Source organism: Panicum virgatum, chromosome 4N (assembly GCF_016808335.1).
Source record: "Panicum virgatum strain AP13 chromosome 4N, P.virgatum_v5, whole genome shotgun sequence".
Lineage (NCBI taxonomy): Eukaryota > Viridiplantae > Streptophyta > Magnoliopsida > Poales > Poaceae > Panicum > Panicum virgatum.
In genome coordinates, this window is record NC_053148.1 from 18,058,577 (window position 1) to 18,125,825 (window position 67,249).

General features: G+C 48.4%; 1 protein-coding gene and 1 pseudogene across 1 annotated transcript; one reads left to right on the plus strand and one right to left on the minus strand.

Moving 5' to 3' along the window:
- Positions 1-35,798: 35,798 nt before the first annotated feature.
- Positions 35,799-36,217, minus strand: LOC120669205. The gene is made up of 2 exons (XM_039948996.1): positions 36,145-36,217; positions 35,799-36,091 (listed from the first exon to the last, which is right to left on the minus strand). The coding sequence occupies exons 1-2, from the start codon at positions 36,215-36,217 to the stop codon at positions 35,799-35,801; spliced, it is 366 nt and encodes a 121-aa protein (XP_039804930.1).
- Positions 36,218-40,663: 4,446 nt separating this feature from the next.
- On the plus strand, positions 40,664-56,246 carry LOC120669206 (annotated as a pseudogene).
- The last annotated feature ends 11,003 nt before the right edge of the window (positions 56,247-67,249 follow it).

A 67,249-nucleotide genomic window follows, 5' to 3' on the forward strand; every position in this document is an offset into this window, starting at 1 on the left:
CTCCTTAAGTACCCATTTTACTATATGATTAGGAGTCGTTTTGGTAAATTCTTCGGGATGATTCATGTACTAACCTGCCACTTGGCACCCGAACTTGACCGTTTTCGATTTTGTCCTGGATTTTGGAGCATGTTGCATTTTGACAGGAAATTGGACATTTTCGGGGATGTTTTGACGCATAGTTACAACTGGGCTAAGATGAGGAATAAGAGGAAGATTCAACACGCGAAAGATGGGACCGAAAGGGGCCAGAAAAGGCCCAGGCCAGCCGGCCGGCCTGGAGTCCTTGGGCCGGCCGGCCTAGCCCTTTTCGGAGCCCAATCGATCTCGGTTTTCTTCAGCGCGAAGTATGCGTCAACCCTAATCTATGTTTTACCAAAACTGCCGACTATATCTGCCAATAAATACCCCGAAGCCGCCGTCAAAGAGGAGGCATCACGGAGAGGATCCAGGGAGATCGCAGAGATCGCAGAGAAAGAGCATCCAGAGATACATTCGAGTTAGACACAAGAGAAAGGCGACACCGGAGGCCTCATCGTCCATCGGCGTCGCTGCAAGTTGGAGGACAGCAAGGGATCCATCCCTTGCCGGAGATTTCGTCACCATGATCGACTACACTTCGCTTAGCTTCATGGGGTAAAGTCCTCGTTTGTTCAAGGGGTTGTAAGGAGATCTTGAGTTGTAATTGCCGAATACTTTCTGAGATTGATCTATCACAATTCTTGTTGATGATGCTTTGATGCCTAATAGTTCGCAACTTGGCTTTGGGTTTGCTTTGCTCTTGCATGGTTTACTTAGATTACATCAACTATCGTGTTCTTGTTGATTCGTTACCGATTATCCTCGTGTAGTGACAGTATGCGGGAGGGAAAGGTTTTGATCTTGGAACACACCTTTGGTAGATTAGATTTGTTCTTCGTTGCTTGGCGATTACATCTCTAGTGATCCTAGACCCTATGGACAAATGCTCTTCATATCTTGTGCACACATCTACCATTGCTCACTAGTCTAGATTAGATTAGATTGGTTAGATTAGATCTATTTCACATTCAATCACTCAATATAGATCTTTTACCAACATCATTAGTGCTTAGTTAAGCATAGTAATACACTTGTTCCGTGGATTGATAAACCTTAGGGGAATACTCTAAGGGAAAAGCTACACGATCCGTGCGCTTGTGGTACGTAAATTGGCGCTTTAAGAAGCGTCAACAAAGTCGTGCACGTCAGACTTAAAACGACGCGCCCTTGCCAAAGGTAAATTGGTATTTATCTCATATTTTCTTTTTCCGCCTTTCCAAATTTTTTTTCATCTCTTTTGATTTCTCCATTGCATGTTTGAAATTTTCAAAATTGTTTTCTGCATGCTGGAATCTTTCTAGCACTTTTCCCTTTTTACAAAAAGACCAAAAATATTTTCTGAGTTTTAAAATTCTTTGGGAAAAATAAGTTGGACATCTTTTCGAGCAAACTTTTGGCCGTGCACCATATTTTCGAAGTTTATAACTGTTGAGGGAACATCTGGCCAAAGGGGGCACCAGGGGGCCCACCCTGGGGCCGGCCAACGGCTCCTGGGCCCCACCTTCTCCAGCGGCTACCTGACCGTTGTGCCTAGCTCTTCCTCGAGTGCACTAGCCCAAATTCCTTTAAATAGAGGCCGAGAGGGGTGTTGAGCTCTCTCATACTCACACACTCACTCACACTCCCTCTCACACATTCTAGCTCGGGTTTCCATTGGATTTTGGCTCAAGTTTGGTTTCAAGAAATCTCTCTCTCATTTCTTTGCTACAAGATTGATCACATTTTTGGAGGAACAACTTTCGGGTAAGAGTTTCATTTTCATTTCACTAACGTAACCCGAATCGAGTTGTTCTCGTTCGTTCTTGTTCATTCTTGTTGCAAGCATGAGAGGTGCAGGGCGGAAAATTTCCGGAGCTCTCAAGAGGATGGCGAGGTTGGGCTCGTCCCGTTCACAGGGCGAGTCGAGCTCTCATCATTCCCCCGAACCTGCACCAACACCGACTACGATGGATTATGAGCAAGACGAACAAGAAGAATAGTTTGAGGAGCAAGCTGCAGACCCACAAGCTGAGGACATGGAGATAGATGAAGATGATGCACCATACCTCGACTTGCAAGATGACCGCGAGCGTCAAGCCTACGCCATGATCAAGAATCGAAGCTTTGGTCATACCAGAGCCTTCGATCCAGACCTCCTCGAGAGAACAGGTATGGGCGTTGACTTCGCTCGTGTTTGGCATGCGGTTGGATGGGATGGTTTTGTGCCCATTGAGGAGAATGGTTCTCGTCTCCTCACCATCCAGTTTCTTTGCACTCTTCGGGAGGTGGACGATGGTGTTTCTTTTCGACTTTTTGGAGTTGAACCCTATTTTAATTGGAGAAATTTCAGTCACCTCCTTGGTTTTAGCGCACGCTTGCTAGTTTCCCATGCAAAAGCTTGCCGCAGTTTTGATCGACATGAGTTTAGGGGTTTGATTTCGGGTCAAGTTGTTCATGGCAAGTTTGCACCTCGGTGCAATGACATTCAAAATCCGACTCTTCGTTTGATGCACAAGTGGGTGGCTATCACTCTCTTTCCAAGAGATGATCCACGACCAGTGCAGAATGATGAGTTGATGATATTATATGCCATGGTCAACAAAATCCTAATCTCCCCTGCACAAGCAATGGTTAAGCAATGGCTCACAAATTTTCGGATGACAGGTCCTATTGAATGCACTTCTTTGGTTACCCACATCGCATCAAACATGGGAATCTTAGATGGGAACCCCGTTCCTTTCATTGAGGAGCCTTGTGTTATGATCGATGAGTCGTACTTGGTTCATGGCCACACGCTCAAGAAAGGCCCGGATGACTCCATGATTTTCTTTTCACTTGGTTATGCAAATGAAATCCCGTTGCCAAATGCGGGGTATTATTTGTATAACTGCCGTTCGCTAACCATCCCTCTTGTTCCACAAGAGGACAGCTGCCAGCATAGTGTTTCTGGTCTTCCTGGCAGGGTTACAAGAAGAAGGGCCAGAAGGGAGGATTTCATGCAGCAGCTACCTCAGCCTCAACCATAGCAATACGAGGCTGGAGGTTCGTCATGGCAAAGTGCCAGCTCCACCGAGTGGGCACGGCAGGCCTCAGGGCACCGGTCCACCAGTTCCAGCTCCAGTGGACCCCCACGACACACAACTTCGTCCAGAGGTTTTGCCACTCTGACTCGGCAGATGGGCGAGATGAACATGCGCACCACCAACATCGACGAGTCGCTGGGCCAGCACATCGAGTCAACCCAGAACTGGCAGCGATACACAGGCGAGAAGATCCGCAACCTGGAGCAGCAACAGCAGCAATCCCAGGAGGAGTGGAGGGTCTACTACCATAGGGCTGGGTTTAATCCCAACCAACAGCAGTGAGCCTGAAGCTAGCTTGGGGGAGGACCCCCATGAGAGGTACCTTGTATCAAACTCTACCTTTATCGCTTTTCAAAACCTTGCATGATAACAAACAAAAATTCGCAAAATTATGAAAATCCATAAAAATTTGCATAACTAAAATCAAATAAAAATTAGGAAAACCCTTTAAAAACCCAAAAATATTTACTTGCTTTCCAGTATGTGTAGTAAGCATGTGTAGTTTTTCCTTATTGAGATGATGAATAGTTGCTCTGTTTGTTCCTTTCATATGCCTAGTTACAACCTTGTGCTCTCCCTAAGTTCTGAGTTTGGTGGCTAAATGTTCAAACCTTAAGCTTGAAACTTGTGGGTAGCGAAAAGCAGAATTCGAATCTAGGTTGTTGTGGGTTATGATATGGCTGAAAAGAGTTGCTATGATCTTCTCCTACGTGATGCTTGATATCTGGAGTATTTCTTTTCAAAAATACAAAAATAAAATAAAGTTCCTCGGTGATATGCAATTCCTATCCAGAGCCATATGAGTTACAAGTTTGAAAAGCCTTTTCTACATATGCAACTTGTCTTCTCATTGAACTTTGTCAAATTGTTGTGACCCTTTGAGAGAATCACTTCATACACCCATGATCAAGATCATGTACACGTCCACTCACATGCTATACTTCTACACCTGGAAGATAGCAAGTACATCCCCTATTCATCCACAAATAAAACTCCAAGATGTGCCATGTTTATCTCTCTCCAAAGTTATCATCATAATGTATGGGCTATACAAAAAGAAATAAAAGATGCATACCCAAAGAAGGTATGCCACATGCCCACAAGGCATGTTAAAAAAAAGAGAAAAGATGCATATGCCACATGCCCACAAGGCATGTTAAAAAAAAAGAGAAAAGATGCATACCCAAAGAAGGTATGCCACACACCCACAAGGTGTGTCAAAAATAAAGAAAAGAGAGAAAGAAAAGGAAAATATAGCCCATACCAAAAACATTACAAGGGAAAGAGAATTCATATAAAGGAATTCTCATCCATCATCCACCAAAAATATCCACACACTTGCACATCTTGATCAAGGCTTATGACTTGTTTCTCCTTTGAATCTGGTCTTTGACTTAGCAAAATATGAGAAGCAAGTTTGCCTTTACATCCTCCATACCTATAGATCCACCAAAAAGAGCCATTAGAAGTAGGATGGAAAAGAAAGGCAAATAAAAAGGCCTTGGTGAGGAATGAAACACATTTGAGCGATCCGAGAGATCACCCGAGGAACTTACAAAATTTCTTTTCAAAAACTTTATAAAACCTCTAGATTGACGGTTGAACAAAGGAGTGGTAAGTGGTACTCTACAAGCCGTTCTGACCCTCAACCGCCAAAGCTGAGGATGATGCTATAAGCCCCACAGGAGTAAGGTAAAAGGTGCGAACAAGGCCAACTTATTCAGAATGAAGGTAAGAACACTCGGTTGTGCCTTGGGCATAAGATAGGAATGCGACATTGTAGCAACTCCTGATCAACAACCTAAGTCTAAAACTTTGCTCGGGACAAGCAAAGGGCTAGCTTGGGGGAGTTGTTGATGGTGCTTAAGTGCCATTTTCACCCGTCAACTATACTCAATAATAAAGGAAAACTACATGCCTTACTCACATATTTGTATCGCTAACCTCGCTCCACAGTTGTTTTCGAGTTTTGTACATTTCAGATGAGCAAGAGCAGAATAAGACGAAAACACGCAGCAGACGCCATACAACTACGCAGAATATCGCATCCAGTGTCACCCACTTACAAAGAGGGCCCATCTGGCAGAGCAAACGGGCGCGCCACGCATAATGCATACAAGGAAAGATATCAGGGCCCACATGTCAGCTTGCCAGCAAAGGATAAGGACGAGAGGCGGCCAGGTGGGGCCGGCCGACCCCCTGGGTCGGCTGAACCTGGCCGGCCTCCCGTCCAGGTGCATTTCGAGGAGGAGTCGGCCCCAAGTCTCCTGATTACCTTCCATACATGCATTTGGCGGGAACCGACCTCCACTAGTATAAATAGGGCCTCCTCTCACGCCTCTCAACACACACACACACACTTCATTATATTTTCTCCAAGAAGGCTCTCCTCTCTCTTGCTCTCTTAGCTAGGTAGTGGAGCTAGGCTAGTTCTCTTTAGCGAGCAAGTCGTCCTCGGGGTCGTTGAGCAATCCTCGGCTCCTGGTATGGCTTTGTGTCCGACTTGTCAGACTTCTATTCATAATATAGAGTTTTGCCATGGTTGCTTTACTATCTTGATAGTTTATCAATCCATGCTTAGTTCATTCATAAGTTATGCTACGGTCTTGGTTAGGCCAGATGATCCGTGTACGGATAGAGGTTTGTTGTGCTTTCGGGCTTGCTCTAGTGTTTTACTCGTCCATCAGAAGGGTAGGAGACCTGGGGGCACTAGAGTAGTGACTTCATACACGAGCGTGGTGCTCGGGTATGCAGGATCCTTCGGATATGTCCGTGCTCCATGGTGTGACTGGGGTAGACGGCAGGTGGTGACAGCCCTGTCCGTCCGGCGTAACAGCTGTGTTGCGTTTAGCGTACTTCCCGACGTTCGGGTTTAGTGTAGGAGTTCATGCAAAGAGGTAACGGAACTGGACGTTCTCCAGTGAGGGACCTTCTCCCCGCTATTCCATTTTCCCGGCACCTGCAGTCCTAACCATGATCTAACATGACCCCAGCTTTGGATAGAAGCACTAGGACACCTAACCTAACCTAAGCTCCAACTAACTTGACGTAGGATAGAGTAGACCTTTGTTTTATAGTTTCTCTCTTTTATTCCTTCCTCTTGGAGTGTGGATATGTGATGTGTCGCATTACCCTTGCTTATCCTTTATCTGGACTTACCCCTGTTAGAGTATTGCCTATTGCTTGAGGCACAATGTCATGGTTAATGTTGAGTACAATACCTTTGTTGCTGCCATCCTTTGGGATACAAATAAATGACGATACCCTTACTCTCCAGGTGAAATGCTACAATGGTATATCCGTGCACTTGCGGATCCATCTGTAATCGTATTAATTATACCACGAGAGTGGCACCCCTTGGGTGCAGTTGCTAGGATGGATTCGGCGCCCTCATTTCTAGTGATTGCACTAAGGACCACCAACAGGCATTTCTGGTGCTGTCACTGAGGATTAACCATTCCTAGTGATTGCGCTACGAAATGCCAACAATCGCAACAACAACGTGGGAGCCGATGTCCTCTCCAAACTTGGGTCCATTCGAGCAGCTGTTCAACCAGGAGTTTTTGTCCATGAACTTCACCACCCATCAGCCAAGGAACAAAGCCAATAAGCCACTGACACGGAGGCCCCGTCCACAGTCAGAGAAGTGCTGATGATTGAAGAAGATTGGCGGACTCAGTTTATCGACTTCATCAAGGAGTTCAAGCTTCCACCACATGTTGATCCTAAAAGCGCTGAAGCTGCCCACATCATCAGGCGTAGCAAGGGTTTGGTCCTCGTTGGCGACAACCTATACAAGCGCTCTGCTTCAGGCATCCTCATGAAGTGTGTTACCCTTGAAGAGGGCAAAGACATCCTCCGAGAAATACACGAAGGAGTTTGCAGCAATCACGCTGCATCAAGGACACTAGTCGGCAATGCGTATAGGTCAGGATTCTTCTGGCCAACAGCTGTTTCGAACGCAAAAGACCTAGTCAGACGGTGCCCTGGCTGCCAATTCTTCGGCAAGAAGACTCACGTCCCAGCACATAACTTGATAACAATCCCTCCATCATGGCCGTTCGCCTGTTGGAGTTTGGACATGATCGGACCATTAACCGTAGCTCTAGGAGGATTCAATCATGTGCTGGTAGCAGTCGACAAGTTCACCAAGTGGATCGAGTACAAGCCCATTGTCAAGATCTCATCTGACAGAGCAGTGGATTTCATCTCTGACATTATCCACCGATTCGGCTTCCCTCACACCATCATTACAGATCTTGGTTCTAACTTCACATCACAATCTTTTTGTGATTTCTGTGACAACTCCTGCATTGAGGTCAAATATGCCTCAGTAGCTCATCCTCGGGCAAACGGGCAAGTTGAGCAAATCAATGGTTTAGTACTCGACGGCTTGAAGAAAAGACTCTACAATGCCAACACCAAGAAAGGTGGCAAGTGGATTCAAGAACTTCCTCATATAGTCTGGGGGCTGCGAACCCAGCCTAGCAAAGCAACTGGACAATCTCCTTTCTTTCCCACCTACGGGTCAGAAGCCATACTACCGGCAGACATCATGTGGAGATCTCCAAGAGTGGAAGCTTACCAAGAAGGAGAAGCAAATGAAGCTCGACAACTCGAGTTAGATTCAGTCGAAGTGGCCAGAGTCAACGCTCTAACTCAATCGGCTAGATATCTTCAAGGAGTCAGACGCTACCATGACCGCAACGTCCAGCAAAGATCTTTCAATATCATAGATCTAGTATTACGAAGGATCCAAGACGAGATGGGACTGCACAAGTTAAATTCCAGATGGGAAGGTCCTTTCTTCATAACCAAGGTTACGAGACCAGGATCATACAGAATCACTGATGCAGATGGCAATGAAGTACCGAATTCCTGGAATATTGAGCAATTGCGCAAGTTCTATCCTTGATGCAAGCAATATGGTGATGTCAGCTGTTTCTTTAATAAAGCAAGGGTCTTTTCCGGTATATTGACTACATTAAAGACAATTTCTCTATCTGACGGCATCACCAGTCCAGGATAGCTTACACAGTTCTCCATCAGGATTACTACACAAGCCGCATCCTTGTCCTTAATATAAGGGCGCAACCTACTCGCCTAGCTCAAGAAGGTGTATGGATACCTTTACTAGTCGTCCATCTTGGGTAACTCGACGGAGTTCATCCTAACAGGTCAACTATAAGGAACTCCAGCCTTGCTGTAAAGGAAAAATTACTCACTCGCTCGAGTATGTTATGGATACTACTACATTTTGTCCATCTTGGGCAACCCGATGGGGTTCGCCCTAATAGGTCAATCCTAGTAGTTACTCCAGTCTACAAGTTAGACACCTTATTTGCCTCGCTCGAGTAAGTTTCGGATATCTTTCTGGCATTTACATCTTGGATAACCCGACGGGGTTCATACCTAACAGTTTTACCTTAAGGATTACTCCAGTCCTTGAATAAAGAACACCTTACTCGCCTTGCTCGAGTAAGCTTTAGATATCCCTTTGACATTTTACGTCTTGGGCAACCCGACGGGGTTCGTACCTAACAGTTTTGTCTTGCGGATTACTCCAGACCTTGATTGGGACACACTACTCGCTTGCTCGAGTAGTTCAGGGATACCTTTACAAGTTTACTTACTTGGGTATTCTACTCGCTTGTTCAATTAGTTCATTTCTATCCTGCGGTATCAGATCATGCTTCTGAGGACACACCAATAGGAAACAAATTATGAACAATGAGAAGAACTCAATGAAGATTATAAGAGTTGTTACAAGCAGCCTACTCTGCCATGTTCTTCAAAATTTCCTCGGCAAACACTTCTGATTCTTTACAATAGTCCCGGAATTTCTCATCAGAGCAATTGGGAGCTATTCCTTTAGCTATGGGAGCTAAATTGAAGTGAGGCAAGTAAGACTTAACAACTCCTATCATATGAGTCAGATAATTCTTGGATGTAGCCGTCATGACATCAAAAATCTTCTGGGGAGCTTCTTCTAAATGCTCCACCAGGGACTTGCTATTTGACGACCCCTCTTCAGCATCAATTGTCTCCACAAGGACTTGAGCTGCTGCAACTAGTCGAGTATGGTTTTCTGGAGAACCTGATGAAAGGCTATTTCAGTAATCATTATTCACAAAAAAATCAAGAAAAAGGATCGAATACTTACAGGCTTGGGCAGTCCGCAATTGCTGTTGGAGCCTGGAATTTTCTTCTTGCAGCTTTGATCTTTCTTCTTCAAGGTTCTTGATTTGCCGCTTCATGTCACAAACCTCCAAATGATGCTGTTGACTCGCTTCATATAGTTTGTTCCGAGCAGCAAGGGCTTCATCTAATCGTTTGCCAATCATGGCTTTCTGCTTCTCCAAGATCTTTCGGTTGTCTAGAGTCTTATACAGAGAATGAGACTTAAGGAAAGACCGATTGGCTACATCCTGTAACATACATAGCAGGTTTGGTTAGCCATCAACAACTACTCGACGAAGACAAGTAGTAGCAGGAGACTCACTTTGGTAAATTTAAAGCTCTATTGCATACAATCTGCAAGCTTCTTCATGTTGTCTACAGTCAATAAAGGATCATCGAACAAATCTTTCCCCAACTCCTCCTAGGTTGACCGAGGCATAGACTAGAAGGGAACCAGTCGAACGGAAGGACCTTTCGACCCTTCAGCACCATTACTTCCGGATCTACTAGCATTGGATGCTCCTTCAGCAGTCGCAGTAGTATGATCAGGTGCTTTAAAGCTCAGTTCGCTGGGTTTTTCAGCTGTGTCTACACTTGGAAAACTGGCAGCTGGGGTCTCGATTAATCCAATTACAGGTGACTCGGGGGCTGATCGACTAGTTCCCTCCGAACCACTCGACATCCAGTTGCAGAAGTCTTGAACTTGATTTTTTTCATGAGCCGGAAGATATTGGATTCTAGCCAAGCAAGATTCTGAATAAGAAAGCTAAAGCAAACAGGATAAAATCAACAGAATATTATATACTTACTAGCCGGCATCAAGACGAGGAACTTTTCTTTGTAGCAAAGATTTGGGAGTGGCCTTCCGCTTCTTGCTATCACCAGAATCAGCATTTACAGAAGTAGGAGGCATACAATACCTGGACTTATAATTTTTCTGTAGAAAGAAGCCAAGAATTAGTCAGAAGATAAAAAATGATTAACTACAAGTACTCGACATGGTTTTCAAAACACGTACCCAGGCATTCCCGGGAGGATTTTGTGCCCAGAAGAGAATTGGAAGCGTCAAAGATTTGTCGAAGTTATCGAGTACTCTGCAGCACCTCTTGATAACTTCAGATTGAGACATTGGCTCTGGAGACATCCGGGTGGGATCTTGTATGCCTTCATATCTAAAAGCAGGATACGTCCGGCGACTGACAAATGAGAAGACCACATGATCTCCAGTGACTCCTTTGCTCTTAATAGTGGCAATCACATGAAGAATGGCTTCAACTTGCTTGCCACCAGGTCCTCTACTCGACCATCTTTCTTGGACATGGGGGCGCCAGTAATCCTTTCTGGAAGTGGAGATTCAAAATTCCCGACATGGAACCAAAATTTCTTCCATTTGGCTTCTTTGCCCGCTGGATCATAAGCCAAGTACTCACTTCGGGTCTCCGGACGGAGTACTAATTCACATCCCCCAACAATAGCAGGATTGGTGGCATTAGGGACCGGAACAAGGAAGAAGAAATATTGAAAAAGGTGGATATGGGGAAGAATCCCAAGGAATGCTTCACAGAAATGAGTAAAAATGGAAAGATGCAAGATGGATTGGGGAGTGAGATGGTGTAATTGGATTCCCCAAAACTGAAGTAGTCTATAGAAAAATTCTGAGACGGGAAGAGAGAGACCACGTTCCACAAAATCGCGGAACATAATGGTCTCAAGGGTACCTTCCATGGGGTAATCCTCTCCTTCACCAGCGCGCCATTGGATCATGCCATGCGATTGAAGCAGACCCATATTCTCCAACTCTCGGACCAATGATTCAGACATCTTGCTTTCACGCCAGCCAATAGACATATTGGCGATGGTTTCCTCCTCAACCTTGGATTTGTTCTTCTTGGGAGCCATCTCAAAGTCACGAGTAGCCATCTTGCTTTTGGAATCTAACTGAGAGGAGGCAAATGTGAATCTGAGTTTGACGGCGGCTAGGAGTTCAAAGGGGTAAAACCCTCGGAGGTTTTCAACCGGCTTTATATGGCAATTTCGTGAATATTTGGAATGTCAACGGATTCTTTCTTTTTCAGAGAAGTTTTTCATTTTTGGCACGAGTTTACACTGATTCTTAAATCTAAATAAAGAGATTTAAATTCAAGACTTGGGGGCTGCGGGATATATGTATCAGAGATTTATTTTTTAAATTTTTTGGAAGACAAAGAAGGAAAAGACTGATGTGACCCTCAGCCTAATTCTACGATTCAACCTAAGGCTCGGGGGCTACTCCATATGGAGCGCGAGTACTTCGCGCACCATATATGATTAAGATTTCGGGATTTGAGCACCTCATAGCCTCGATGCAACCATAAGTACTTGGAAGACTACTCGAAGCACTCGATTGAAGACTCAGAAGCACTCGATGAGGTGTTCAAAGCTCTAGAAGCACTTGAAGACGCCTTCAGAAGTACTCGATGCCTGCAGGACTTGGCTACGAAGAGCTCGGGGGCTTATCAGACCCGGGGCAGCGGGACTGCTCACTGGCGTAGAATGTTCTAGAGTAAGGGATAGTTCATGGATGTACCTTATCTCTTTTGTAACTACCCGAATAGGCGTAGAAACTAGCTGCAGTACAAGGAAACTACCCGATCGTGTTGTAGTTGGGCTCCAATTGTACTCAGCTAGGACTTTCCATGTAATCCTGTCCCCATGGATATATAAGGGTGGGCAAGGACCCCCTCGAAACACATCAACACCCAAGGCAATACATACCACCACACAGGACGTAGGGTATTACGCAACTCGTGGCCCGAACCTGTCTAAATCTTTGTGTTCCTTGCACCATCGAGTTCCAGAGCCATCGATCCCTACATACAAACCTTACTGCTAAGGTTATCCCTAAGCAGGCTTGGCGGTAAACACCGACAGTGGTGGGTATGAGATCGCCCACGCCGACGGTGGGTAGGAAGTCATCCACGCCGGCGGCGGGTAGGAGGTCGCCCACACCAGCGGCATGCAGGGGATCGCCTACGCCGACGGTGGGGAGGAAGGTGCCACAATGGCAGGTAGGAGATCGCCCGCGCCCGCGACAGTGGGGCGCGAGCAGACGCCTGCGTCGGTGATGACGGCGGGTGGCGGGACATCTGCGGCGAGCGCGGAGACCCTCGGGCGGACAGCGATGCCGAGGGTGCAAGCTGGTCTAGGGGCGACGCCCTCAAGCCAGTCATCGGGAAGCGGCGAAGTGCCGTGAGCCCCGAGGAGCGGCTCGAACAAGCGCAAGCTGAGTGCCCTTTTGAGGTAAGTAATTCTAGTTTCGCTCTTCGTGTTTATTGTTTCTTTCCTCGGTCTCTGATGATCCCAGTTTCTTCTTGCCTGATTTAGCCGGAGGGCTACTGCCCCGGCCGCTGCCTCACTGGCGTCGTCCAAGGCTCTCAAGACGGGGGCTAGCGGCACTCCGCACGCGGCGGCGCAGATCCCGGCCGAAGGGCCTCAGGCGGTGGAGGCGACCGTCGCGCGCTACCGGGAAGCATTGGCCCAAGGGTGCGTGAGGTCCCAGGCGCAGTTGGACACAGGGGACACCGGCTGGGGCAGCATAGAAACTGCTGCCCGGCCGGGTGCCGAGGGAGAGGCCGGCCGGGGTAGCGTGGAGGATGTTGCCCAGCCAGGAGCCGGAGACGACGCCGGCCGAGTTGGCACAAATGACGCCGCTCAGCCGGGTGCTGGAGAAGGAGAGACCGGCGGGGGCGCATCGGAGCAACCCACCAGCCAGATGGAAGGGGTGGTCCCCGCCCCTGAGCCCGCGAGGGCCGAGGACGAGGGTGCGGCGGCAGCGGCGATGGCACAGACAACGCTGGTGAATGTTGTTCCGGTGGTGGACACACCGACGGAGGAGACGCCAGAGGTGGGGGCGCCAGGACGGCTCGAAGACCCCTGGGAGGTCGCCACCGCGGCCGCCGTGCCTGGTGCTCCGTTGGTAGCGGAGATGCCGATGGAGGACCTTTGGGAGGTCGCTGCCGCGGCCGCCGGCATCGCATCCGTGTCCGAGGGTGGCCTTGGCGCCAGGCCGTCCGAGGAGCCCGGGCGTGAGGACAGCTGGGCGATGGTTCAGTCTGGGATCCCCCCGGTGTTCGACCGCAATGAGCGGTGGGAACATGAGGCCTGGGGGGAGCATTACAAGGTCAATGATGAGATCTACAATGCCCTCACACTTGCCCTGGACCTCCATCGGGAGAGAAGTCTCCAGGTCAGCGATGTAAGTTACTATCGCACGACTTGCTCATTTTTAGTTGCATTTTTGTGGTTTTTGCTCACGTCCCCCTGCTTGCAGCAACTGAAGCAGATGTCGCGAGACAAAAGCGATGAGCTGGCTCATCAGTACACCAGGGTGCATTGGCTCGAGCAGGACAACACCCACCTCCTCGCGCAGATAGGCGAAGTCAACGCCCTGGTGTCCGACCTGGAGGAGCGGGACTGCAAGCGGGAGGAGGAGCTGGCCCAGGCCCACTGCAAGTGCGACGCGCAGAGAGCCGCAGCCGAGCAGAAGGCCCAGGAGGTCGAGGCACAAGCGGCCAAGCTGCGATGGAATGCGGCGGCGCTGGAGCAGAAAAACAAGGCGGTCGAGGCGAAGGAGGCCGAGCTCCAGCGCATGGAGGCTGAGCTCCAGGGCAAGGAGGCGGCCGTCACGATGCTCACCGAGGCCCACGTGCAAAAGGACGTCATCCTCGAGGCATGAGAGGTGGCCGTTCGGGACGCAGATGCCACCCTTAAAGAGAAGGAAGCCTCCTTGTCCGTGCTTCAGGAGCAGGTGGACACTACGCAGGCACTGCTGGAGTTCACCGAGGGTAAGTGCCAGGGGCATGATTTTCTTAAGTTAAATTTCAGTTTGCCAAAACTTATCTTAATTTTCTTGTTCAGCACTGAGGAAGGTGGTGGCGGACGAGACCGCGGTTGTAACACCCGGTTTATAAAAGAACATAAACCGAGCAATCATATACGTGCCAGGATCAAGTCACACGTATATACAACAGAATGAACAGTATATCATAGCACATATCACGTAAAAAGATATAATAAAGCGAATACGAATGTTATTTATTACAATAATGACAAAAATGTCTGATACAGCGGAAGCGAAGTACAAAATACGATAAAAGCTCTCCGAAGCTGAAGCAGGGCGCCACAGGGACGTCGACTGGGAGACGAACACCTAGAAGTCCTCGTAGTCCTGGTAGCGCTGGACGAACTCCCTCGAGTCGGCAGGAACTGAGCAGCAGTAGCGTAGCCAAGAGGAAAAAGTAGAGAAGAGGCAAGGGTGAGTACACAACTTGTACTCAACAAGTATAACACAAACTATGAGGCTCTAAGGTTGGCTGACTCAACTGCATTAGCTTTTAATCTTGGCAAAATTTTATTAAAGCTATTTACTACGAGTTGATGAATTACCATTACCCAGTTGCATAGTAATTAATCAAGTTTAATCATATCACTAATGAGAAACCAAACCAAAACCAAGCCACCAAGGTAAACCCGAGAAGCACCTCCCTCGTCGGAAGGAGATAACTTCACTAATCAAAAGGAGGATCTGGGCCGCTCATAACCGTGAGCACGGCTAGTATACCAGTTTTACACTCTGCAGAGGTTGCACATCTTTACCCACAAGTCGTGAGCTACGCCAGTTGTTCATCACACTTCCTTAGGTGAGATGGCCAGCGACTCACTACGAGGCCTTTAAAAAGAATCTCGTTGGTAAGGCGTAACCGCGAGAGTTAGGTCGGCGACGATGGGGCCCACCTCCAGGGGTACAAGCACGTAGCACAGACCAAGCCGGAGGAGCAGGGACCATTGAAGCTTGCTACTCTTGCCCCGCAGGTAAGTTACTCCAAACCAAAAAGATCTAATTATTACGCCAAGTCTATCCCATTCTAGCCTTGTGGTAGCGCTGTTGTCCCAGGTTGTCGCTCTATGAACCGGTCCTTATGGAGAGTGGCCAACCAAGCACTAAGCACCGTGCTGGCCCCCTAAACCATGTTTCTAACAAAAGCCAATTTTAACGAGACGTGAGCCACTCAAGCCACACAGAGTGCCACTCTCAGAATTAAATTCAAGTAAACCATTAATCAATTTAATTAAAAAGGACCAAAGTGTGTTATAGCGCAGCAACCTAGCACAACTAACCAAAATGCAACCCAAAGGTATATATATAGGATATAAAGTGGCTAGGAAAGTCCTTATAGGCATACAGTATTAAAATGCAGTATGAAAATGTATTTAAAAGTGATGGGTTGTTCATGTTATACTTGCCTTCCTCGTACTGCTCTGGCTGCTGCTCAAAGTGCTCGGAAGACGGCTGCTCCGGGTACTGGTACTGGGGTTCCTCAGAAGGATCAACGTCTACTCACGAACACATGGCCAAAACAATGCACGATAATAAGCATACAAGCAAACACTAGCAAAAACTAAGGAACAGTACATCAATACATGAAAACAGCACACTAAACTAGTCTAAAACTATTCTACGCGTTACAACGATCGCGTGGACATAAAGAGCGTTTAAAACGGAGCTAAAACGCATAATCTAGGCTAAAAACAAGTTCTGGGGGCTTAATTGTAAGAAAAACTAAGTTCCAGGGGGTTTTCTGCAAAAACCGAGGGCTAAAACGTAAATAAACTAAATCTTCAGGGTCTAACTCACAAAAATGCCAGGGCTGGACCGCGGGTACTAAAAGTAGAAAGGCCAGGGGGCTAAGTGTTAAAAACTGGGCTTCAGTGTAATTACTTTTACACTGGCTGGGATGGCGGGTTGAATACCCAGAAACCTAGGGGCTCTTTTGCAAAACCTGCAGGCGCTGACCGGTATTGACTTCGCTAGAACTAATCTGGACCGTTGGATCTACTCTCAGCGGCTCGGATCGGATCTAGACGCGGGGCGGCGGCGCTGGCGCGACGGGGAGCGGCGGCGCTGCGTTGCCGCGGCGGCGACCCGCCGGAGAAGGTCATCCCGGCGCTCCCGTGGCCGGTTCGGGCCGCGTTTTGGCTCTGAGGCATGCGCATGGCACGCGTAACCCACTAGAAGTGGTTGCGCGGGGCTGCGGGGTTCGTAGCGGGGTGCTCGGCGGTGGGGGCGGCTCGGTGGGGCGGCGCTTCGCCGGCGAGCGGCGCACCAGTACCTAGGGAGCGTCCTGGGCCAAAACATCTATCGCAACAAGGGCAAGGCGACCTGGGGGTGCTTACCGAGGCTCGGGATCGAGCGGGGCGGCCGTGTAGGGGTGCCGACGACGTTGACCGGCGGCGGGATCGACGTTGCGCTCGTGGACAGGGCGCTGTAGGGCTCCTCCAGGTCCGATGATTCGTCGGAGAGGTCCGTGGGCGTGCTGCCGAGATGCTCCAGGGACTACCTCGGCCTGCGGTCCACCGTCGGTGACCAATCGCGGCAGTGGGCAGAGTCTCTGTGCGGCGGAGCAAGGTGGAGGCGACGTGCTAGGGTTTGGGCGGCTGTGGCACGGCGAGATGGTGGGCGCAGGGGGTTGCGGCGAGGGTTTAAAGGGGGGCGCCGGTGATTTCGGCGTGCGGGTTTGGAAGGCGGTGGCGAGATTAGCGGCGGGGATCACAGAAGGGCGTTGCTGGAGCGCCAAAGGTGGAAGATGACAGGTGGGACCGGCACTGCAGTGAGACGGAGATGCGTGCGCTGCGGGAAAGGGGGCTGACAAGAGGGGCCCACTGGGCAGCGGGCGCACGCGCACGCGCGGGCGAGCAGAAGCGGCTGCAGGCCGAGCGCTGCGGACGAGCTGGGCCGGGCGGTCTGCTGGGGGCGCACGCTGGGCCGCTGCACTGGTTCGGGGTGTGTCGCTGGTGAGCGGGACCCAGTGGCAGGTGGTGGTTTAGCGCGTTGCGCTGCTAGGCTGAGCGGAGCCCGGGTGCGAGAGAGGGGAAAGCCGTGGCGCTTGGGCCAAGCTGGGCCGGTGCGGGAGGGAAAGGAGGAGAAGGTGGGCTGGGTTGCCTGGGCTGGCTTGGGCCGGTGGGATGGGCATGGGCCGGCTGGGGTTTGGCAGTTTGGGCTTGGTTGAGTTGGTGGGCTTCCTGGGATTGGGTTTGGGTTTTCCTTCTCTATTTCTAGTTTTCTCTCTTCTTTTCTTTACCAAACACACTCAAAACTAATTTGAATTCAAACTCAAATTTGAATCCAACCCTACAACACTCAAACAAGTAAAACTATGCAACGGCATGAATGCACAAACAGTTAGCCCTAAAAATAAATTTTAATTATTTGTGCAACAAAATTAAGTTAAATGAAATCTAAGCCAATTAAATCCTTAGAAAATTAAATAAACCAATTAAATTAATTATTAAACATTGAAATTTAACTTAGGGTGTTACAGCGGTGAAAGAAGCCCTCCAGGTTGCATATTCATCGGTGCAAAAAGACGTTGTGGACCTGGAGGGTGCCGCCATGGCCGTGTGCCAAGAACTTGAGGGGGAAGGGGGCTTATCTGGGAGCTCAGTGGCCAGTCGCCTGCGATCCTTGGGCGGTCAGGTGGCCGAGAATCTCAAAAGTGCCTTATGACTCAGCGTTTAGAGGGCCCTCGGTGTGGTGTCGACACACTATGTCATGGACCTCGAGCAGGTGGCGACGGGCTACGTCGTCGCGCCTGGCATCGAGTGAGATGCTGCGGTGGCTGCTATGGAGCAGGCCGATGCCGCCTTCGAGGGTGCTACTTCCGCTTTGTCCGTGCTGCTCGAAGGCGACTGTTGATGGCCATTATTTCACATTCTGGCCGTCAACTTCTCGGGAATAAAAGAGCTTTACTCTATGTTCCATTCATATTTTGATTAATTCTAATAAGTTCCATAAGTTTTGGATGAGTTCTGATTTCAGGAGAATACATGACAAAAAGGGACGAATTTGGGCCAAAACCCAGGCCGACCAGCCTATCCTAGACCGGCCGGCCTGGCACACCTACAAACCCTGCCACGTCTTCGATCCAGGGGCATTGTCATGAACTCAAGTGTATCTGAGCCAAGGATTGGACGTCAGTTTGATCAAATGGACCGAAAGGCTTGCACAAGGATCAAAGGCCCCCCAATTCAGTGCAAGGACTTGTCCAAGTCAGCAATCCACCTCCCTGGAAGATCACAAGCGTCTCCACTAGAAATGTCGATGCAACAGAGGTCCGAGAGGAGCCAGAGGGAGGCCGGACGGCCTGGACTTGTCTGCTTTCGGGCAACGCAAGCTACACCGACTCCAGGAGGCAATCAGGGACGTCCACGCAAAGGCGGTGGCCAGAGGGCCAAAATCCTAGGCCGGCCGGCCTAGGAGAGGCCGGCCGGCCCCACTATGCAGCCACTTAGGCTCTGGCTTCGCGTGAAGGTTAAGCACAACTGTCACAACCACCTCCAACCGACGCCACATGCTTCACCTGCTCAGAACTGACCTTGGAATGGCTAGAAATAGAGCACTCATCCCTCACTTGTAACACACACCTTGGAGCTCATTTCTCTCTTCACTTTCTAGAGTAGGATTAGTAGTTTGGGAGTTAGAGTCGAGTCGAGCTTGATCGGGATTCCGGAGTTCTCGGAAGTTTGGTAAAGCTCTTATATCTTTCTTTCGAAGTTATCAATATAAGTTATCTTCTCTACTTTTCTGAGTCAGCTTTACCTTCCGCTTTCTTTTATCTTCTCGAGTCTGAGTATTCAGCTCGAGCGTGGAAGTTTTATCCTTTAGTTTAGGCTAAGTTATCTCTCTGATATTCGGGAATTTATCTTACGGGTTTTCTCGCCCGGACTAGAGTATCTCAGGTTAGTGCTCTAGGTTGAGGGGGATTTCTCTCGAAGGCCTCGAGAGAAATCCTAACACCGAGTGGAGACATGGTGTCTGAGCTTAGTGTTAACTAGAAAGTGTGTTCCACCCCATGGTACCATTGTGGTAGGCGGCAGGTGGTGACAGCCCTGTCCGTCCCTTGTAGTCCACCATGTTCGGGTGTTTTCATAGCAGTAGTGTCGACTGCCCTTGGACTCCCTGCTTATCTCATTCTGAGTCCTTCCTTGAGGCCGCCGAAGTAAGCTTTTCTTTCCCGAGGATTAGTTAGATAGTTAGTCTGATCTTGAGAGGCTAGCTCGATAGTTCAGAAGTGTATCAGGTGTCTTATCTCACTCGTTGTCCTCCCAACTGCTACCTCTCTAATGAATTGAGTCTCCGTGTGTCACTCAGTCATAGACTGGCCATTTATCTTATCCTTGTATCTGGCTTACCCCCGTCTAAATTAGTTGGTTGATCAAACTAGTACAGTTATCATTCGATTTATGATACTCTTTACCATAGTGCTTCCCTGAGGAAAAATACGATACCCTGGAATACTCCATGGTGAAGTGCTACAACGGTGATTCTGTGCGCTTGCGGAATTGATATTCTATTGGGGCATAAGAAATGCCAACAGCGACCTCCTCCCCGATGCTGAAGATGACGCCGCCGAGGGTGCACGTGATGGAAAGGGAGATCTGTAGAAAGTCTGGGCCGTAGAGCCCATGTAAAGGAGTTGTTATTTCGTCTTAATCGTATTTCTGTGTGAGAAAACAGATGTGTGATCTTAACGGTGTGGCCACTCGAGGCCTTGTGAATTTCGTGCCATCATTTTCTTTACTCTGTTTTCGTGTTTTCGTTTGTAACTTAGATAAACTCCTGCGAGGAATTTTTGCGTTCATAAGCGACTTAGGCGTAGGGAGGTGAGTGGGGATGCCATATCCCGGAGGCGTAGGTGGTCCCATGGCTCGGCCGATCCCATTCCATAGTTGCTTACGCCTTGCGTTCATTTTTTCTAAGTATACAAAAAACTTAGGTACGAAATTTTTTTGAAAAACGGTGGCGTTTTTTGGAACGCTTGGGGGTTCCCCCCGTAGTAGCCCCCGAGAGGGGCTTGGCTTTGTGGAGGGTAAAGCCAAGTCCACCTCAGTGTTCATGCACGTCCGAGCCCCTGAGAGTTCGGATGATTCCCAAAAAATAAGCAATTAAAGCATACTCTTTATTATTTTAGGAAATTTGGAATACAAATACAAACTATGTACAAAGAGGTTGTAATTTCAAGGATAGAAGCGACGTAGCTATTGAATGTTCCAAGCGTTGGTGAAGACTTCACCCTTCTCGTTAGCTAGCTTGTATGTGCCGGGTTTGAGAACTTCTGCGATGATGTATGGGCCTTCCCATGGCGGTAAGAGCTTGTGGCGTCCTCTGTTGTCCCGCTGATGCCTCAGCACCAAGTCCCCTTTGTTGAGGTCTCGGCGCCGAACCCTCTGCACTTGATGTCGCCGCAGAGACTGTTGGTATCGTGCTGAGTGTAGGAGTGCCACATCTCTAGCTTCATCTACTTGGTCTAGCGAGTCCTTGCGGGCTTGCTGGTTCTGCTGCTCTTGGTATGCCTTGAGCCTCGGTGACCCGTACTCCAAGTCCGTGGGGAGGATGGCCCCGGCGCCATAGACGAGGAAGAACGGGCTGAAGCCCATGGTTCTGCTCGGGGTCATCCATAGGCTCCAGATGACCGAGGGTAGCTCCGTGAGCCACCTCCGGCCAAACTTGTTCAGTTTGTTGAAGATTCTTGGATTGAGGCCTTGCAGGATCATGCCATTGGCACGCTCCAATTGGCCATTCGCCTGTGGGTGCGCCAAAGCTGACCAGTCCACGCGTATGTGGTAGTCATCGCAGAACGCCAAGAATTTCTTGCCAGTGAACTAGGTGCCGTTGTTGGTGATAATCGAATTCGGAACCCCGAACATGTAGACTATGTTGGTGAAGAACAACACGGCTTTCTCGGACATGATCTTGCCGATGGGTCGAGCCTCGATCCACTTGAAGAACTTGTCGATCACTATCAACAAGTGGGTGAAACCCTCGGGCACTTTCTGTAGTGGTCCGACGAGGTCCAGTCCCTACACGGCGAACGACCATGTGATGGGGATTGTCTGCAAAGCATGAGCTGGGAGATGCGTCTTCCGAACATAGAACTGGCACCCCTCGCAGGTCCGCACGACCTCGGTGGCATCGGTGATTGCAGTGGGCCAGTAGAAACCCTGCCTGAACGCATTGCTGACGAGGGTTTGCGGCGCCGCGTGGTGACCGCAGATTCCGGCATGGATGTCCCGGATCGGGTCCTTGCCCTCGGGGATGAGAATGCAGCATTGTAGAACGCCCGAGGGACTGTGCTTGTACAACTCGTCGTACAGTCGAGGGTAAGACCCTTCGGATCATCCAGTCGAGGGTAAGACCCCTCGGATCATCCAGTCGAGGTATTGGGCACGCCAGTCTCGCGAAGGTGGGGCCTCGTCAATCTCCATCGCTTCCGCCTCATCTGCCAAGGAGATATCGGCTTCAGTGTCCATGGCCTCGGACTCCTCCGCCGAGGGGTCCTCGGCCGAGGGCTCGGCGGTCGCAGCCCCCGAGGGTTCCGGTGCTACTCCGATGGTTTCCGCTGGGTTCTTGAAGTCGACAGATGGCTTGGTGAGTGTAACACCCGGTTTATAAAAGAACATAAACCGAGCAATCATATACGTGCCAGGATCAAGTCACACGTATATACAACAGAATGAACAGTATATCATAGCACATATCACATAAAAAGACATAATAAAGCGAATACGAATGTTATTTATTACATTAATGATAAAATGTCTGATACAACGGAAGCGAAGTACAAATACGAATAAAACTCTCCGAAGCTGAGCAGGGCGCCACAAGGACGTTGATTGGGAGACGAACGCCTAGAAGTCCTCATAGTCCTGGTAGCGCTGAGCAAACTCCCTCGCGTCGGCAGGAACTGAGCAGCAGTAGCGTAGCCAAGAGGAAAAAGTAGAGAAGAGGCAAGAGTGAGTACACAACTTGTACTCAACAAGTATAACACAAACTATGAGGCTCTAAGGTTGGCTGACTGACTGCATTAGCTTTTAAGTCTTGGCAAAATTTTATTAAAGCTATTTACTACGAGTTGATGAATTACCATAAACCCAATTACATAGAAATTAATCAAAATTAATCATGTTACTACAGAGAACCAAACCGAAACCACCAAAGTAACCCCGAGAGGCACCCCCTCGTCGGAAGGAGCTAACCCCACTAATCAAAAGGAGGATATGGGCCGCTCATAACCGTGAGCATGGCTAGTATACCAGTTTTACACTCTACAGAGGTTGCACATCTTTACCCACAAGTCGTGAGCTATGCTAGTTGTTCATCACACTTCCTTCGGTGAGATGACTAGCAAACTCACTACGAGGCCGTTACAAAGGACACGTTGGTAAGGTGTAACCGCTAAGGAATCAGGCTCCGCAACGATGGTAACCACCTCGAGGGGTACGCACACCAAGCCTCATAGCCTGGCCACCATTGAAGCTCACCACCCCCCATGCCCCGTCGGTAAGTTACTCCCGAACCAAAATGGCCTAATTAGTAAGCCAAGACCGTCCCATTCCAGTCTTGTGGTAGCGCTGTTGTCCCAGGTTGTCGCTCTATGAACCGGTCCTTATGGAGAGTGGCCAACCAGGCAGTAAGCACCGTGCTGGCCCCCTAAACCATGTTTCTAACAAAAACCAATTTTAACGAGACGTGAGCCACTCAAGCCACACAGAGGGCCACTCTCAGAATTAAGTTGCATATACCATTAATCAAATTAATTAAAAAGGACCATTATGTGTTATAGCGCGGCACCTAGCACAACTAACCAAAATGCAACCCAAGGGATATATAAAGGATATAAAGTGGCTAGGAAAGTCCTTGTAGGCATACAGTATTAAAATGCAGTATGAAATTGTAATTAAAGGTGATAGGTGGTGTTCATGTTATACTTACCTTCCTCAAACTGTTCCTGCTGCTGCTCAAACTGATCAGAAGACGGCTGCTCCGGGTACGGATACTGGGGCTCCTCCGGTAGCTCAACGTCTACTCACGAACACATGGCCAAAAATAAGGCACAACAATAAGCATACAAGCAAACACTAGCAAAAACTAAGAAACAGTACAACAATACACGAAAACAGCGCACAAAACTACTCTAGAACTAGTCTACGCGTTACAACGATCGCGTGGACATAAAGAACGCCTAAAACGGAGCTAAAACGCATAATCTAGGCTAAAAACAAGGTTCAGGGGCTTATTTGTAATAAAAACAGGGTTCTAGGGACTTTTCTGCTAAAACCGAGGGCCTAAACGTAATTAAAGGTTAAACTCAGGGGCTAGCGCATAAAAACTCAAAGGCTGGACTGCGGGCGCTAAATCCAGAAAGCTCGGGGGTTAAAACGTTAAAAACAGGACCTAAGTGGGATTATTTTTGACTAAGTCTGGACTGCGGGTTGATACTCAATAACCCGAGGGGCTCTTCTGCAAAAGTCCATGCGCTGACTGGTACGCTGGGGATTTGACTCGGCTCGGAATCGCGGATGGCCGTCGGATCTCCATCAAACGGCCCTGGATGCGGGTTGGAGAGGGGGCGGCGGCGGGACGTCGCCGGAGCTCTGCTCCGCGGCGGCGCCCGGCCGGAGTTAGCTTTCCTGACGTTCCTGGGCTCATTTTGGGCTGCGGGCTGGTGCAAAGGAACAAGGGCGGCGTGCGTAACCCACTGGGGGGTTAAGCCGGGTTCGGGGTGGTCCAGAGTGTGGAGCTCGTAGGCAATGGCGGCTCCGGCGGCGAGGCTCACCGGTGTGAGGCGATTCGGGGTCTTCAGGGGGCCAAGGCTACCAAGACTAGCACAAAAGAGAGAAGGAAACGGGGTTTGGCTCACCGGGGGCTCGGATTGAAGGGAGGACCGGCGTAGGGCGATCGGCGACGAGGTCCGGGCGGTGGTCGCGGGCGGCGCTCGTGGTCCGGACGGTGGGGTGCTTCTCCGGTCCACGAAGTCCCACTGGTCGACGCGGGGATGTGCTGTGAAGATGATCCAGAGGTTAGGGAGGTCCAGGGCTCGCTGAGGAGGAAGAATTGCGGCGGCGCATAGACTCACCGGCGACGGCTTCGGGTCGAAATCCCGGCGCGGGGCGTGGCGCAACCTCGGAGCTGAGGCCTCAAGGAGCGTCACGGGGCCTTGGCGATGCTGTGGCGCGGCTAGCGGTGGACCGGGGTGTGGCGGGGCGGCGAGGCCGCGGCGGAGCAGGGGCTCTGCGCGGCGGAGCAAGGCGAGCAGGCGGAGCTAGGGTTTGTGCGGCGCCAGCGGGATGGGATGGCGGCGCAGGGGTGCGGCGCGAGTGGTTAAAAGGAGTAGAGGCCGAGATTCTGGGCGAGGAAGGAGCGATGGGAGGGCCGCGAGGATTGCGGCCGGTGATCTCGGGGAGGCGCGGCCGTTGCGCGGAGGAAGGGGACGACCTGCAGGTGGGCCAGGGCAGTCAGCCGGGGTGCTCCGCCGCACGGAGAGGCGCTGGCGGGTGGGGTCAGGCGCGATCTGGGCCGCGGCGCTGCGGGTCCGTGCGGAGGGTGAGGGGTGAGCGGGCCGTGCTGGGCCGTGCGGGATCGGGCCGCGGAGAGGGGTTGGGTTGGTGGGCTTCCGGGATGGGGTTTGGGTTGGGTCAAGTTTGTATTCTTCTTTTTCCTTCCTCTTTTCTATTTCTAATTTAAACCAAACCAAACTATTTGAATCCAAATTCAAATTTGAATTCAAACCTTAGCACTCAAACCAATAAAATAGATGCTCCAGCATGAATGCAACAAACATTTTTAACCCTATGATAAATTTTAATTACTTGAGGAACAAAAATTGAGATTAAATGCAAGTCTAACACAATAAACCTTAGAAAATTAAATAAAGCCAATTAAATTTATTATAAAATGCTGGAATTTAAATTAGGGTGTTACAAATCCTACCCCCTTACAGGAATCTCGTCCCGAGATTCTGGGCTGGCTAGCAAAGAGATCAGGATAGGTCTTCATCAACGCCTCTTCCTTCTTCTGGCAAGTCCTCCGAAAACACATCCGGGAATTCAGACACCACGCGAATACCATCCGTGGGTCTAGCCTCTATCTGATAAAGAAAACCAGAAGGCTCTGTAGCACTGACTGTCACCTCTTGGCCATTAGATGCTAACAAGTGAACTGACCGCTGAGCACAATCAACTCTGACTCCCCACTTGGCAAGAGTATCCATTCCCAGAATCACATCGATACCCTTGGTGTCTAGCACCCTCAGAGCAGTACTGAACGTTGCCCCCCTTATGGCTATACTGACTCGAGGGCTAACAATATGGGATCTCAACTCCCCTCCCGGTGAAGAGACTAGCAGATACTTCTTTAATGGGGTGGTAAAGAAACTATGCTTCTCAACTTATGACTTGGTGATGAATGAATGAGTAGCACCAGTATCGAAAAGCACTGTAGCTGGATGGGAGTTGACCATGAACGTACCAATAACCACGTTAGGAGCCTCGGCCGCTAACTCGGCTGTCACGTGGTTCACTCTGCCCTGAAGCGGCGCCCTGGGCTGAGCTGGGCGCCCCTGCTGTCCTGCCTGCCGTGGAGTCGGTGGAAGGCGTTTCTGTGGACAACTTTTGGCATAATGACCTTTTTGCCCGCATTGGTAGCACATGCGGTGGTGGTGAATAGCGCTACTTGGTTGACCTCCATGTGAACTTAGCATCACATCTTGCATCATTTCTGCTGCTTGCTCTTTGGACTCCTTGCGACCGCGTGGCTGAATCATGTTCATAGTGATAGTCAACCCATCAACATAATCCTGGAGGGCTTGATTCTCAGCCTGTGTATCTCTAGAACACTTAGGATCCTTTCTCTTCTAGATGGTCTGTAGCTCTTCGACCGATGGACTGTTGAGGAAAAGGGAATCCTCTGCTAGCTGCTCTTGATGAGACCTCTTCCTCTTTGCACCGGAGAACAACCTCTGGTTCCTCCTAGTTGTGGCTTCATCTTCAGTCGCACGAGCTTGACGACAAGGAACGCCATAGAAGTGGCAACACGGACAAGCTTTCTCACCATCACCCATTGCACTGTCTCCAAGGTCTTTTTGTTCTGCCGACATCTGAGCTGGGATAAAAGGAAATACAGATTGGTAAGGTCAAGGAAGAGAGAAAAACTCCATTATTTAAGGTTCTATCCTATTTAGACAACACTGCACAGGCATTACTGCTGATAACTCCAGATAGGTGTTACATAAATCTGGGAAAAAGGGAACTGTAGCATAACTCTTCTGACTCTTCTGAGAGACTCTCAAATTCTCCAATACTATCCATAGTCCGGGGTGTCACATCCCTACCCCCTTACAGAAACCGACGTCCTCGTCGGTGAATCTCTAGATATTACCTTCTCTTCGCGCTATCCTTCTTCTCAACAAGACGGAAACCCAAGGCATGATAAGGTAGAGAGGGTAGAGTGGATGGTTTTACCCCCAACGATCTAACTCATTTTATTAATTAATTAACTTTAACTTAAAACTGATTTTCATTTAAACAAATTTTAACTACTAAACTGTGCAATCATTCAAAAATCCAAATCAAACGTGTAGCATAATAACAAGCAGACAATTTTCACAACTTAGCCGAGTTTAACATCCGACTCGACTAACACAACGCGTCGCATAACGTACTACCGTATTATTATAAAGGGTCACCTAGCTAATACTCATGGTGGTCAGATGACTGATTCAGGCCAAAATCTACGAAAACTATTCTTTAGAGAGAGAAATCAAGGCAAGACGAGTAAAAGGCATAGAATTCAAGGGGTATAATAGTAAAATAGTTTCAGCAGACAAGGATTGGAGAGAAGAAGTCCTAAAACACGACTAGTTCTATCTAGGCTTCATCCTACAGTCGATATGGCTCTGATACCACTCTGTAACACGCGGTATTTAAAAGAACATAAACCGAGCAATCATATACGTGCCAGGATCAAGTCCTACGTATATACAACAGAATGAACAGTATATCATAGCATATATCACGTAAAAAGACATAATAAAGCGAATACGAATGTTATTTATTACATTAATGACAAAATGTCTGATACAGCGGAAGCGAAGTACAAATACAAATAAAACTCTCCGAAGCTGAGCAGGGTGCCACAGGGACGTTGATTGGGAGACGAACGCCTAGAAGTCCTCGTAGTCCTGGTAGCGCTGAGCAAACTCCCACGCGTCGGCAGGAACTGAGCAGCAGTAGCGTAGCCAAGAGGAAAAAGTAGAGAAGAGGCAAGAGTGAGTACACAACTTGTACTCAACAAGTATAACACAAACTATGAGGCTCTAAGGTTGGCTGACTGACTGCATTAGCTTTTAAGTCTTGGCAAAATTTTATTAAAGCTATTTACTACGAGTTGATGAATTACCATAAACCCAATTACATAGAAATTAATCAAAATTAATCATGTTACTACAGAGAACCAAACCGAAACCACCAAAGTAACCCCGAGAGGCACCCCCTCGTCGGAAGGAGCTAACCCCACTAATCAAAAGGAGGATATGGGCCGCTCATAACCGTGAGCATGGCTAGTATACCAGTTTTACACTCTGCAGAGGTTGCACATCTTTACCCACAAGTCGTGAGCTATGCTAGTTGTTCATCACACTTCCTTCGGTGAGATGACTAGCAAACTCACTACGAGGCCGTTACAAAGGACACGTTGGTAAGGTGTAACCGCTAAGGAATCAGGCTCCGCAACGATGGTAACCACCTCGAGGGGTACGCACACCAAGCCTCATAGCCTGGCCACCATTGAAGCTCACCACCCCCCATGCCCCGTCGGTAAGTTACTCCCGAACCAAAATGGCCTAATTAGTAAGCCAAGACCGTCCCATTCCAGTCTTGTGGTAGCGCTGTTGTCCCAGGTTGTCGCTCTATGAACCGGTCCTTATGGAGAGTGGCCAACCAGGCAGTAAGCACCGTGCTGGCCCCCTAAACCATGTTTCTAACAAAAACCAATTTTAACGAGACGTGAGCCACTCAAGCCACACAGAGGGCCACTCTCAGAATTAAGTTGCATATACCATTAATCAAATTAATTAAAAAGGACCATTATGTGTTATAGCGCGGCACCTAGCACAACTAACCAAAATGCAACCCAAGGAATATATAAAGGATATAAAGTGGCTAGGAAAGTCCTTATAGGCATACAATATTAAAATACAGTATGAAATTGTAATTAAAGGTGATAGGTGGTGTTCATGTTATACTTGCCTTCCTCAAACTGTTCCTGCTGCTGCTCAAACTGATCAGAAGACGACTGCTCCGGGTACGGATACTGGGGCTCCTCCGGTAGCTCAACGTCTACTCACGAACACATGGCCAAAAACAAGGCACAACAATAAGCATACAAGCAAACACTAGCAAAAACTAAGAAACAGTACAACAATACACGAAAACAGCGCACAAAACTACTCTAGAACTAGTCTACGCGTTACAACGATCGCGTGGACATAAAGAAGGACTAAAACGGAGCTAAAACGCATAATCTAGGCTAAAAACAAGGTTCAGGGGCTTATTTGTAATAAAAACAGGGTTCCAGGGACTTTTCTGCTAAAACTAAGGGCCTAAACGTAATTAAAGGTTAAACTCAGGGGCTAGCGCATAAAAACTCAAAGGCTGGACTGCGGGCGCTAAATCCAGAAAGCTCGGGGGTTAAAACGTTAAAAACAGGACCTAAGTGGGATTATTTTTGACTAAGTCTGGACTGCGGGTTGATACTCAATAACCCAAGGGGTTCTTCTGCAAAAGTCCATGCGCTGACTAGTACGCTGGGGATTTGACTCGGCTCGGAATCGTGGATGGCCTTCGGATCTCCATCAAACGGCCCTGGATGCGGGTTGGAGAGGGGGCGGCGGCGGGACGTCGCCGGAGCTCTTCTCCGCGGTGGCGCCCGGCCGGAGTTGGCTTTCCCGGCGTTCCTGGGCTCATTTTGGGCTGCGGGCTGGTGCAAAGGAACAAGGGCTGCGTGCGTAACCCACTGTGGGGTTAAGCTGGGTTCGGGGTGGTCCAGAGCGTGGAGCTCGTAGGCAATGGCGGCTCCGGCGACGAGGCTCACCGGTGTGAGGCGATTCGGGGTCTTCAGGGGGCCAAGGCTACCAAGACTAGCACAAAAGAGAGAGGGAAACGAGGTTTGGCTCACCGGGTGCTCGGATTGAAGGGAGGACCGGTGCAGGGCGGTCGGCGACGAGGTCCGGGCGGTGGTCGCGGGCGGCGCTCGTGGTCCGGACGGTGGGGTGCTTCTCCGGTCCACGAAGTCCCACTGGTCGACGCGGGGATGTGCTGTGAAGATGATCTAGAGGTTAGGGAGGTCCAGGGCTCGCTGAGGAGGAAGAATTGTGGCGGCGCAAGGACTCACCGGCGATGGCTTCGGGTCGAAATCCCGGCGCGGGGCGTGGCGCAACCTCGGAGCTGAGGCCTCAAGGAGCGTCACGGGGCCTTGGCGATGCTGCGGTGCGGCTAGCGGTGGACCGGGGTGTGGCAGGGCGGCGAGGCCGCGGCGGAGGAGGGGCTCTGCGCGGCGGAGCAAGGCGAGCAGGCGGAGCTAGGGTTTGTGCGGCGCCAGCGGGATGGGATGACGGCGCAGGGGTGCGGCGCGGGTGGTTAAAAGGAGTAGATGCCGAGATTCTGGGCGAGGAAGGAGGGATGGGAGGGCCGCGAGGATTGCGGCCGGTGATCTCGGGGAGGCGCGGCCGTTGCACGGAGGAAGGGGACGACCTACAGGTGGGGCAGGGCAGTCAGCCGGGGTGCTCCGCAGCGCAGAGAGGCGCTGGCGGGTGGGGTCAGGCGCGATCTGGGCCGCGGCGCTGCGGGTCCGTGCGGAGGGTGAGGGGTGAGCGGGCTGCGCTGGGCCGTGCGGGATCGGGCCGTGGAGAGGGGTTGGGTTGGTGGGCTTCCGGGATGGGGTTTGGGTTGGGTCAAGTTTGTTTTCTTCTTTTTCCTTCCTCTTTTCTATTTCTAATTCAAACCAAACCAAACTATTTGAATCCAAATTCAAATTTGAATTCAAACCTTAGCACTCAAACCAATAAAAGAGATGCTCCAGCATGAATGCAACAAACATTTTTAACCCTATGATAAATTTTAGTTACTTGAGGAACAAAAATTGAGATTAAATGCAAGTCTAACACAATAAACCTTAGAAAATTAAATAAAGCCAATTAAATTTATTATAAAATGCTGGAATTTAAATTAGGGTGTTACAGTGAGGTCGCAGGTGAAGACGCTCGGGGGGACAGTGGTCCTCCAAGATGCGATCTTGGCCAGTTCGTCCGCTTCCTCATTGTACTTGCATTGTAGTACACCTCCATCTTCTCATTGTGGCAGCTGGCCTCCTTCTTCACCTGGTCGATGATGAGTTGAGAGTCTCCCCGGACGTCGAGGCGCTTGATGCCTAGCTCGATGGCGATGCGGAGGCCACTGAGGAGGGCCTCATACTCCGCCATGTTGTAGGACGCTGGTAAGTGCAAGCGCACCACGTAGCGCATGTGTTCTTCGAGGGGTAAGACGAAAAGCAGGCCCATGCCTGTGTCGGTCTTCATCACCGAAATGTCGAAGTACATGATCCAGCATTTGTAACACCCTAATTTAAATTCCAGCATTTAACAATAAATTTAATTGGTTTATTTAATTTTTAAGGATTTAATTTGCTTAGCTTGCATTAAATCTAATTTTTGTTCCATAAATAATTAAAATCCATCATAGGTTAATTTTGTTGTTGCATCATGCTGGAGCATCTTTTCTTTTGTTGTGTGGATAGGTTTTGAATTCAAATTAGTTTGAATTCAATTAGTTGCATTTGGTTAGAATTAGGAAGGAAGAGAAATAGAAAACAAACCTACAACCAAACCCAACCCAACAGTGACCCAACCCGGCCCTTTCCCTCCCCCGCATGGGCCCAGCTCGCTGGCCCAGCCTCTCCCCGGCCCAAAACCCAGCTTGGCCCAAGCGCCACCATTTTTCCCATCTCAGCGTGACCCACTCCTCCCTCTCCCCGCGTGACCGCGGCCCAACGCGCACCGAGCCGCTGCAACCCGGCTCCACCGGCCAGCTCTCACCCTCACCCTTACCCCGCGCGCTACACTCGCCTACCAACCGGCCCGCACTCGCCCCGTATGACCGCCAGGGCCCGCATGTCAGCGCGTTGCCCGCGTCACCCACCACCCCGCGTCGCTCCCCAGGCCCACACGCCAGCGCCTGCAGCCGCCCGCCTCGCGTCGCCTTCGCCCCCCCCCCCCTTCGCGCCTGACCCCACTTGCCAGCGCCCAGCGCCCACGCAAGCCCCCGCTCGCCTCGCGCCCACAGAGCGCCCGCCCCGTCTCACTGACCGCCCGGACCCACTCAACAGGGTCATCCCCTTCCCCTCGCCGCGCGCACGCAACGGAAGCCGCGATCCCCGCCCGAGACCTCGCCGGTTTCCTTCTTGAGCGCGCCCGCCCGAGATCCCGGGCGCCCCCTTTAAACCCACCGAGACCCCCTGCACCCATCCACCCAGCGCCGCCACCCCTAACCCTAGTGCGCCGCCTCCGAGTTGCTCCGCCGCGCATCTGCTCTGCGCCGCCGCGGCTACGGCGCTCCACCACGTTCCAGCGCCACCGGAGCCGCGCGCTAGATCCGCAGGAGCACCCCGCGTCGATCTGAGGTGCCCAGGAGCCCGGCGCACCCCTCCCTCGACCCCGGACGCGAGCTCCGCCACGACTCGCCGCCGGTCAGCGTCGACACCACCCCTCCGCGTCCTCCTTGCTTGATTTCAAGCTTCGGTGAGCACTATCCCGGCCCTACCTTGCTTTTGCGCTAGCTAGTGTGGCCCGTAGTTCACATCTGACCCCTGGCCGTCGCTGCGGTCCGCGCCGGCGAGTCTCGCCAGGGCGCAGAGCCGCCACCGCCCTTGCCATCCACGCTCCGGCCTTTCCCGAACCCTGTCAACCCCTCAGGTGGCTTGCGCATGATGCCTAGACACCCCTAGACCCCAGCCCCGCTCAAATCCACCCCCGGAAGGCCGGAAACGGCGAACTCCGGTGAGCCGCCGCCACGGAACGCCTGTTCCGGCGAGTCCCGCCGCCGCCCCCGCGTTCCCTCTGCCTGAGCTGCGCGATCCATCACAGACGGACGCGATTAGATCGCGTACCGGTTCAATCTCATCCGCCGGATCTCGATCCAACGGATCGGATCCGAAGATACCGCTTCGCCTTGGCCGTTTTGTTAAAGAGCCCTCGGGTTTTAGCCAAATTAACCCGTAGTCCTACTCAGTGTTAAAATATTTCAAACCAGGCCCAGAATCTTGCACCGACCCCCCTGAGCTTTCCAGAAATCAAACCCGCCGTCCAGCCCTTGCCTTTTTGCGAGTTAGACCCTGAAGCTTTAGTTTAATTACGTTTTAGCCCTCGGTTTTAGCAGAAAAGCCCATGAAACTTCAGTTTTCTTACAAATAAGCCCCTGAACCTTGTTTTTAGCCTAGATTATGCGTTTTAACTCCGTTTTAAGCGTTCTTTATGTCCACGCGATCGTTGTAACGCGTAGAATAGTTTTAGAGTAGTTTTGTGCGCTGTTTTCATGTATTGTTGTACTATTTCTTAGCTTTTGTTAGTGTTTGCTTGTATGCTTATTATCGTGCATTGTTTTGGCCATGTGTACGTGAGTAGACGTTGATCCATCTGAGGAGCCCCAGTACCAGTACCAGGAGCAGCCGTCTTCCGAGCCCTTTGAGCAGCAGCAGGAGCAGTACGAGGAAGGCAAGTATAACATGAACAACCTATCACCTTTAATTACATTTTCATACTGCATTTAATACTGTATGCCTATAAGGATTTCCTAGCCATTTTATATCCTTTATATATACCTTTGGGTTGCATTTTGGTTAGTTGTGCTAGGTTGCTGCGCTATAACACACTCTGGTCCTTTTAATTAAATTGATTAATGGTTTACTTGAACTTAATTCTGAGAGTGGCCCTCTGTGTGGATGAGTGGCTCACGTCTCGTTAAAAGATGGTTTTTGTAGAAACATGGTTTAGGGGGCCAGCACGGTGCTTAGTGCTTGGTCGGCCACTCTCCATAAGGACCGTTTCATAGAGCGACAACCTGGGACAACAGCGCTACCACAAGGCTAGAATGAGATAGACTTGGCTTACTAATTAGGTCTTTTTGGTTTGGAGTAACTTACCTGCGGGGCAAGAGTAGTAAGCTTCAATGGTCCCTGCTCCTCCGGCTTGGTCTGTGCTTGGATTGCGCTCCTGTGCTTGTACCCCCGGAGGTGGGCCCCATCGTCGCCGACCTAACTCTCGCGGTTACGCTTTACCAACGAGATTCTTTGTAACGGCCTCGTAGTGAGTCGCTAGTCATCTCACCTAAGGAAGTGTGATGAACCTCTGGCGTAGCTCACGACTTGTGGGTAAAGATGTGCAACCTCTGCAGAGTGTAAAACTGGTATACTAGCCGTGCTCACGGTTATGAGCGGCCCAGATCCTCCTTTTGATTAGTGGAGTTATATCTTTCCGACGAGGGAGGTGCTTCTCGGGGTTACCTTGGTGGCTTGGTTACGGTTTGGTTCTCAGTAGTTTCTTAATTAATTCTGATTAATTACTATGTAACTGGGTTAATGGTAATTCATCAACTCGTAGTAAATAGCTTTAATAAAATTGTGCCAACATTTAAAAGCTAATGCAGTTGAGTCAGCCAACCTTAGAGCCTCATAGTTTGTGTTATACTTGTTGAGTACAAGTTGTGTACTCACCCTTGCCTCTTCTCAACTTTTTCCTCTTGGCTACGCTACTGCTGCTCAGTTCCTGCCGACACGAGGGAGTTCGTCCAGCGCTACCAGGACTACGAGGACTTCTAGGTGTTCGTCTCCCAGTCGACGTCCCTGTGGCGCCCTGCTTCAGCTTCGGAGAGCTTTATTCGTATTTTGTACTTCGCTTCCGCTGTATCAGACATTTTGTCATTAATGTAATAAATAACATTCGTATTCGCTTTATTATATCTTTTTACGTGATATGTGCTATGATATACTGTTCATTCTGTTGTATATACGTGTGACTTGATCCTGGCACGTATATGATTGCTCGGTTTATGTTCTTTTATAAACCGGGTGTTACAGCATTCTGCCTCGATCTAGGGTGGGGGTAGCTGAGTGTCGGTCCACTCGGCGATGAAGTCTGCCAAGATTTGGGATTTGACCGCCTTGCGAGGCGCATAGGTGAGAGTCTCTCCCATCAGCTCCACTGACCTCCCAATTGTGGACTATCTCTCCAAGAGGAAAAGACGAGACCACAGTGATAGGGTGAGCCTCGAAGTAGTGGCGCAGCTTGCACCGAGCCAGGGCCACTGTGTAAAGCAGCTTCTGGATCTATTGATATCATGTCTTGGTTTTAGACAACACTTCACCAATGAAGTACACCGGCCTCTGGACGGGCAAAGCATGTCCCTCCTCTTGCCTTTCCACAACGATGGCTGTGCTGACGACCTGGGTCGTGGCTGCCACGTATAGGTAGAGGGGCTCGCTATCCATTGGCGGTGTTGGATTGGAGCGCTAGTGAGCGATGCCTTGAGCTTGTCAAGGGCCTCCTGGGCCTCGGGGGTCCACGAAAAGTGCTCGGATTTCCTCAGGAGCCGATACAGAGATAAGCGGTGTGAAACGAAGCGACTGAGGGCTGCAAGGAAACCCATGACCTTCTGTACCCCCTTTAGGTCTCGGATCGGGCCCATCCGAGTGATGGTCGAGACTTTCTCAGGGTTGGGTTCGATGCCTCGCTGGGAGATGATGAAGCCCAAGAGCATGCCTCGAGGCACTCCGAGCATGCACTTCTCGGGGTTGAGCTTTACCCCTTTGGCCCTAAGGCAATCGAATGTGATCCTGAGATTGGCTACCAGGTCGTCCGCCTTCCTGGATTTCACGACAATGTCATCGACATATGCTTATACGGTTCGCCCGATATGATCCTTAAACACGTGGAGCATACATCGCTGGTATGTAGCTCCGGCGTTCCTAAGGCCAAAGGGCATCGTAACGTAGCAGTACATGCCAAAAGGGGTGATAAAAGAAGTCGCAAGCTGGTCGGACTCTTTCATCTTGATTTGGTGGTAACCGGAATATGCATCAAGAAAGGATAAAAGTTCGCATCCCGCAGTTGAATCGACTATTTGATCAATACGTGGCAAAGGAAAAGGAACTTTCGGATGCTTTATTTAAACCAGTATAGTCTACACACATCCTCCACTTCCCATTCTTTTTCTTAACTAGTACAGGATTAGCTAGCCACTCAGGATGGAATACCTCCTTGATGAATCCGGCAGCCAAAAGCTTGTGCACCTCCTCGCCGATTGCCCGGTGTCAGGTGCTGCTTCACCGGCTTGGAGTTCGGCAGGATGTCAACGGAGTGCTCGGCGACCTCCCCCGGTATGCCAGGCATGTCCGAGGAGCTCCACGCGAAGATGTCGATGCTGGCACGGAGGAAGTCCATGAGCACCACTTCCTATTTGTTGCTGAGGATGGCGCTGATCTTAAACGCCTTGCCGTCGGGGGTCTTCGGGTCGAGGGGTATGTCCTTGGCACCCTCGGCAGGCTCGAAACTGCCCTCATGTCGCTGCGAGGAGTCCATGGCCTCGTGCCATCCTCTCCAAGTCCACGGCGAGGGCCTCGTCCACCGCCAGGGCCTCGGCGTGCTCGACGCACTCAACGTCGCACTCATAGGCGTGCTCGAACGAGGAGCTGACGGTGATGACCCCCTTCGGGCCCAGCATCTTCAACTTGAGGTTGGTGTAGTTGGGGATCGCCATAAACTTGGCGTAGCATGGCCGCCCCAGAATGGTGTGGTATGCTCCCCGGAGCCCCACCACATCAAAGGTGAGCACCTCCTTACGGAAGTTGGCTGCAATGCCGAAGCAGACAAGCAGATCGATTTGGCCGGGGGGTTGGACTTGCTTCCCTGGCGCAACGCCGTGAACGGCGACTTGCTGTGGCATAGCTTGTCCAAGCCGATCCCCATGAGCTCCATGGTTTGTGCGTACATCATGTTGAGCCTGCTACCTCCATCCATGAGCACCTTGGAGAAGCGGGTGTTGCCGATGATGGGATCCAGGACGAGTGGATACTATCCTGGATTCGAGATGTAGTCGGGGTGGTCCTTGCGGCCGAAGGATATGGTGTCCTCCGACCATTCAAGGTACGATGGCGTGGCCTTGGTGACGGAGAAGACTTCTCGGCATTCGCGCTTGCGCTGCCGAGAGGTCATGTTCGCCGTCGGCCCCCCGAAGATGAAGAAGGCGTTCTCCACCGAGGGGAACTTGCCGTCGCCACCCTTGTCGTCCGCATCCTTCTTCTTGTCCTCGTCCCTGTGCGCTATGCGGTTGTAGTACTTGCGGAGCATTTCACACTGCTCAAGAGTGTGGTAAGGGCACGGCTTCTTGAGCATGTCGTCGAACAGGCCGCCATCGCCCCGAGGGGGGCCTCGGGGACCTTTGCGATCTGGGGAGACAGTGAGGGCCTCGTCGGAGTCCTCCTCCTGCCCCTGACCGCGCTGGTTCTATGGGCCTTTCTTCTTTCCCTTCTTGCCCCGCTTAAGCTTCTTTGCGGGGGTCTTGGCTTTGCTGCTGCCCTCTGCGGGCTCCTCCTCCTTGCGCTTGGTCATCTTGCCATCGAAGATGGCACCGACTACTTCCTCGCCGGAGGCAAAGTTGGTGGCGACATCAAACAGCATGTTCGCACTGGTGGGAGGGCTTCGTCCAAGCTTGTGCACCAGATTCCTACATGTCGTGCCTTGAAGGAAGGCATTGATGACCTCGGAGTCGGTAACACTGGGGAGCTCAGTGCACTACTTGGAGAAGCATCGGATGTAGTCGCGCAGTGATTCGTTGGGCCTCTGTTGGCACCCTCGGAGATCCCAGGAGTTCCCAGGGCGCACGTAAGTGCCCTGGAAGTTGCCCACGAAGATCTTGACCAAGTCACCCCAGTCATGGATCTGGGTCGCGGGAAGGTGCTCGAGCCATGTCCGCATAGAGTCTGTGAGGTGCAGAGGAAGGTTACGGATGATGACGGCGGCGTCCATTGTGCCGCCCAACTGGCATGCCAGGCGGTAGTCGTTGAGCCAGAGCACGGGATCGGTCTCTCCCGACTACTTGACAAGGGTGGTGGGCTGTCAAAAACGAGGGGGAAAGGGAGCAGTGCGGATCTCCCGACTGAACACGCAGGTGCCAGGAGGCTCCGGCGACACGCCCCTGTCCTGCTCGGGGTCGAAACGCCCACCACGTTGAGGGTCGTACTTCTTTCCGTTGATGATGTTGCTGGCGTCGCCATCGTTGGCATGCCCGCGCGTGACCTGGATGCGCTCCTTCGCAGAAGGCTTCTTGATACGGTCGTGCACCGAGGGTGCTTTTGCACCTTTCGCCGCGACTGCCTTGCCCCGTCCTCCCAGTGGCATGTGCACCGAAGCTTCGTGGTCCTGCTACGCAGTACCACTAGCCATTGATGAGGCCGCCGAGCGCATGCGAGACGCAGAGCTCTCAGCCTGCTGCACTGCAGCTTGCTCGTTGAGCACCTGCACCTCGTGGCGTAGGTTGCGACCCTCGGGCGTAGAGGGTTCAGGCATCGCTTGGAGTTGGTAAGCCGCAGTGACTCGGGCATCGCTTGGAGTAGGTAAGCCGCAATGACGAGTTTTTGGCTAGCCCTTTTGAGGTCCAGCGGGTTGTCCACATTGTTATCGGCCAGGATCCGCTCTTGGGCGACACGTCACGCCGCTCGAGCACCCACACTGCGCATGGTGCGTTCCTGCTAGAGCGCAGCACGTAGCTTCTGAGTCTGCCGACGCTCCTCGTCGAGCTTGCCCTCAAGCTCTTGGAGTTGCACCAGCCGTGCCTGCCGTGTTGCCGAGTTCGTCGAAGCGGCTGACTTGGATGCTGCGGGTGTCGCAGCAAGTTTTTCTGCGTCGTTCGCCCCGCCGTCTATCGTGTCGTCGTTGTGATCGCCCAGCTCAACCATAAAGCACTCCCGAGTGGGATCATAATCCCCCTCCCTGGAGTCGTCAGAGCAGGTGAGGCAGTAGTCCACCGTAGCCTGAAATGACAGGAAAGAATTGAGGTTGCGGACTCCGGAGTAGTCCCACACCGAGGCCGCGCAATTTTCCACAAAGATGTACGCCTCATCCGCGGACTTGGGGTACGAATCATCTGGTGGTGACGCGATGTGGTTGCGGATCGAGATGAGGTGATGACCCGGCAGATCCTCGTACGCGCTCATGTTGGTGCTGATGGATGAAGCGTAGGTCGCAACGGTGGTGCGCATCCCGAAGGGAAAGGGTGACGGCATGGTCGCGCCCTCCTTGGGAGGCACCGGTGCTGCATTTGGTGGTGGTGAAACGGTGACGTCCTCCGCCACAGCGCTAGGTTGCGACACACAAGCCTTGACCCACGTGGGGGAGCTTATGCGAGCCGCTTTGCGCCGCTCCATGCGCGCTTGTCGCGCGTGCTGGCCCGAGCGCCTCCTGTGCTGGGGCGGTGGAGTCGGAGTGCCAGGGTTGGCTCTGGGCGGGAAAAGGTCCATGTTGTAACCGTTGCCGGTCGCGATGAACTCAAGACTCCCGAACCGGAGCACCGTGCCTACCGGGAGCAGGCGTGGCCCGTCTACCATCTAGGGAACAAGAGGGAATGAAAGACAAAAGTCATGCAGCGCAGCCCCTACCTGGCGCGCCAACTGTCAGTGTCCAGACCTCGCGGCCTGGCGCCAACTAGTAATTTATGCTGCATGTCCCTAATCCTAGATGGTTGATGCAAGAGGTAACACAGTAACGCAAGGGTTTATCCTGGTTCCGGCCACGGGCGGTACGTCCAGTAGGGGTGTGCGAGTCCACTATATTATCTTGCACCGGAGTAGGTGTAGTAGGGGGTACAAGCGAGGCGAGAGAGGAAGAGAAGCTTCCAAGTCTCTGCTGAGTGATTGAGGCGAGTGCCAATATCGTGCTCAGGAGAGCGTGCGTGTGTGAGTTGTTTGCGGATAGAAGGCAATGAGCATGTGAAGATGGAGGTGTCCGCCTCCTCCTTTTATAGACACAAGGAGGGGCGAAGTACATGTATGGGAAATTTCAGAAGTCATCGTCTTCCCCCAAATTGTCGGAGTGCAGTAGTCGGCTGCTGTAGAAAGTAGAAAGTACACTTTAGAGCACTGGAGAGCATGGCACTGGGCGTGGCAGTCATCCTGAAAATCTCTTTAGCCTTACGGGGATTGCGCCAGCATCCTGGTGACTCCTATGGGCATCGTGGCGATTGCTGTTGAGGGTACCGTCCTCTGTGCCTGAGCTAGCGGAGCGCCGTGGGTCCTGCTGGCGGAGGTCTTGCTCTGGTCAAGGTCTGTACCACATCTGAGGGTTGCGCCCATGCTTGTCGAGGGTTCTTCAGTGGAGGGTGGTATGGGGAGTTGGCAGCAAAGAATTGAGAGCAGTGCCTGGCACGTCCGCACAGGGCGTCGCAGGTTCCCACAGACCGGAGCAGTGCCGGGAATGGCGGTATAGTGGCCAGAGTTAGCGGACGGGACTCTAGTCTCACCTGCTGTGCAGAATGGTGGCCTGACACTGGCTGACTCCGCGTTCTGTGGTGGAGTGGTTGGCATTAAATGCTTCTGTCAGTCGGGTGGGTGAGCAGATGGGTTGCTAGTTTCGTCTGCCGAGGGGTGGCCTCGAGCGAGGCGGAGTTGGCCTACTTTCCGAGGGTAGGTCCGCTACCCTGGAGTGAGGCGGAGATGCGGTGCACCGCTGGAGGCCTCGGCCGGGAGGCCTCGAGCGAGACGGAGATTGTCCCACGGGTCCGAGGGGAGCCTCGGATGTGCCGTAGGCCGAGTGCGTATTGGGCCTCATGGGAGCTTGGAGAGGATCCGAGTGCTGTGTGAGAGCTGGAGGATCTCTATGGTGTCCGAGTGCAGAGTGACGACGGAGTTGTCATCATTGGTGGCTTCTTCCTCAACAGGATCGCCGTCGAGTAGTCCTTCTTCCCTTTCGGATCGAAGGAAGACAGTTTGCCTTGGTTCGCCATGACTGTAGAGCATGACGAGGCAGTTGGCACTATGGGCCCAATTTCCCAATTGTATTTTGCATTTTTGAGGGCATTTTAGTCCCTAAGTTAGGGTGCCCCTGATTATGGTACCCGACAATGCCGCGGAGTTTGTTTGGCCCGCCTCGGCCAAACCATCTACTTGCACATCTCTCAAGCCGACTCAAAGGAATCGGCAAGAGGAGATAAAGTTTACTTTTGATGTGTCCAAATGTGATCGTATTTTTGATAAATTATTGCGACTTGGGCATTTAAAGATTGCTCATGTTATACCGCCGCTTCAGGAGCTAAAGCAGCGTGCTTATCGTAAATTTCATAATTCTTCATCTCATGCGACTAATGATTGTAATGTGTTTCGACGACAGGTACAATAGGCCATAAATGAAGGACGATTCGCCTTTCCGGAGATGAAGATAGATAAAGCTCTGTTCCCAGTTCATACCATTGATCTCAACAATGCAAAGGTGCTGATTCGGCCGGATCAAGCCGAAGAAGCAAAGTGCAAGAATGTGATCATTGGTGATGATAGGCCATTGACTGTTGATAACAAAATTCTGGCCAGGGAGGTGATTCAGGAGAAGACTCTTGATGGGAAGAAGAATCTGAGGATCATACTTAAGCCTCGCACGCTCGGGGGGCAAGGAAATTCTTCTTCAGGCGACCGGCCTGCTGCTCAGCCGAGACCGGTCAGACCGGTTTCTCCGACCGGTCAGACCGGTCCTGGTGGCCGGTCAGACCGCCCTAGTGGTCAGCCCCGGAGCCTAAGCGTCCGGAAGTGGGTACGTGGAAGACTAATCAGCCAAAGGTGCAGGGCAAGCTAGCAAATCAGAAGCCTATCTTTGGTCAACTGCTGAACAAGTACTCAAAGGCCGTTCAAAATGATCGGCCCCTAAAAAAGAGATCGAGGTCACCTCCGCATCAAGGACTCAAGGCGCACCTTCATCTCCTAGGGGACAATCAAGCAAGCGCATGGGTGATGTGGTTACCTTGTTCCCTCTTCAGCAGATGCAGCCGATGTATGCTACTATACCATGGGCTCCACCGGAATCGGATTCTCAGTTTCCCGCATGGGAGAACGGGGGATTTTGGATGCAATGCTACCCTATGGCCTGTGTTTGACACTTCCAGGGGGAGGGAAGCTCCAGAGGGCCTGTGTTTGACAGGTTGAAGCAGCCGGTTCATGACCGATTGGGACAACACCAATCTGGTCAGGGGCAGAACCCCGGACCGGTCAGACCGGTCTACCCCGACCGGTCAGACCGGTCTCAGCAGAGGCTGGCCCAAGCTTGTCCAGTGCACCAAGAGTATCACTTTAAGGAGAAGAAGGACGAGTCCATGCCAATGCAAGTTGAAGACGGAAAAGGTAAAGCTCAAGGTGCACAAGATGGACCGATGATCGTTGAGAAACCGGTCAATGTTTCTCAGAAGCTTGTGTTGGCCAATGATCATGAGGCCAGCAGTAGCAACCTCAAGGACCAAGACAAGGAGAAGTACTTCCAACCTAGGTGGTGCCCGCCGGGGTTGACACATACTCAGAAGAGGAGGCTGCAGCATCTTCGACGCCAAGAACATAAGGAAAAAGAAGCAGAGAAGTTGAGGGATGAACAATTCGACAAGTACAGACCAAGAATTCCTCAAGGCAAGGTGTGGCAGGTCATGGAAGCTGATCAACCCACAGGACTGGTCAGACCGCTCCAGTCGACCGGTCTGACCGGTGTCCTGGACCGGTCTGACCGCTCAAGGCAACCGGTCTGACCGGTCGATTCTGAGCCTGAGCAGAAGGCCGAAGAAAGTGTTCCTACTTCAGTTCCTGGTGCAGCAGAGGGTCCAGCAGCTCCTTCTACAGCAGAAGACAAGGAGTTGGTGGATTATGAGGCTTCTCCGAAATGCACAAACAAGGAGATCAATGTTGTGCGCTTTTCTGATGACTACTGGGCGATTCCAGAGGAGGAGGCTGGTCATTTGGACTTTGGGCCGCGCGAAGCTATTTTTCAGAAGCCCAAAGATTTGGATAATCACTTGAAGGCTCTCTACGTGAGGGGGCACATCAACGGGAAGCTAGTTTCTCGTATGCTTGTGGATAGTGGGGCGATTGGGAATTTAATGCCCTATTCACTCTACAAGAAGCTCGGCGGGACGAACGAAGAATTGATCAAGACGAACATGACGGTTAGTGGCGTTGGAGGAGGTGATCCCATTGGTGCCAAGGGGGCTGCTTCAATGGAGTTGACCGTTGGAAGCAAGATGGTTGCGATGGCGTTCTTCATCTTCGAGGTGCAAGGTAACTTCAACCTCATATTTGGACGTGATTGGATTCATGCCAATCAATGTGTACCATCGTCCTTGCATCAGTTTATCATTCAGTGGATCGGCGATGAAGTTGAGGTTGTGCATGGTGATACCTCTTCTTTCATTGGAACCGCCGATTCCGAGCTCATTGGTGCACATGATCACATCAAGTGTTTATCGGGCCTGGATTTGACCGATTACGACTTGATCAGTTGCACAAAGGAGGGTTTTGTGTCTGCAGTCGTAAAGCCAATGGAGAATCGGCTATATTTACTTCTATGATGCAGCAGGGCGTCAATGCAGAGCCGACCGGTCAGACTGCTTCCTCTAACCGGTCAGATCGCCCAACCGGTCAGACCGGTGCATCAGACCGGTCCAGTACAGAGTGGCTGCAGTAACACATTGAGCACTATCGGGACAAGGCGAACGATATGTGCGAGGCTATTGAAGACTTGGGTGACTTAGATAAGTCATGCCAAGGTTTTACGTTGGCTGATCCTTTGGAAAAGGTAGATATTGGAGATGATTCTATTCCTAGGCCGACTTTTGTAAATGCAAACTTATCGGATGATTGTAAAGCCTATTTAATAAAGTTATTGAAAGAATATGTCGATTGTTTTGCATGGGAATATTTCTGATATGCCTGGTTTGAGTCGTGATTTGGTTGAACATTGGCTGCCGATTAAGGCTGGTTTTAGACCTTATAAACAACCTTCTAGGTATTTTAATCCCATTATGTATGACCGAATAAAAGAAGAAATCAATCGTTTATTAGATGCTGGATTTATCCGGTCTGGTCGTTATGCAGACTGGATCTCTAATATTGTGTCTGTTGAAAAGAAGGATTTGGGCAAGATTAGAGTGTGCATTGATTTTAGAGATCTTAATAAAGCTACTCCTAAAGATGAATATCCTATGCCTATAGCCGATATGTTGATCAATGAGGCTTCTGGACATCGTGTTATCAGTTTTCTTGATGGTAATGTGGGTTACAATCAAATATTTATGGCCGAAGAAGATACGTCTAAAACGGCCTTTAGATGTCATGGCTTTGTTGGTTTGTTTGAGTGGGTTGTCATGACTTTTGGATTGAATAATACTGGTGCTACTTATCAAAGGGCTATGAATTTGATCTTCCATGATTTAATTGGCATTATATTGGAGGTCGATATTGATGATATTGTAATTAAAACGGCCGGCTTGAGTTATCATTTCTTTGATTTAAGACTTGCTCTGGAGAGGATGCATCAGTATGGATTGAAGATGAACCCACTCAAGTGTGCTTTTAGTGTATCGGCTCGGAAGTTCTTGGGCTTTATTATTCATGAGAAGGGCATAGAGATTGATCCAAAAAGAATTGAAGCCATGAATAAAGTGGAGGCTCTTGCTTGCAAGAAAGACTTGAAAAAGTTTCTGGGCAAAGTAAATTACTTGAGAAGATTTATTTCTAATTTGTCCGGGAAGATAGATGTGGAAGCTTATGGAGATTCACTTCTGGTGGTGCAGCAAGTATTCAAGGTATGCAAATACTATAATGGTTCTTTAAATGCATATCTTGAAAGATGACTTGATATTATCTCTTGTTTCGATGAGTTTGTGATTCGACATATTCTAAGAGATAGTAATAAAAAGACAAATGCTCTGGCTCAGCAAGCATCTGACTATAATGTTACAAAAAAATATTTTAACATGAGAAAGCCGATGCGAGCAACAACCGAGTTACTGGTTCTGGACGAACCGGTCAGACCGGATGCTCCGACTGGTCTGACCGCCCAGACCGGTCTGACTAGTTCAGAGACCGGTCCGACCGGTCAGACTGCTAAAAACAGTGAGTCGGCTGTTGCTTCCAACTCTAAAGGGAAGGCCGAGGTTGCTGATTGGAGGGTGTCTATTGTGACATATTTAAAGGACCCTGATCATGGTGCAGAGAGAAATATTTGGCGTTTGGCATTTAAATATATTTTGATCGACGATGAGCTTTATCGTCGGACCGCCGAAGATGTGCTTCTCAAGTGCTTAGATTCTGATCAGGCCCGTGTTGCTATGGGAGAAGTTCTTGAAGGCATCTGTGGTATGCATCAATCGGCTCCTAAAATGAAGTGGTTGTTTAGGAGAACCGGTTTCTATTGGCCAACTATGATGGCGGATTGTTTCAGATATTATAAAGGGTGTGAATAATGCCAGCAATTTGGTAATGTTCAGTTAGTGCCTGCTGCGTCATTACATCCTATTATCAAGCAATGGCCGTTCAAAAGTTGGGGGTTGGATTTCATTGGTCAGATTAATCCCCCTACTTCAAAGGGACATCGCTTCGTGTTTGTTGCTACAGATTATTTCACTAAATGGACCAAAGCAGTTCCTTTAAAGAATATGACATATCGGGAGGTGATTGAGTTTATTACAGAACACATTATTCATAGATTTGGCATTCATCAAACTTTGACAACAGACCAAGGTTCATCTTTTATTTCAAACGAGGTACGTGATTTTGCCAAATCTTACAAGATTAAGATACTCAATTCATCTCCATACTATGCTTAGGCCAATGGTCAGGTCGAGTCTAGTAATAAAATCTTGATAAAGCTCATCAAGAAGAAGATAGAAGAAAATCCCAGAAGGTGGCATGAGGTGTTATCTGAGGTATTGTGGGCTCATCGTATATCTAGACATGGTGCTACTAAAATTACTCCTTTTGAACTTGTATATGGTTAAGAGGCTGTTTTACCCGTTGAGGTGAATTTGAACGCTTATAGATTAGCTAAACAAAATGACCTTACTGTTGTTGATTACTATGACTTGATGATGGACAATATTGATGAAGCAAGCGACAAGCGGTTACAAGCTTTGAAAGAATTTGAGAAAGACAAGCTTCGATTTGCTAGAGCTTACAACAAGAAGGTAAGACCCAAATCTTTTCAGGTTGGTGAGCTGGTATGGAAGACAATATTGCCTCTTGGGACAAAGAGCAACAAGTTCGGCAAGTGGTCGCCAAGTTGGTAGGGACCATACAAGATTGTCAAGATTATCTTTGGGAATTCTTATATGGTGGAGACGATGCAAGGAGAGCGTGTTCCAATGGCTCTTAATGGAAGGTACTTGAAGAAATACTACCACAGCGTGTGGCAAGACGCTTGAAGATGAAGACGGCCGGTATAAAGTATCACCCTTAGCATTATTTTTAGCCTTATATTTTCTGTGCAAATTTATGTAACTAGGCTAGCTTCTGGTACTTGCTTTTTGGCTTGCAAAACTCACCAAAAAGTAGGGGGGCATATGTTGGCAGCCAAAATTGGCACTGCCGAAGGCCGACAATCTGACCGGTCGGGCCGACCGGTCTGGTCCTATGTAATCCGAATCAGGTTAGATCTGAATTGTAGAGTCCGTTTGTAACCCGATTTTGAAGGGGTACGTCATCCCCGACCTATAAATATAAAGGCCATGGTCGATTGATGTCTTTCTACCCAATCGAATCAACACATTTACCTTTTACTTTTTATCTCCAAACCCTAGCTTTTTCAACCTCTTGTTGTTCTTCACTCGTCTCTACTGCGTTCGAGGGCGTTCTGGGTGGCCTGCTGACTCCAGGACAACCTAGATCTGGGAGCTCCGACGGAGTCCCTCCCGAGCTCGTGGTTTTAGGTTTTCACGGTTTTTCTTCCTCAAGCGGTCTGACTGGTCTGAAGAACCGGTCTGACCGGCCTATGCAAGACCTTGCTGGTGAGGATCGTTTGCGATCCGCGCGTGCTCGCGCTTTCGTGTGGGACACCGTTAATGCACGACCCGTCGTGTTAGAGTGGGGTGCGCGCCCCTTCCGTCCTCCCTCTGCTTTGTAGCAACAACTCTTCTTTCAAGTGAGCTAGAAGGGTATGTCAAAGCAGGTTGACAGGCTAGAAAGTAAGCCAGGCTACCCACTCGGATGAGACCCATTAGAGCAAGGCTTATAAACCGCGCCCGCTGCGGGCGAGATAAAAGCCAGCGTGGATAGCATTCAATGCAGCGCAGCGCTAGAAAGCGACGTGCAGCCAATGAAAACGAGCAGCGCTGTGGCACAGTGCCATTTCGCTGGTGTCAGTCGGCGTCTGGCGATGCGCTCGCTACCCTCTCTCTCCTACCTTCTCTGTCCACCACGTCGGCATTTCGCTCGCTCCGCGCCGCCCATTATACTTGCTCTTAGAAGTGGTTGACCCTGTCTGTACCAAACCGCATGTACACAACCCCCTCCACCCTACGCGTTATTCCAAACCGTGCTTGCTCTCTTCCATCCACGTGCAGCATGCCCGTAGGGCTTTTTTTTCATGCAGTTTGTTTATAAAAAATATTTTATCTCCTTCATATGATCTCCGTTTTGAATACCGATTACATCGTTGTGTTCTACATTATGAGACGAATAAAACTAGATCCCACTTGCATATATTTTGAAAAAGTTTTGCACTAGTAGCAATTTATATTTAATTTTGAGTTTGATATTATTGAAGGAGTTGCTACATATACATATATATAAGTTGCCACACATGTAAGATAAAAGTTATCACAAAAAAATATTTATAAATTGTTAAAAATAAAGTTGCCACGGAAGCATAATCCGTTACAATTATAAGTTGTCTCAAAAATAGAATTTGTCATACATAAGTTGTCACAAATATAAGATGTCACACACTAAGTAGTTAAAAATGAGTAACTTGCCATACCCATAAGTTTATACAAATTATCGTAAAAATAAAAGTTGTCACACTTTAAACAAAAAGTTGCACATGAGTTGCTACACAAATAAAATATAAGTTACTACAAATAAAATCTATCTTACGCTCATACATAGAAGTTGACACAAAATAAAAGATGTTATGCACACAAGTTGTTACTAAATTAAGCCAATATAAACATAAGATGCTACAGAAAGAAAGCAAATCGTCACATAAGTTGCTACCAAATTTTCACACATGTAAAAGTAAAAGTTGCCACAAAACCAACATCTATCATACATGAGTTTCCCCACATATAAGATACAAGTTACTGCAAATAATATTGATCATGCACGGGTACATATGAGTTAACACAAAATTATAGTTGATATACACATAAATTATTACTGCATTAATATAACATACACATAAGTTGCTACAAAAGGAGAGCAAGTCATCACATAAAATTACTATTGTGTAAAACATCGATAAACCTTATGCAAATGGGGTCTAGTTTTGTTCGTCTTATCGCGTAGAACACATTGGTGCAATCGGTTCTGGAAATGAAGGTAATATGAAGTAGATAAAATATTTTTTAACATAGCTTTATAAAAAGAGTCCATTCCCTCCCCGTGGATGCTACATGCGTGGCAAGCAAAACTGCAACAGTAGCAACATGCAGAGGTGCGTGGGTTGCTGGATTATTGGTGCATAGGACGGTCTGGCATGTGGAATTTGTTGGGCCGCCGACGGGAACATATTGAGCCGCGGATGTATGATAGGCCATAGGCAGGCCTGCGCGCGGTTGCACGCTTGCGTGTCAGCGCGACTAGTCGTAAGATAGCTTTTCCTTTCGTGTGTTGACCAGATTTGCGTCAACATCCCGATGGGCCAAACTATATAGGCTCGGCCCACCCCTGTTTAGACATTAGGACATGGCGAGGCGGTGAGAGGTGTGGTGCGGTGGGGGCGCCGCGAGGCGACACCAGGCGGCGGCGCGTCGTGCGCGGTGTCCCCTAGCATCGCCACGATTACACCACCGCCCGCGACGGCGGCAGAGGCCACCTCCCCAACTCCTCTTCCTCCACACCTCACGCGTGTGCTACCGCAATAGCGCTAAATGGGAGCCGGCTCTAGAGGAGACTCGTGCTGCTCGTACCGCTTCTCCGCTCCGCTCATCGGTTCGAGCAATAATGGGTGTGTACGCGTTCCCCGCGGTCGCAGTCGATTTTCCTTCAATTTCTCTCCAAGATCAGGGGCGTAGCTAGGGGGGCGGGCAGGGGCCTGGCCCCCCTATGGTTCCCAATTTTGCATTATAAATTTTTATATAAATTAATATTATTGGCCCCCTCTAATAATGAAAAAAACAAATTCCTGGCTCCGCCCCTGACGAAGATGAAACATTTTTTTTCAACTCAAGCTTTGCAGGTACAACATGATCTCAGTGCTAATTGTATGCAGATTCAAAGGACAATCCATTTCGCTTCGCCTTGAAAAGCCTCGGGAGTGGCGATAGTGGCAGCTATGGCAGCTACTATAGCCTCGCTGCCCTCGAAGACGAGCAAATTGGTAATCTAACATCCCAAATTGAAATCACTCTGTTGGCGCCAATCTAGGGCCAACACACGAATGCGCTTGATCGCGCGGTGAGCGACGGCACAATTGCAGTGCCGATGCTCAGACCGGTTAGACCGGTCTGGGTAACCGGTCAGACCGGTTCGCCGGTGCAGAACGGCAAAGTCCGACGAACGCTCGCCCGGGAGGGACCCCGTCAGGGCAGGCACGCGTAGGGTTGTTCTAGAATCGGCATGCCACCTAGAACGCCTTCAGACGTCGCGGAGATGAAGGAAGAACAACAGAAAAGGGTTGGAAAGAGCTAGGGTTTAGAGACAAAAGTAAAAGCAATAAACATAAAGAAAAGTAATGTATTGATGTGTTTTGATCGATTGGATACCCTAATCGGCCGTGACCCTTTATATTTATAGGGTGGAGTGGACTTATCCCGCAAGAAATCCTGTTTACAGATCTAAATCTATAAAAATCTCTAATTGTACTCGGACTCTGCTTGAACCGGTCAGACCAGTCGGTCGTGCCAGACTGGTTACAGGAACCCCGACCGGTCAGACCGCTTAGAGGTACCGGTCAGACCGGTTCCTGCCAAATTCAGTCGTCAACATATGCCCCCTGTTCTTTGGCAAAGCTTGCGTACCAAAGAACATTCATATGGACTAAATTTGTCTAAGGACGATGATCAGTAATACATCGGCCATTTTTGTACTAAGGGCGATAACAATTATCGGCCATGACTTGTTTTTCTTCAAGTTGAAATAACTTGCTTCGGTCTCCAAACTTTCTTCATGGCTACTGGTTTTATTAGCTCGACCTCCACTTGTTGCTCCATTGATTCTCTCTTGCGCATACGTTGTAGTCTTCGTTTCTGAGTATGAGACAAGCCTGAGGGACACCACCTCGGCTGTAGATACTTTGAATCTTGCTCCTTGCACTTCTCATTCTCTTTGATGCAATCAACATCTTGCTTGACCGGATTATTGCTAGCAACAATCGGTCTTTGTAGTAATGCATGATTTGGATACATAGGAGGATATTGAATATAATATGATTGCATATGCATCCTACTATAATCCATAGGTGTATAAAAGTAAGGATACCAGCAATACCATGGAGTAACCGGTTCATTGGATGGCGTATCAACTTGTCTTGGATGAGAATCCGATTGCTCCTGATGTTTCGTTGAGGACTTCATATCTTTGACTTTACTTGATTGCCTCTTCTGAGCAGTTCCCTCCTTCTCATATTTGGCCAAGAGTTCCTTGAAACTCGGCCTTGTCCTGCTTTTGGAGGAATTCCCAGACTTGCTGGGCGTACCGTTCAGACCGCCTTTTGAACCGGTCAGACCGGTCGACTCGCTATCGGCCCCTTTTTCCTTGTCCTGCCCCCCGAGCGTTGAAGCCTCTGTTGCAACTCGAGGAGTCTTGCTCTGTAGCACCTTTTGGATTTTTCCCTTTAGTCGATTCAGCTTAATGCGGCCGAATCAATACTTTTGGATTTGACAACTCAAGTGTATGAACGGGAAAAAGATTTTGATCAATTTTCATCGCAGGAACAACCAATCGTCCTTCATTTATAGCCGATTGTATTTGTCTATGAAGAACATTGCAATCATTAGTGGCATGAGAAAAAGTATTGTATAACTTACAATATGCACGACGCTTCAATTCCTCCATTAATGGAATAGTGTGAGAGAACTTAATTTTCTCAAGCTTTGCCAATTCATCAAAAATTCTATCACACTTTGTCACATCAAAAGTGAATTTAATTTCATCTTGCCGATTTTTAGAAATCAGCTTTAAAGAAGTATAAGTGCTGGGCTTATCACTAGATGATCATACAAATTCAGCAGCATATACTTCATTACCCTCATCGTCTGAAGATTCTCCTTGTAGCATATGCATACTAAGACGATCGGGTTTAAATTTTGCATCTTTACTTCGGCTTTCTTGAGCCAAAGCCCTTTGCAACACTTGATTAACGGTTAGAAACTCATATCCTTCTAATTTTTCTTTAATATGATATCTCAAACCATTAAGAGCTAATTCGGCAAGATCCTTTTCAGAAATAACCAAACTATAACATCAGTTTTTTGTATCTCTAAATCTTCTAATAAATTCAGCACCAGACTCATCATGCTTTTGCTTAACCGATGTTAAATGACATAGCCTCAACTCATTTTCACCATTATAAAAATGATCATGAAATTTACACTCTAATTGAGACCAAGTTTGCACAGAATTAGGAGCTAATGCCGAAAACCATGAAAAAGCAGTGTCAGATAAAGACAAAGGAAACATTCTAATTTTCAAATGATCAAGACTCCCATAAATTCCCATTTGTGCATTAAACTGACTAACATGCTCTCATGTAGTTCTACTATCCTCTCCAGTGAATTTAATAAATTCTGGTACTCTAAAATTCTGAGGATATGGAATAGAATCAAAACTCTCGGGATAAGGCTTTTGACAGACTAGAGTTTTGTCCTTCAATTCTACGCCGAAAGTTTCTTTAAACATACAGCCAAATCTTTCTTATGCTTCTCAAGTATTTGATTAAAATAAGAATCATTTGGCCTTTGAACATTGGTATTAGAGCTATTCGGCACATGCGGTATATGATTCGGTTGTGTATATGGTATTTGCTGCAAATGTCCATTATTTGGCATTGTACCATATGAATAACCTGAACCCTGAGGAGGCATAGTGTATGAATTATTCATTCGGCTAAAGCCAACCGAAACATAAGGTACACTAGTAATTGGTTCAGGAGACGATGGATATGCAACTAAAGCTCCAGAACCAGTCGGACCGGTTGGAACCGGTCCTCCATGAGCGGTCTGACCGGTCTGCGAGACTGGTCCGACCGTTCCATGACCGGTCTGACCGGTCGCGAGACCGGTCCGACCGCTCCATGCGCGTGATACTGCTCTGGAGTTCTCTGACCATAAAAATTCATCGGCATGCCATATTGGGGCGCATGTGCTGCCGATGATTCAAGATGCATAGTATTATGATAAAAAAGTGCCATCAATATTAGGTCTAGGAGTACCACTATCATCAATCAAAGGTTACTTGCCTAATGATTTATCAATCATATTTTGAACAGTAGCAAGAATCTTTTCTTGACCACTAACCACCAATTGACTAATTTGCTCTAAAGTAGGCAGTGTTGTAGCACTTATAGTAGCACTTGATTTGGCTTGCTCATCTTCATCCGAAAGAATGACCACCTCCTTGTCCTTAGAGATATCACCCTTCCGATTCTTGGAAAAGTGAGACAAGAACCACCGACGCTTTTCTTCAATTTCTTTTTCCTTGCGCCGATTGTTCTCCTCTTCACACTTCTTTATGAAGGCTTCATAAACTTGACGATCCTCGGGCGGCAATTCATCAACAGACGGTCTGCTGATGTTATCGGGATCGATCTCACCAGGATTCGACAGCTTCACCATGGTAGTATGTGGAGTAGATTGGATCGGTTTAAATAACCAAGATCTTTCTTCCCCAGCGGAGTCGCCAAAATATGTTGGCGCCAATCTAGGGCCAACACACGAATGCGCTTGATCGCGCGGTGAGCGACATCACAATTGCAGCACCGATGCTCAGACCAGTCAGACCGGTCTGGGTAACCGGTCAGACCGGTTCGCCAGTGCAGAACGGCGAAGTCTGACGAACGCTCGCTCGGGAGGGACCCCATCAGGGCACGCGCGCGTAGGGTTGTTTTAGGATCGGCAGGCCATCTAGAACGCCTTCAGATGTCGCGGAGACGAAGGAAGAACAACAGAAAAGGGTTGGAAAGAGCTAGAGTTTAGAGACAAAAGTAAAGGCAATAAACATAAAGAAAAGTAATGTATTCATGTGTTTTGATCGATTGGATACTCTAATTGGCCGTGACCCTTTATATTTATAGGGTGGGGTGGACTTATCCCGCAAGAAATCATGTTTATAGATATAAATCTATAAAAATCTCTAGTTGTACTCGGACTCTGCTTGAACTAGTCAGACCCACCGGTTTAGACCGGTCGGTCGTGCCAGACTGGTTACAAGGAACCCCGACCGGTCAGACCGCTTAGAGGTACCGGTCAGACCGGTTCCTGCCAAATTCAGTCGTCAACACACTCTTTGATCTCAACCAGTCGCATAGTTCAGTCAATCCATCTGGTATTGCAATATGCAAAGCTGCATTTTGTGTGCCTCGGGAAGCATGCAGAGTAGTGATGTAAGAATGGTACACAGTAGTAATCCTTCAGTTGTTGCTTCCATGAAGTAAAGACAATGCTGCGTACATCTGAAAGGATGACAGCTGACAGACCAGTGCTTGGTTGTCCCTTTCCAGACAAATTTCCATACACAGTCCTAGTGCTGATCGAATCTGCGATGCGTAACTGTGATGGGTTCCAAATAACAAAGGATGATGTCGAGAAGATCATGGACTGGGAGAAGACATCAGACGAGCAAGTTGAGATACCGTTCAAGCCTGGGCGTGTGATTCTGCAGGTATACATACATGTCTTGAACATCTTATTTTATTCCCACATAGAAATCTACTCCATGTGCAGGGCTTTGTACTGATATCCTGAAATTAGGATTTCACCGGTGTACCAGTCCTTGTTGACTGTGCAAGCATGCGGGATGCAATGTCTCAATTAGGTGACGATCCTGATAAGATCAATCCAATGGTGTGTCTTGTCTTATCTCTTTTTTTTTTGGCAAGAATCCAATTTTTCTTGGGTTTTTCTTTGTATAGTCATACTTAGTTCTGCACTTATGTGTTCAGGTTCCGGCCGACCTTGTAATTGATCACTCAGTGACAGCCGATGTGGTGAGGTCGGAAAGTGCAGTACAGGCCAACATGGAACTGGAGTTTGAGAGGAACAAGGAGTGGTTTGCCTGTCTCAAATGGGGGTCTACTGCATTTCACAACATGCTTATCATACCTCCTGGCTCTGGTATTGTTCATCAGGTAAAAATCAATGATCAATGTCCAGGATTTAATCTTTGAAATTCATTTGTGATCATTTCTTGTTATCTAGTGTAGGTAAATCTTGAATATCTTCGGAGAGTTGTTTTCAATACAAATGGCCTACTTTATCCTGATAGTGTTGTGGGGACTGATTCTCACACTACAATGATAAATGGACTCGGAATTCTTGGTTGGGGAGTTGGAGGAATCGATGCTGAGGCAGCTATGCTTGGTCAGGTAAATGATGAAATCTTTTACATCTAGGTTGTCTATGTCTATCATCTTTTTATTCATTTTGTCATGTAACGTACTCACTATGTTCCCTGCCACCTAATTATTCATTTTTTCTTGCATATGTGATCAGCCGATGAGCATGGTATTGCCTGGAGTTGTGGGATTTAAGCTATATGGAACCCTACGGAATGGGGTCACAGCAACAGATCTAGTTCTAACAGTTACTCAAATGCTGAGAAAACATGGCGTTGTTGGAACGTTTGTTGAGTTCTATGGTATTAAAATCTGAGAGCATCTATAACTTATTTCATCCTTATTTTTTCTTGCCTTGCAACCTTCTAACAATCTCAATGTAGGCAGAGGTCTGGCAGAACTTGCATTAGCTGATAGAGCAACTATAGCAAATATGGCACCAGAGTATGGAGCGACTGCTGGTTTCTTTCCAGTTGACCATATTAGCTTAGAATATCTCAAAATGACAGGAAGAAATGACGAAACTGTGAGTATCATATTATGTTTATATTCTGTAACTATGCAGCATCTACTTCATAACCTTGTGCAATGGAGATGTACAAATAGATACTTCGATTGCTGTGCTGATAGTTATTGACATATGTGTAACGAGAACATTATGTGATACTATATTCTTGTTTGGTAATAATAAATTGATAAGACTCCAAATGTTAGGTATCAATAATAGAAGCCTACCTGCGTGCAAACAAAATGTTTGTGGATCATGATGAAGTAAGTTTAATTCTTCAACCTTCTCCATGAACACAAGGGATGTTTTTTGATCTCCTATTGGATTATAATTTATCAGCCTGAAATAGAACATACATACTCATCATACCTAGAACTGGACTGAGAAATGTTGAGCCATGTGTTTCAGGTCCAAAGAGGTAATTTCTGCAGTTACTTTGTGGTTTCTTTAATTTGCATATACTGTTTTGATGCAAAGCTCTACATTTGCAGACCTCATAACCGAGTCCCTTTAAAGGACATGAAAACAGATTGGCATGCATGTCTGGACAACAAAATTGGTTTCAAGGTACGGAAATCAACAGCACACTGCCAATTTTCCTGATTACTGTGTGCTAATTTAAATACTCCTCCAGTCAAGATTAGTTGACATTTCAGACAGTCAAATTGGCCTGAAATTGAAGTTAAAATCTTGCTCCATTTTTATAAGTAATACATTAAGGATCTAATCGGCACAGGATTTTTGGTAAATATAACATATGTTGTGTTTTTCCGTTTGGAATCAGTGTAACCAAACTTTTGTCCACAGGTTGACCCTTTAACATTTTATAAAGATTTTTTTGTTTTTGTTGATGTTGAAAATCTGACAGCAAGGACAATTCATGTTCTCTGTTTCAGGGTTATGCTATCCCAAAGGATTTGCAGGACAAAATTGTGAAGTTTGATTTCCATGGGCAAACTGCAGAGATTAAACATGGAAGCATTGTGATAGCTGCTATCACAAGCTGCACAAACACTTCTAACCCTACTGTGATGATAACTTCTAGATTGGTTGCAAAGAAAGCTTGTGAGTTGGGCCTTCAGGTTGTTACGAATAAGGTGAGGAAAAGAGAGTGAACTGTGTATGTATTGAGAGAGGCCCAAAGGGCTATATATACATGAGACACATCCCAAACCCTAGACACCAGTACATTGACTATTATACCCTTAACACCCCCTCTCAAATGCAACATGAATGCAATGACATTGCATTTGGAGAGTGAACTAAGCACTAGACTAAAAAGAAACAAGAAAAAGATACATCCAAATCTAAAATCTTGATATCGTCGAAGCGTGCAACTCTTGAACATGTCATGTAGATGAGCTCCTCCACAAGAGGGTATTGCCTTCACAAACCAGTACTTGAGCAAATACCTCGAGTCTTCACAAACCAGTACGTCGACTCCTCAAACACGAGCCTTGCTTTGGAGAATTGAACACGACAAGAAAAGTGAGATGTGCCAAACCAGCCAAAGATAGAAAGCACCACTGCAAGATGGCAAGTGGCGAGACAGGAAGGTGATGACGACATGTCAGTGTCTTAAATAACGTAATGGTACAAGAGCTTATCGTATTTTGTGAAACACCCAGATGCTTATTATTGGTATGTTCTCTTTAGGTTGACATCAATTTTGAAGAAGAGCCAATTGGAACAGGAAGGAGCAATAGACCAATCTTTCTTAAGGACATATGGCCATCTTCTGAGGAAGTTGCAGAGGTAAAGAAGCAAGCCTGACATGCAACAGATGCACTGATCAACATTCCATTCACATTGTTATCAAGCACCATAGTTTATATCAGTTTAGAGATATAACTAGAAAAATGTTGCGTCGTTGGCGCTCCCGAGAGACCCGTCACAGTCGTATATATCCATGCTTGTAAATTTTTGTTAGTTTGGGAAAGAGATTTTCTAGCTGAACTCTAAAGTTATACTGTGTGAAGAATAATGGATCTTGTGCGAGCTTAATCTGAATCCTAGTACCAAAGTACGGTAAATTTCTCTTGCACATGCAAGTACATTGTATCACTTTGCCTAGTTTACTCCAAAAATGTTTCAGTTCACTACTTCATACAATGCTGGAATTTTTATCATTCTTCGGTATTCAGCCATATGAAAACAGGTTCAATGTATTCTGTAACGGGATGTATCCTGTAGAAATCTTGTTTTTCTTTCTGTATGACGTTACGGCAAAGGACAAAATCCAGCAGTTCGTAATTTGTTCAACTTCGAGAGTTTAAAAGTACTGACATGGCGTAATAGTTTTGGACCCAAATCCAGCAGTTCCTACAATCTAAGTCGCATCCTATCTTGTTTAGGACAAAAAAGGCAACGTTGGTTACAAATGTCCTTGAGTGTGCTTGCAAGTCGCGAGCATTGCGTGGGCTGGCGAGTCGCGAGCAGCACGCAGGCTTGGCGCACTGGATTGTCTTCACTCCAAAGGGATGGAGGGAGTCAGGAAGCACACGGGCGTCAGCACCCAGCAGCAGGAGGCGGGTGGAGGGAGTCAGGAAGCACACGGGGAGGATGAGTACGCAGGCGCGAATTAACCGGAGGAAGAGGCAGGCGTCGGCATCAAGTCATGCACGCGATGCCGTCGACCGCCGGGGTGGCCGCCGCACGTCGCCGTGCACGCGCAGGCCGTCGGGTGGTCACCGCCGCCGTCACCCGCTGGATATGGGGCTGGAAAGGGAAACAGTTTCCCTGGTGGCGTGCGGTTGACAGGTGGGGTCCACCTGTCAGCGGGCTGGTGACGCAAGCGGGCGAGCGCGGGGCGGCAGCAGGCCGGTGGGGACGCGGGCTGGGCAGTTGTGGGCCGCACGAGGGAGCTCGGGCGCGCGCAGGGGGCGGGCGCAATGCTGTGCCGACGCGGCGGGTCGGGCTGGCAGTTTTGGTGGGCTGGGTTAGTTTGGTTAGTGGGTTTCGGCCCGGTAGGAGTTATGGGTTAGGGTTAGCTTTTGTGTTTAATTTGAATTGCCCAATTCAAATTAAACACCACTCAAATTCAAACAAAAATCCCCCAACTAAATTTAAACAAGGTAGAGGCATAAACTCAAGGAAATCCAAATATTTTCACACTAACATTCATTCATCTATGTTTGATTTGGATTTTAATTGAACTAGGATAGAGATGAGTAGAGTTAAGCCTTAAGTGATTCTAATTATTTTCACACCACACAATTTTTTTTTGAAAACCCATATTTTTGCAACTATTAATATTTTGTAAATTTACGGGATGTTACAGTCTCCCCCCCCCTCACAAGAATCTCGTCCTCGAGATTAGGGTGTTATCTGGGTTTTGAAAAGATGTGGATACAGTTTCTTCAGCTCGTCCTCCTTTTCCCACATGGCTTCTCATTCCTCGTGGTTGCTCCATAGAACCTTGCAGTTGGGTATCGTAGTCCTCCGTGTCTCTTTGACTACTCTGTCCAGAATCTTGACAGGATACTCCACGTACTCCAGAGTTTCTTGCAGATCTACGGTCTCTGGCGGCAGAATTTCTTTGCGTACCCTCAAACACTTGTGAAGCTGTGACACGTGGAACACGAGGTGCACTCCAGCGAGTTCTTCAGGTAGTTGCAGCTTGTATGCTAATTCCCCAACTCTTGCAATGATTGGGTACAGAGCAATGAACCTAGGGGCTAACTTCCCCTCACATGGAACCTTTTGGACCCGCATAGTGGTGATACTTTCAAGTAGACGTGGTCCCTAACCTCGAATGAGATATCTCTCCTTCTCTTGTCAGCGTAGCTCTTCTGCATGCTCTGAGCAGTTTTCAAATTCTCGCGGATCTTTGCTATATTCTCTGCTGCTTCCTTGATGGCTTCAGGTCCAAAGAATGGTCGTTCCCCAACTTCTGAGCACATCAAGGGTGTTCTACACTTCCTGCCATATAGTGCCTCAAACGGTGACATCTTGATACTGGCCTGGTAGCTGTTGTTGTAGGTGAACTCTGTGTAGGATAGTCTTCTTTCCCAGTCCTTCCCGTAGGATAGCACACATGCCCTTAACAGATCTTCCATAACTTGGTTTACTCTCTTTGTCTGTCCATCTGTCTGCGGGTGGTAAGCAGAGCTGTACTCAAGTGTTGTCCCAATGGACTAGTGCAAACTCTTCTAGAATCTAGCAGTGAATTGGGTGCCTCTATCTGACATAATGCTCTTGGGTGCTCCATGCAGCCTCAAGATGTTATCTACATACAACTCTGTCAATTTGCCCACTCGATAGTTCTCCTTGACTGGAATGAAGTGTGCCACTTTGGTCAATCTGTCCACCATTACTCAGATAGTATCATATCCACCCTGGGTTCGGGGTAAGCCTACAATGAAGTCCATGCTGATATCATCCCACTTCCACTCGGGTATCTCCAACGGTTTGAGTAATCCTGCTGGGCGTTGATGGTCGGCTTTATTCTTCTGCATACATCACATTTTGCCACATATTCTCCAATGTTGGTCCTCATATCTCTGCACCAGAAACAGTCCTTGAGGTCCTGATACATCTTCGTACACCCTGGGTGTATGGCGTACTTAGAGTTGTGGCCCTCTCACAGAATCTCAGTACGAATCTCCTCGTCCTTCAGGACGCAGATACATTCTTTCAGCCACAAGGTGCCTTGCTCGTCGATTCTGAAGTCAGTAGCCTTGCCTTGCCTTAGGAGTGCTCTCACCTCCCTGATTTCTGGGCATTGCTTTTGTGCCGTTCGAATGCAATCCTCTAGATTGTACTTCACTGTCAGCTCATGCAGCTGACCCTGCTCCATTATCTCTAGCTTCAGACCTTCCAGCTCTCTGCATAGCTCAGGTTGTTCGTCGTGAACCATCAAATTGCTACAATAATTCTTCCTGCTCAAGGCATCGGCCACGACGTTGGCCTTTCCTAGGTGGTACAGGATGTTCAGGTCTTAGTCCTTGATCAATTCTAACCACCTTCTTTGCCTCATGTTTAGTTCTACCTGTGTGAAGAAGTACTTCAGGCTCTTGTGATCAGTGTAAATGTCGCACTTGTTGCCGATCAGATAGAGCCTCCAGATCTTCAACGCATGTACTACAGCTGCGAGCTGAGATCGTGGGTTGGGTAATTCTCTTTGTACTTTCTCAGCTGTCGCGAAGCGTATGCAACAACCTTGCCTTCTTGCATGAGAACACAACCTAGACCTTGATGGGAAGCATCACAATATATTGTGAAATCCTTGCGGATAGCCGGAAGGGTAAGGATCGGGGTAGTTATAAGCTTGGACTTGAGTTCCTGAAAACTGGCTTCGCATTTTTCAGACCAGACAAACGAAACTCCATTCTTGAGCAATTCTGTCATTGGTTTGGCAATTTCCATGGCCTCGGCTTCTTCGTTTTGTTCTTCTTCTTCATAGTCCATCATGCTCGGGGTCGGCGTAGGTTCGGGAGTGTGCGAGCTCGAGTCGCCCCGAAAATGGGATGAAGTTCAATCCATCATTTTCTTGAACGCGCCGGAAACCTTCCGCCCTATGCCCTTCATGATTGGACGAAACAAACACGTACAACTCGAAACGAGTTACATTAGTGAAACCGAAATGAACCTTCTTACCTACGCGTTGTTTTTTTCCTTGAATGTGAGCTTTCTTGCAGCAAAGAAATGAGAGAGAGAGTTTTGTTGAAATCAATTTCGAGCAAAAATCCAATGAAAACCCGAGAGCAAAGTTTGAGAGAGTTTGAGGGAAGTGAGTGAATGAGACTTGAGTGTGAGAGCTCAACACCCACCCCTCGGCCTCTATTTAAAGAGCAAATGGCCGGGCACTGTTTGGAGAGACATGCCTCAATGGCTAGTGACCTTGGAGAAGGGTGGGCCCACTAGCCGTTGGTGTGGGGCCGGCCGACCCTAGGGTTCGGCCGAACCCTAGGTGGCCTACCCAGCTGACAGCCAGGGCCCACTGCCTTTCTAACGGTCATATGCATTTTAAATTATTTTCAAAGGATTTTGATGCTAGGAAATATTTTTTTAGATTTTCATAAAAATAGAATAGGTGCTAGAGAAATTCTATCATGCAAGGGTATTTTGAAAATTCAAACATGTAGTGGAAAAAAATAAAAAGTCGAGAAAAGAAAGATTTGGCGAAAATTAAATATGAGATACGTACCGATTTACCTTCGGTAAGGGCTCGTCATTTTGAGTCTGACGAGCAGGACCTTTCTCCTGCTTTGTTTACCATTGTTCGGCTTGTCTTGGAGAAGTAGACGAAGTTGAACTCTCAATCTTACGCCACACCTTCCTTGACCGTCTTCTTTTAGATCGTGTGCTCATAGGTTCTTTGGGCTGGGATTCTGGTGCATCCCAAAGTGCTTGCCCTTTGTTGTCCTATTGGATCAAGAATCGCTCCTCCTCCTTGTGCTTGAACCTGAAAAACATGTTTTCCTTCCTGACGCTGAAGCGAATTTCTCCTCTTCCTATGTCGATCCTTGCCCTGGCGGCACTCAGGAATGGTCGCCCAAGTATGAGCTTGACTCCGAGGTCACCCTCTATATCCATTACCACAAAGTCGGCAAGGACGAAGGAATCTCACACGCGGACTAAGACGTTCTTGAGTATCTTGTTGGGATATCGGATTGTAGAGTCTACGAGCTGCACACAAATATGTGTTGGGGAGAGAGCAGGGTATTGAAGTTTCTCATACATTACCATGGGCATGATGTTCACGCTGGCCCCCAGATCGCAAAGTGCGTGCTCATAGTATTGATCGAAGATGGAGCAGCTGATCATAGGGACCCCTAGGTCTTCTTGACTTGCCACTACCAGGCCATCCCAAGTATCACTCCTTGGTGGATTGTACCTGCCTGCGTGGTTAGTGCGGGGAACCAGCTGGGGAAGGTTGCCCCACCCATTAGACACCATGTTTACAAATTCAACGGGAGATTCGGGTTGGCCCGGAATCTTCCCAGACTCAGAAGCAAGAATCGCAGCAGCGATTTGAGCCAATTGGGTTTCACTCATTTTGTTGAAACTTAATTGATTTTTTAGAGCAGAAGAAAGAGTTTCAACTTTTGCATTTAAGTTTTCCAAAATTTTATCGTTGGCAGCAAGCTTTTTCTTTAAAGATTGATTAATTTTGGCTTGGCCAAAGACAAGATCTCTCAAGGAGGGTTGGTTTGAACTAAAATTTAAATTGAAATTTGAGTTAAAATTGTTACCTCCTCCTTAGAACGGTCGGCGTGCTTGACCCCACCCTTGGCCTCCTTGTGGACGGAACCCGTTGTTGTTTACGTAGGCTGCGTCTTTACGAGTCTCGGGGCATTCATTCCCCGAGTGTCCACTGTCACCACAAACTTCGCACGCTAAATACGAGTTCATGTCTTGGACGGGAATGAACATTTGTTTGTTCCCATCATCAAGCTTCTTTAGTAGGAGGTCCAGTTTTGTGGCGAGCATGTCCGTCTCCTTGACGGTATGCATTTAGCCCTTGGTTCTGGGCTAAGAACGCTCCTCGTTCCAGCCCTGGTTAGAGACCATCTTTTCGATCAAGTCCTTAGCCTTGGCAATCGTGAGGTCTAGATAGGCTCCTCCAGTAGCAGCGTCCAAGTGGGCTCTTTGATGTAGTCGTTAGCCCCTTATAGAAGCTTTGGAGTGTTGACGGTCCTTAAGTACAAAATCTGACCATCAACTATAGTCATAAGGGAAGGAAAACCATGCCTCTTACTCATATATTTGTATCACTAACCTAGCTCCAGAGTTGTTTTGGAGAATTTATATTTTCAGGAGGACAAATCCGGAATAAGAAGAAAGCACGAAGAATATGCAGACGAAGTCACAGAAGATCGCGTCCTGCGTAACATATCCAAAAGAGGCCCAAATGTCAGAGCAAACAAATCCTGGCACCAACGTTTCAGAGGTGTCACACTCTGCAACATATTTGGCAATTTCTCTCTTCATTCGGGTCCACCAGAAATTTTGCCGAAGATCGATCCTGATACATCTTGGTGCTACCCAGATGAATGGAGAATTTCGAAAGATGAGCTTCATCCAAGATCCGCTTTCGTAGTTCTGGATTTTTAGGATCGACTAAGCGACCATCGAACCACAAAATTCTTTTGTAGTCCAGACGAAAGCATTTATATTTTTCTTCCCCTTCTAATACTTTCTGCTTGATGATTCTGACACCCTTATCATGCAGTTGTGCCATGACGACTTGGTCAAAGAATGTTGGTTCAACAGAAATGTGATTTAAAGTCCCCTGAGGAATAATTTCCAAGTTCAATTTTTGCATTTCAGTGCATAAGGTCTCATTATATGATTCAACTAAGAGGCACTTGCAATGAACCTTGCGGCTGAGCGCATCTGCGACAACATTAGCTTTGCTCGGATGATAATGAACTTACAAATCATAATCTTTGATTAATTCTAGCCATCGCCTTTGTAGCATATTTAGATCACTCTGAGTGAAGATATACTTGAGACTCTTATGGTCAGTATAGATGTTGCATCGAGTTCCCATAAGATAATGTCTCCAAATCTTGAGAGCATGAATAACTGCTGCTAGCTCAAGAACATGGGTCGGATAAATGAGTTCATGCAGTCAAAGAGCTTGGGAAACATAAGCAATAACCCGATTATCTTGCATGAGAACACAGCCAGACCAGTGCCCGATGCATCACAATAAATATTGTAGGATTTACTGTTGTCGGGTTGAGCCAATACTGGTGTTGTGGTCAAATGTTGCCTTAGTGTGTGGAAGGCTTTTTCACATTTCTCATCCCACACAAATTTCACTCCTTTCTTCTGCAGTTCTGTTATAGGCTTAGCTATTTTGGAGAAGTCCGGAATAAAGCAACGGTAATATCCAGCTAAACCCAGGAAACTGCGAATTTGATGTACGGAGGTAGGAGGTTTCCAGTCCATCACCTCTTGTACCTTCCTGGGGTCAACTGAGATGCCTTCAACTGGAGATTGTGTAACCCAGAAATTTCACATTGTACAACCAAAATTCACATTTTGAGAATTTGGCATACAGCTGATGGTCCCGTAGATGTTGGAGCACCACACGCAGATGTTGCTCGTGTTCAGCCTCATTCTTGGAATAGATCAATATATCGTCGATGAAAACCATGATGAATTTGTCGAGTTTCGGCATGAATACCGAGTTCATCAAGTACATGAAATAAGCTGGAGCATTTGCGAGTCCGAAAGACATAACCAAATATTCATATAACCCATATCTGGTTGAGAAAGCCGTCTTCGGAATGTCACATGGTCGGATTTTTATTTGATGATAACCCGAACGAAGATCAATCTTGGAGAAAATTTTGGCTCCAGGCAAAATCAAATAGTACATCAATGCAAGGGAGAGGATACTTATTTTTGATAGTCACCGCATTGAGAGATCGGTAATCAACACACAACCTCAGACTGTCGTTTTCTTTTTCACAAAGAGGGCTGGGCAACCGCATGGTGAAGAGCTTGGACGAATAAAACCCTTATCATGTAATTATTGCAACTGAATTTTCAGCTCGGCTAGCTCTTTGGGAGGCATTCGGTACGCCCTTTTGGATATGGATGCGGTACTGGGCTGAAGTTCAATGACAAATTCGATATCTCGATCCGGTGGCATTCCGGGCAAGTCATCCGGAAACACGTCGGCATACTCGCATACCACTGGGATATCTTCTAGGCTAAATTCTTTCATGGCAAAGGCACAAGAATTGACGCATTCTTTGAATGGTAAATACAAAATTGAATTTCCAAAGGTCGGGGAGTTTAATTCAATAGCTCGGGAAGAGATATCTAAAATTGCCCCATGTCTGTTCATCCATTCCATTCCCAGAATGATGCCTATGCCCTCTAGTGCTAGTAAGATTAAGTCGGTGGGAAAGATTTTACTACCCAACTTGAGCAGTACATTTCTTATAATTTGATTTGACGCAATTTTGCCACCCGGTGTAGATATCATGTAAGAGCCTTTAGTATGACAGAAATCGAAGCCAGCCTTAGCTCCGAATTTTGCGCTAATGAAACTATGAGATGCACCAGAATCAAATAGAATAATAACGGGTTTGTGATTGATAGAGAATGTACCCGTCATGACTGGCGCGCCCTCAGGTAATTCAGCCAAGTTGGTGAAATTGATTTGCCCTTGCCTGACTTCTACAGTTGGCTTCTTGCCTTTATTCTGAGCATCACTTGCCTTTATTCTGAGCATCACGGCGAAAACCTTGCCCCTAGGACTGTCCCGCTTGGGGGCACATCTTGGCAAAATGATTCGGGCTGCCACATTTGAAACAATGATTGTTGTTGTCAGGGCGAGATGCTTGCTGTATATTCGGCCTTGGGCCGGTCTGCTGTTGCTGAGGTTGAGTATAATGATTCTGCTGCTGTTGCTGAGGTGGTCGAATGACCCAACGCCTTGGCTGAGGGGCTCTCTGAGACGATGCAACTGGAGTATTTTGAACAATACGATACCTCAGCGGCTGAGCGCTCGAGGATCCCACTGGTGCCTTTCTCTTCTTTTCGGCACGATGAGCCGTTATGAAATCTTCCTGGGTGATCGCCATGTTCGCCAATTCATTATAAGAATCCACACGAACAAGATTCAGGCGCTCCTGTAGCTTGGTGCTGAGCCCCCGATGGAAGCGATCATGCTTCTTAGCGTTGGTGTCCGTGTGATAGCCAGCATATTGGCACAGGTGATTGAAGGCCTGTGCATACTGTAACATCGTGCAAGAACCTTGAGTCAATGTCAAGAATTCATTCAACTTGCGATCAAGAAGACCCGCAGGAATATGATGAACTCGGAAAGCCGTCTTGAACTCATACCAAGTAACCACGTTGTAAGCGGGAAGCATGACATGGTAATGATCCCACCACATGCGTGCTGCACCGCGTAGCTGCTGCGCGGCAAATCGAGCTTTGCTTGCCTCGGAACAAGGAATCGTCAACAAAGAAAACTTGGATTCGATTGTGCGAATCCAAGCGTCCGCATCTAGGGGTTCCTCAGTCTTGTTAAACTGCGGTGGCTGGGTGCTCAGGAAGTCCTGGTAACTGGCCTCTTGCTAATGATGAGCCTGATGCCCACCCCGCTGCTGAGCCTGAATGAGCTGACGGAGGAGCTCGGTTTGAGTCGCGAGCACCTCCGCGAAACCCGGTGGTGGAGGTGGTGGGGATGGTGTGCCACTCCCACTGGCTCCTCTGAACCCACTAAGCGTGCCTCTAGTTGATCCCACCAGCAAGATTTCATCAGCCACAAGTTTTTAAGAAATTCTCATGGTGACAAAACATGTAGAGGGCATCAACGAAGCAATTTAAATCGACGAACGAGTTGATACAGAGAACATGTAATACAAAAAATTATATAACTGGAACTGTGTGCATCCAATGAACTTGAAATTTTTATGGGAGTTATATAACTTTGTGAACTACAACTTTGGTAGTCAACTCAGAGACAAATTCCCAGAGAAAGTTAGTCCAAAAATTAAAATACTACTCCTCTGGTTTTCCTGTTTTTCAGAAAAAAGAGTCTCTGTAATTTGCGAATATCTCCTGCTGTATAAGTCCGATTGAGCTGAAATTTTATGAGCATTTAGATGATGAAATGTGGAACAACTTTGGTATTAAACTTGGGAGCCAATTCGGAGTGGAAGAAAGGATGAAAATTCGAACTAGATACTGCGTTGAGATTTCACAGGCTGCCATCAATATGTACATATGTCACATGAGTTCATTACATCAACCATCATCTCCACATCTACTTGTTACCATTCTACCACTAATATTAGGGGGTTTAATCAACTCTAAGTTAGCCTAGTAGCCCAACATCCAAAATTTAGGCTACACCAAGAGGAGTCTAGCAAAAGATATCAAACTGGCGCCCCGAGTCTAATTGTTGAGCGACGCCTCGCTCGACACTGGGGTGTGAGGCTCGATCTGTGCAGGTTGTGGAGCCTGCTCCTCAAAGTCTAACTTGGAAACACCCTGCACCTCTTGGGGCACGTCCTCACTGTCCACCTGCACCTCTTTAGGAGGAGCGTGAAGAGTGTCCTGCGCGTGCTGCTGCGGGTGAAGCTGCCACTGGGCGTCATCGAGGTCCAACTGGAGGTCGTGGAGCTGATCCTTCAAGAACTGAAGCATCGCATTGCAGTCCGCAACAGTGTCCTGCAACTGCTAGACCAGGCCCTCGAGCAGCGATTAGAGTGCCCCTGCTCTCGAGCTTGTCGCTCGCCTCACGCAACTGCTCGTCTCGCAGCTAGACGGTCAGGTGTGGCGCCTGAGCCTGGTCGACTAGCTGAGCCATGGCCTGGCTCTGGAACACCTGCAGACGAAACAGTGCGTTCAAGCACTTAGCTGTCGTCCGAAGAGCGCCGACGGGGCCGATACCCGCAACCACGTCCAGGTTGGCCATCCGGTCTAGCCACAGAGGGTCGGCAGGGTCGATTACCTTACTGCAGCTTTCTCAATATTCCATAAAAATTCTTGTGGGATCTCATAAATTGATATATCTGTGATATTGAATTATTAATTAGATACATTAACATATAATGAATAATAAGCAGAAACTAAATGTGAGAGGATTGAATCTGACCTCTAAACCACGATGACCACCACAAATGAAGTAATTAGAATTACTAAGGTGCCAATCGACATAATTGATTTATGCATTTGTGTTGTCATGGTGTGTTGAACACGGTGACTACAACTCATTTCCACTTGAATAACATAAAAATGTCCATCTGTGGTGCAGCACAAGATTTTTATTCTCAATCCAAGATAAACCTACAACATCA

What these genes read in the sequence shown, in the direction of transcription:
- LOC120669205 (XM_039948996.1), bottom strand. Translation starts at nt 36,217, where the DNA reads ATGGAGCTCATGGGGATCGGCTTGGACAAGCTATGCCACAGCAAGTCG. An exon ending in CACGGCGTTGCGCCAGGGAA is followed by an intron (nt 36,092 to 36,144) that starts GCAAGTCCAACC and finishes TCGGCATTGCAG; the next exon opens with CCAACTTCCGTAAGGAGGTG.